The sequence below is a fragment of the Phascolarctos cinereus genome, unplaced genomic scaffold, assembly GCF_003287225.1.
Source record: "Phascolarctos cinereus isolate Bilbo 61053 unplaced genomic scaffold, phaCin_HiC Scaffold_1;HRSCAF=81, whole genome shotgun sequence".
NCBI classification, from domain to species: domain Eukaryota; kingdom Metazoa; phylum Chordata; class Mammalia; order Diprotodontia; family Phascolarctidae; genus Phascolarctos; species Phascolarctos cinereus.
Genome location: NW_027555514.1, coordinates 190,603,396 through 190,675,484, shown reverse-complemented (window position 1 = coordinate 190,675,484; position 72,089 = coordinate 190,603,396). Strand labels below are relative to the sequence as shown.

Genomic DNA, 72,089 nt, shown 5'->3' with positions numbered 1-72,089 from the left:
GGGTATATCTAATTGAAAAGAACCAGGATAGGCAAAATGGTAATTTGGTGGAGGGGGAAGAGAGTAGCATTGTACATGATAGAGAGCATTTGGGTGAAGACCAACAGAAGCATTGTCACTGGCATATATTGCAGATAACCTAGACAAAAAGAGAAGAAATAGATGATGTATTTAGGAAACAGATTGTGAGACTGGCATGGAACCACAATACAGGAGTGATGGAGGACTTTAATTATCTAGCCAGCTGCTAGAACTCTTTCTATCAAAAGCTTAGTGGCTAATACCTAAACTTGCTTTAATAATAATTTCAACCTTCAAAAGCTGGAGGAAAGAACAGGGGTATCAGTATTTTGGGTCTGACTCACCAGCAAACAAGAACTTATTATTGGGGTAGAAACTGTGGGAACCTTGGTGAGGAGTAGTGAGATGTGATCGCTCCATTTTATAATTCATGAGAGAGAAGAAAAGGAAAGCTGAGAGTAATCTGACAGGCACACTAGACTTTGGGAAAGCAGATTTTGAAAGATTAAGAAGAATGATATATAGGATTCCATGAACTAAAATTTTACAAGAACAGTAATTAGGAGGGATAAGAAATTTCTATGAATGAAATTTTAAGGATCCAGAAAGAAACAATTTTGATAGGAGGGAAAGGAGATTTTTCTAAAAAGACTGATGCTGATTTATGGCCAAATTAAATGAACAAAATTCATCAACCAAATTAATTTTTAAAAGATGTACAGGAAATGGAAATATAGCATGGTCTTATACTAGCTGTGTGACCTTGATCAAGTTCTCTTTAGGAATGTTTCTTTGCCTTTAAAACAAGAGGATTAGGGGCAGCGAGGTGGCACAGCAAATAGAGCACTGGCCCTGAAGTCAGGAGGACCTGAGTTCAAATCCAGCCTCAGACCAAACAACTGACACTAGTTGTGTGACCCTGGGCAAGTCACTTAACCCCAATTGGAGAAAGAAAGAAAGAAAGAAAGAAAGAAAGAAAGAAAGAAAGAAAGAAAGAAAGAAAGAAAGAAAGAAAGAAAGAAAGAAAGGAGAGGATTAGACTCAACAACGACTAAGGTCCCTTTCATGTCTAAATTTATGATTCTGTGACCCTAAGGATGATGTCAGGAGAGCCAAAGCTCAGTATGAGATGAAATTTATAAAGAAAGCTAAAGACAACATAAAATATTAAAACACATACAAACTGGCAAAACTGGAGAATCAAAGAGGGGATATCAAAGAGGTTAGGGTGGATGGTACAAGAATAACTGATCTTGGAGGGAAGGAACCTTCCCTCCAATTGTTATTTTGCTTCTACTCTCTCTGCCAAGTAAAATGTTCTTTGGACTGGAAAGGATGGAACAATTTTGGTTAATAGGAAGGTGATGGCCCAAACGAGTAAAGAAACAGAGCATTTGGTTGCCCTTGATGAATTCTAGTTACTTAGCCTGGGTAAACTATCTTTTCACATACTGAAAGGAGGTATTTACTGTGTTGCTGAACCACTGTTAGTAATTTTTGAATGATCCTGGAGAATGGGAGAAGTACCAAAGAATAGGAGAAGGACAAGCATTTTCCCAATGTACATAAAAAGGAGAATGAAATCTGCAAGCAATATGTCTATGAACTTGACTTTGATTCCTGACAAAATGTTACCATATATTATTAATGGTATGGTTAGCAAACACTAGAAAAGGAGGCAATGGCTTCAAGAACAGGTCCTGCCAGATTCACCATTTCCTTTTTCACAGAGTCGCTAAACTAGTAGATCAGGGAAATGCTATACATAGTTTACCTGGATTTTAACAAAACATTGGACAAAGTGTATCTTGCTATTCTTATGGAAAATAAGGAAAGATGTGGCTTAGCTGATTAAACAATTATGTAGATTCTGAACTGGTTGAACTGGCTGATACAAGTTCAATGTCAAGAATGTAGTCATAGTGATTCTTGTTCAGGTATGGAAATGGACTAGATGCCACTTTCAGCTCTGAAACTTTGTGAGTCTGGGACTATAAAAAGAGAAAGTATATACTCCAAAGTATTAGTAGTAAGAAAAATGAAAATCAAATCAACTTTGAGGTTTAATAGCACACCTGTAAGGTTGTGGGAATAGGTACCTACATAGCACCTACTATGTGTCAGACACTGTGCTAAGCACTTTAAATATATTATCCCACTACATCCTGACAACAACACTGCAAGGTAGGTGCCGATACTACCTCTATTTTATAGTTGAAGAAATTGAGGCAAAGAGAGGTTAAATGATTTGCCAAGGTCACACAGATATTAAATATCTGAGGTTGTATTGGAACTCAAGTTTTCCTGACCCCAGGATCAGCTATTTATGCATTGCGCCATCTAGGTGCCTCTGCAATAAATTGGCCAAGATGAAAAAAAAAAAGAGAGAAATAATCAGTGTTGAAGGGGTTGTGGAAAGATGGGTATACTAATGCATCGCTGGTGGAACTGTAATTTGGTCTAACCATTCTGGAAAGCGATTTGGAATTTTGCTTTTTTTTAAAGTGACAAAATGTCCTTTGACGATGAATTCTCACCACTAGACATACACCCCAAAGAGATCAAAGAAAGATAAAAAGGAAGGTCCCACATTTACCAAAATATTTATAGTGGTACTTTTTGTAGTGGCAAGAAAACTGGAAACAAGGATGAAGCTCCATCGATTGGGGTATGCTAAACAAATTGTCTTCTTCTACTCTACTCACTTCCATGTACTCTGCCACCCTGCTTCACTGGTAAACATGTCATTCCATGTACGTGATACTCCATCCCTATACAAGGTGCTTTTTCACTACCTGTCTTCCATGGCTGGAATGCTATTGCTCCTAACCTCTACCTCCTGGCTTACTTGGACTCTTTTCAAATCTTACCTTCTGTAAGAGGGCTTTCTTGGGCCTCTTCACCTTCTCCTTCCTCCACTGCCAATACCTTGTCTCTAAGATTACTTCCAAAAAAAATTTATACTGTATATCTCTTATACATACATAGCTGTTCTCATGGTTTTTCTCCTCATTAGAATGTGAGTTCCTTCAGGACTTTGCCTTTCTCTATATCTCCAATACGTGGCCTGGCACATTTTAAGTACTTAATAAATGCTTGTTGCCTGACTGATTTATGTGTTCGTTAGTTTTGTTGATTTGCTTCCCCTCCCATTTTAAAAATATTCTTCTCTATAAAGGACAGCTTATTGAGTAGGACAAAGGGAGGGAGATACTGGGAAATGAAAATCATATGAAAACAAAGATATACATGAAATTTAATTTTAAAAAGAGAATGGCTAGGCAGACATGCAGAAGACTCAAAGAACTCACTAATCTTCCTTCTAATATCTCCTGAATAATAGATGAAGTTCCATAAAAAAGATTAACTTATGGCAAGGTCTTGTCCCAATACAAATTTTATTATTTTGCCTATATCTAAAATGTATCTCCTTGATAATCCGCTTAGTGTCGCTCTAAATTGGCTAGTAGCATCATTTTAAACCTATTGCCATGGCTCAGCCACAAAAATTGAATCTTAAATTATCAAGACCTTTCTTTATTTCTGTTTAAACCATTTTTGTAATAACATTAATACAAGTCCGGTGTACATTTCAAGGCAGGTTAATTCTCAGATATTTAATTTTGTTATCTTAAATGGAATTCTCTATTCTTGCTTCCTGGTTTGTTTGGGTTTTATTTTTAGCAATATACACAAAAAACTGTTGGTATTTTGTGCATTTATTTTGCGTCCAACTACTTTGCTGAAGTTATTTAATATCTTCATGAAGTTTTTTTTGTTGACGTTGATTCTGTTGGACTTTCTAAATAAAGCCATTACTAGTACAGGGCAAGTGGGGTTTTGCCCTGCTACATCATTCTCAGAGGCATACTTCCATCCTTCCTGGGAGCAGTCCCCACAGCTTTCCCAGGTCCCATGGCTCCCTTCATAGTACTCTACTCATCTGTTCTGCCATGCAGCACCACTTCCCTGGAGCTTCTCCATATAAGATCCCCCTACTAGGGTGTCCTTCTTGTGGGAAGGGAAAATGTTTAATTGGGGGAAGAGTGGAAGAGTTGGGCTTTGAAAGCCCAGGACCTAAATCACAGAAATAAAGTAACAGATAACAGAGCTCATTAACTCGGATGTATTCTTATGTTAGCAAAGCATAAAGATGGATAAACACAGTTACCCCTTTATGAAGTGGGATTACATCAACTAAATGAAGGGGAGGGGAACCAAATGCCCCCCCCACATTATTATGAACTTCCACTATCTATTCTGAACTGTTGATTTTCATATTTGTTTTGTTTTATTTCTTGTTCAGTCATTTCAGTCATGCCCAACTCTTCATGACCACATTTGGGATTTTCTTTTTCTTTCTTTTTTTTGGAGGGGGTTTGGGGGGAGAGTGGGTGAGGCAATCAGGATTAAGTGACTTGCCCAGGATCACACAACTATTAAGTGTATGAGGCCAGATTTTAACTCAGGAATATGAATCTTCCTGACTCCAGGTCCAGCACTCTATCTACTGCTCCATCTACATGCCCAGTAGAACAACTGTAAGATCTTCCATTGTGATTTAGAAACTAAGGAGCTTCTAAACTCAGCTGCATGGCACAGTGGATAGAGCAGCAGGCCTGGAGTCAAGAAGACTCATCTTCCTGGGTTCAAATCTGGCCTCAGACACTTAATTTAAGATTCAATGTGACCCTGGGCAAGTCCCTCTTTGCCTTAGTTTCCTCATCTGTAAAATGAACTGGAAGAAGGAAACAGCAATCTACTCCAATATCTTTGTTAAGAAAATTCCAAATGGGGGTCACAAAGAGTCAGACACATCTGAAAACGACTCAACAACAATAGTTGTTCTAGTTTCTCTTTGGCGATCTAATTGTTTTAATATCCTTCAGTATGATGTATTTGAAAGGGTTCTGGAGTCAGGAATCAGGTCTGGGTTCAAATCCTGCCTCTGACAGTTACCACTTGTATGATCATGAGCAAATTACTTAACCCCTCCAAGTTCACTTTCCTCACAGGGCAGCACATTGAAGGGCTATGAGAATCAAAGCAGATAATTTATATAAACACTTTATAAACCATAAGGCCTTACCGAAGTGCTAGATAATATTATTATTCCTTCTGTCAGCCAATTAGGAGACTATTTCAATAGGTAGGTGAGAGGTGACAAAGGTCTAAACTAGAATAAAGGCTGTGTAAGTAGAGAGAATAGGATGAGTACAAGACCAGGGTGAGGAAGAGGGAAGTGGAGAATAACTCCATGGTTATAGACCTGGGTAGCCAGAAAGATGATGAATCCACAGAAAAAGAATGTGGCAAAAGAGCAGGTTTATGGAGGAAACGGATATTCTGAGTTTGATACTAATGATACATTCATTGGCAATGTTTAGTAGACAGTTAGTGACAAAGGACTGGAATTCAGAAGAAAGATGAAGGAAAGGAAAAAAGGAAGGGAGGGAGGGAGGAAAGAAGGAAGCAAAAAGGCATTATTTAAGAGCCTACTAGGTGCCAGTCACTACGCTAAGCACTTTACAATTATCTCATTTCATCTTCACAACAACCCTGGGAGGTAAGTGTTATCATCTTCCCAATTTTACAGCTCAGAAAACTGAGGTAGACAGGTTAAGTGACTTGTCAAATATCGCACAGCTAGCAAGTGTCTGAAATTGGATTTGAACTCAGGTATTCTTGACTCCAAGCTCAGAATTCTATCCACTACACCACCTTGCTGCCTACATGAGAGGCTAGAATTTAGATATGAGAGACTTCTGCATAGAAATGATTATGTAAACTCATGAGCATGGATGAGATAACCAAGGAACAAAGTATATAGAGAGAAAAGAAACTGGTACAGAGAGACCAGCTGGAAGGCTATTATAATAGTCTTGGTCAGAGTGATAAGGGCCTTAATTTGGGCACATGTTGTAGGGCCCTTGTGAGTGAAGAGAAGATGACAAATGAGAGAGATACTGTGAAGGCAGAATCAGTAAAAATTGGCCACTGATTAGACACAGAATGAGAAGAGGCAGGACAAAGAAGAGAAAAGACCTCAATCTGAAAGAAAAGAAAGAAAAGTACTAAATGGAAGGGGAAGAAACATATGAGCTAAAAAAGGAAGAGGAAGAAGATTCAAGGAGAAAAACTTCTTTTTAAAATATTTTATTTTTCCCTAATTACATGTAAAAACAAATTTTAATATTCATTGGTTTTTTAAGTTTCAAATTCTATTCCTCTTTTCCTCCCCTCCCCACTCCCTGAGATGGTAAGCAATCTGTTACAGGTTATATATGTGCAATCATGTAAAACATTTCTATATTAGTCATTTTGTGCAGATTTTTCTGAAATCATCCTGCTTGTCATTTCTTATAGCACAATAATATTCCATTACAATCATATACCACAACTAGATCAGCCATTCCTCAGTTGATGAGCATCCCTTCAATTTCCAATTTAGCAACCACAAAAAGAGCTAAAATTTTTTTTGTGCAAATAGGTTCTTCCCCCCACCTTTTTTTTAAATCTCTTTAGGATACAGATTTAGCAGCAACAGCTGGACTAAAGGGTATGTACAGTTTGAAAGTCCTTCAGCCACAGATTCAAATTGCTTTCCAGAATGGTTGGATCAGTTCACAACTTCAAGAAGTAAAACTTGAGAAAGAAAAATTCAAGAAAGAGGACTCAAGAAAGAAAAAGATGGTAAGAGGCATACAAGGTTATTAAGAAAGGGACAGGAAGTTGGTTATGACTGTAGGGGCACTAATATAGCTGGTGCCTCTAAAAGTTTTCCACAGCCATTTCCCAGGGAAGATGCTGCGTATGGAAGGAAGCAGGAGTTTTGCAATGAACTAAATGGAAGGTGAAATGACTTGTATTTCTGCTGTGGTCAAGTAAGTGTTATCAATATTTAAAGTTCAAGGTCATCTCTATCCTAGAAGAGAGAGTGAAAGTTCTTGAGGAAAACCTCTATTTTCCCAAGTTTTAAGGGAAAATGAAGTGGTTTTTTAAAAATTTCCTTAATTATTTTTATTACTCTCTTCTTTTTTTAAATATATTTCCAGAAGTATCATTATTTAAGATTCTTGGAATTAAAGTTTCAATATAAAAACAAACAAAAAGAGTCCGAGGAGGCAGAGGATAATTCTGTTCTGTATCCTGAGGTTTGAGGGTAACAAAAAAGAGAAAGGGTAAAAGGATCACTGAATACTTGGAGCCAAGTAACACATATAGGGCTTTTCTCAAAGAAGAGGGATTGAATTCTAAGGAGGAAGCGATTGTTTGTGTTCCAACAAATGATGCTATGAATCTCAACTGAAAACAAGTAAGAGATAAGGGTCAGAGGTAGAATACACGAGCATAGAGACAGCATGTTATAGGGGACACAGCTAACTTTAATTAGGAAGACCCCAGTTCAAGTCCTACTTTTCACATATAGGTTATGCGACCCTGGGTAAGTCACTTACCCTGTAAATATCCCGAGGACAATTCTCTAAGATTGGATTCTTAACTCTTTTGGTCTCATGGATGCCTTTGAGAGTCTGGTGAAGCCTACAGATGGACCCCTTCTCTGGATGATGTTTAAATAGTTGAAGAAAATACTAAATTTCAGATAGAAGTTAGTGAAAATACTATCCAAGTTCAAGGACTCTCAGAAATCTATCAACAGATAAGGTGTCAATCTGCACTGGTAGACGTTCCTCATGAGGAAGGGCATACACCAATAAAATCACAGATTTGGTTTAAAAAAAGCCAGATTAATAGTAGTGGTTGGTGATTATCTAGTAATAGGGTTCAGAGATCTGCTGTGCTCCTGAGGCATATATTAGGATTACCAGATGGAACACTGGTTTAAAACTCAAGGAGACCTTTCTTAGTGCTGATCAGTAGTTTCTGTCGTATCTGACTCTTTGCACATGCATTTGGGATTTTCTTGGCAAAGACACCAGAGTGCTTTGCCATTTCCTTCTCCAGCTCATTTACATGTGAGGAATTGAGGCAAACAAGGTTAAGTGACTTCCCCAGGGTCACACAGTAAGTATCTGAGGCCAGATTTTAACTCAGGCAAATTAGTCTTCCTGACTCCAGGCCCAATACTCTATCCACTGTACTACCTAGCTGCCCTCTTGAGTCTTATAAATATACATCAAAAGGACATGAAAATGAGGAGAAAAGAGAAAGAAGCCTATGTACATACACCAAGCTAGTCAGAAAAGAGGATAGCTTCATTGTAGAAAGAATAGCAGGGGAAACACCCAGAAACTGACAGGTTAACAAAAATCAAGAAATTCCATAGCCTCAGTTGTATGTACACAAATACACAAAGTATGGATGACAAGAAAGGTAAACCACAAATTCTAAAACATGAAGGCAAATTTGATCTCATAGGTATCACTGAGACCTGGCGGGATCTATTTCTCTGTCAATGAACAAGTATTTATTAAGCACCTGACAGGCTTTGTTGTGTGCTAGGAGATTCAAAGGCAAAAGTGAAAAAGTTCCTATCCTTGATAATCTTATAATCTAATGAGGAGAGACAACATACACATCTTTAGGCACATACAAAATAGATCCAAGATAATGGGAGTAGGGAGAAGGAAAGGCACTAGTAGCTGAGAATATCAGTAGAAGCAGCCTTGGAGGATGCTACTCATAAATAGAATATGGCTCCAGAAAAGACAAGAGAAATAAAAAGGGAGTGGAGAAACATGTATGAAATAATGGAAAGTGAACAAAGTATAAAAAGGGCAACATACAGGTTGATTACAACACTGTAAATGAAGAGAACTATCAAGCGGCAAAATGTCAGTTGAATCATCCAAAATCTATGAGTGATATTTGGGCCAAATATATAATATAATAACATATAAACATAAATTATATTATACTTAATATAAATTACATTATAAAATATATAATATATAAATCAATATAAGACCATGTCATTCTCCAATAGAAACATAATAAAGTGACACAGTTTTTAAAAGAATAAATACTAACTATTGATATCCAGCTGAAACTATTACAAATGTAATATTTGGAGAAAAATTTCCCATTTCTCCCCTCCCTCCACGAAGGATCACTCCAATACATCTACCACACAGCCACCAAAATGATTTTCTTATAATGTAAGTCTGAATTTGTCACTCCCTTATTCAGTGAATTCTACTGGCTTCCTATTACCTCTAGGATCAAACATGCATCAGATTAGCACAGACGACGAAAAAAGAAAAGTGGTAATTGTTGAAAGGACTATGGGTAAACAGGCACACTAACGCTCTATTGGTAAAGCTATAATTGGTCTAGCTATTTTGGAAAGAAATTTGGAACTATTTGAAAAGATTGCCTACATACACTGTGCGTACTTTTTGACACCAGTAATACCATTCCTAGGCCTAGAGGAGAGCATAAGGAGGTTGCTTGCACAATTACAGGTAGAGAATATCACAAAAGCTAAAATGAACAATTTGCTATATAAAATATTTAAGTTTCTGTACAAATAAAATCAATTCAGGTAATATAAAAACAAGTTGTTAAATAGTGGAAATTTTTGCCTCAAACATCTCTGATAAAAGGCATTTATACATAATATATATGAAATTGACACAAATACATAACTATTTTCCGCACTAATCATCAAAGGATATAAATAAAATTTTCACAAGGAGAAATATGAACAGTCGTACCAAAAAATTCCAAATTACTAATAAGAGAAATTAAAATGTTTAGGTTTCACCTTATACCCATCCAGTTATTAAACATGATCAAAGACAGAAAGTCAGGATTGCAAGGTCTGCAGTATAACAAGTACACTAACATACTGTTATGTATGTATGTAATACATTGTTATATAACCATTCTGGGAAGCCATCTAGAATTATACTTTGAAAAAAAAAACCCTCAAAATACTCATAACCCTTTCATCCAGTGATTGTATGGCTATACATACAGTATCTCCCAAGGAGATCAAAGGCTAAAAGGTCCCATATATACAAAAATATAATTTCTTGTAGCAGAAAAGAACTGAAACAAAGTAAGCTTCCATTAATTGGGGAATAGTTGAACAAATTATAACATAATATAAAGGAAAACAATACTAAAAAACTCAGATTAAATGCAATGACCAATCATGGTTCCAGAGGTTAGATGATGAAACATAGTTGCCTCCTCCAAGTAGAGAAATAGAGGATCATGGGTGAAAAATGTGGCATTTACTGTCAGACAAGATCTCTCTCGGTTAATTTTTTTGCTAAACTGATTTTCATTATTCCAAGAAAAGGTTCCATGGATCAGGTGAGATGAAGCACATTGGCAAGAGGCTGTGGTGTGTAAAAGAAAAAAAGGGGGGGGGGAGCCAATGGAAAATCCTTAAAGCATCACTGTGGACCTGAAGTAGGATGATGGCAGCAAAAATGGAACTAGGGTTATGGCAGTGGCAGTAAAAAGAGGCATATTCAAGATATCTGAGATGATCAGTTTGACAGAGTATATGCAGTTAGTCTCCCTCTGGTCAACACAGGATTAAAAGAACCATATACATGCAATCCCATTTTACAATCTCTGAATTTTCCCAGATTCTCTAATAATGCAATGTCATTGACTTATTAACCTCCCATGGACTAGGAGGGGCAAACTACACCACCTGGGTGCCAACTTGACAGTTTCATAGGCAGAATGTATGGTGGGAAGGTAGATGTACTACAACACAGTGGCTCCCGTGATGACCAGTTAGTGCTTCCAGCCAACATTCTTAGGCAAGAATGGAGGGGTCTGGCCCTATCTCAATTGCTTTAACAACCTGCTTTCTAGGGGCGATAATTAAGTAAAACAATACATATCCATCCATGAAACCAACCATAATTTCCCCTTGAAATAAAAGAACTATGAAGCAAAAAGTTTCAATAAAACCAGGTTGCTATCAGGAAATGGTCTACCTTATGTCAGAAGACCTGGGTTCAAGTGTTACTTCTACCACTTATCACCACCCTATGTAATTTGTAATTCCATATAATTCTATCCACTGAGCCACAGCTGCATCTGTATAATTAGTATACTATATAGAGGCAGCTAGGTGGCTCAGTGAATAGAACACGCAACTGACCTCAGACACTAGCTGTGTTGTGTGGCCCTGGGCAAATCATTTAACCCTGTTTATCTCAGCTCCTCATCTACAAAATGAGCTGAAGAAACAGCAAACCACTCCAATGTCTCTGCCAAAAAAACCACAAATGGGGTCATGAAGAGTCAGGTATGACTAAACAACTGAAGAATAAAAATTAAATTTCCAACCGTTTGGTTTCCCCATTTGTAAAACGGAATTTGAATTAGATGTTCTGTAAGGCCCCTCCTTACTCATCTGATTTTGTCACTTCCATGCCCCCAGTGCCATCCTTAGGAGCCCGACAACAGTTGGTTTAATTTCTATAGCCTATTTTAATAAACTTGTTTTCCACCTGACACCAAGCAGATGAGTCTATTGATCCTTGCCAAATGTGAACTCAGTCCACTCCAATTTTTGCAGTTGTTGTTGGTTTGCTAGTAACAAATGGAACATTTTTTCTTTTTGGAATATCAGGTTCACATGAAACATGTCACACAGCTATCAAAGAATAATACTTTCACCCAGATACATGCAGACTTGCCTAGAAAGACTTACATGAACTGATATAAAATTCAGTGAACAGAACCAGGAGATTATTGTACACAGTAACAGCAATACTAAGTGATGATCATCTGAGGATGAGTTAGTTATTCTCAAGCAATACACTGATCCAAGATACTCCCAAAGGTCTCATGATGAAAAATGCTATCCCACCTCCAGAAAAAGAACTGACGGAGTCTGAATTCAGATAGAAGCAGACTATTTTTCACTTTTTTGTGTGTGGGTTTTTTTATCTGTCTTCTTTCACAACATGACTAATATGGAAATGTTTTGCATGATCACACATGTATAACCCATATCAAATTGCTTACCATTTCAGGGAGGGGAAGACATGTATGAGGAAAGGAGACAATTGGGAACTCAATTTTTAAAAATGAATGTTAAATTGTCTTACATGTAATTGGGAAAAATAAAAAAAGACTTATTGCATCAGGAAAATCTAAGAAAAGAGTGAAGTATTTAAAAACAAAAAAATGGAGATAAATCCACATCACTGCCTTTCTTCAGGGTCTTTATTTAGGGCTACCCAAGGCATCACATTTTCAAATACTGCAAAAGGCTGAAAAGGCCAAGAAACATTTCACCCACATAGAAGCAGTGTGGGAAGCACTCTGGATTTGGAATCAGTGAATTTGGGTTAAAACTTTGCCTGTTTCTCACTGTGTCACATTGTCCACGTCACTTAAAATCTCTAGGTCTTATCTATAAAACAAAGGGATTGGACTAGATGGCTACCTTATTTTCCTTCAAACTACTTTTCTTCGATTTATGAAATTCTTCCTTGTCTTCTTCAATTTTTCAACGCTAGGGGGCAATTACCTATGAGTTCATTATGACTGGGTTATCACCAAAAAGCTTGATTCCAAACATAAATCAAGCCAAGGAATTTATGACTTACCCAAGATTACCAGGGTAGTTCCTATTTGAAAACTAAGCTATTCATTCCCCTTAATCTCTGGCTTAAAATCCTGAACTAGACACATACCACAGTGAAACCAGCTCTTTACGAGAATCTTTCTACTGGATTAATGAATCTTGGGTGGTCTGACATTCTCTGAAGACTAGAATTACTCATCTCATCTCACTGATTTAAGATTCATCAACCAAGATTCACCGACCGTGATCAAAGTAGGATTCCAAGTTGGTTACATGGAGATTGAATGACACTGCTCCCTCAGTCTTTTCCTAAGGCACCTCACTAGTTTCTCTTTATTAGCCTATATCCCATGCGAGTAACACAGGTATGATGTTGCACCTCAAAAGTATACAGAATTCAGAAGAGAACAGATATCCAACACAAAAGAACTACACTGAAGCTAGATTTCTTTTTCCCTCAGAGAGTGAAATTTTATTTCTGAGGAAGGTCACTCATGCTGCACATTTTCCAATAGTTGTCATATAATATAAAGCAGGAATTTTCTCCTCCCCACATCCTGAGAATACAGGATTGGCAAAAGAAAAAAATTAAACCACACCTGTAAAGGTTCAGCACCAGCATAAAAATAAAAATGAAAACAAAGCATTAACTATAATTTCTTTGGTTGGGATCCTTCCCTTTGGTGCCCAAATTTTTTCTTTCAATTCATAATAGCAAAATGGTAAAGCCAGAAAAAACCACAGTTGCTGCTGAAATTGAGGAGGCTGTTCCTTTTCTTTCTCTTATCTTTTGTGCAGACGTTCCTGGGATCTCAGCTTGCTGGTAAGGATGCGTTTTGTTTTTTTTTTTTTCATGTTTTTAATTTAAGAATAAAAAGTTTTGAACTTCTCAAAAATCTTGGTTAGTTTAGTCCTCCATTTTATTGCTTGCGTGTTTCTTTGGTGTTGGTAAAGTGTTTAAGGTTTCTTTTTGTTGCTTTAGTACACCTGTAAAGCAAACAGAGACAAAGTTCAAACAGCTGAACTCAAGAGTCGAGTACTCTGAAAATATAAAATGCATGCATCATTTGAAGCATAAAATGCTATCTAAACTATTCCTACTTAAATCTGTTTGAAATATATTTCTACTTTAAAATAAAAACCTATTCTTAAAAACTATTTCTACTTTAAAAAAAAAGGAGGGCTGCTAGTTGGTGCAGTGAGTAGAGGTCTGGCCTTGGAGTCAGGAGGACCCGAGTTCAAATCCTGCCTCAGACACTTAATACTTACTAGCTGCATGACCCTGTGCAAGTCACTTAACCCTGATCACCTCACCAAAAAGAAAAAAAAAAGCTGCTGCTCAAAGCATATTTACAAAGCTCAGTAACCATCTCCCTTGGAAATGGCTTTCTCCTAAGAGTCGATGAAGAAATTGTTTACTACCCAGAGCTGGAAAAGTTCCTCTGACAAATTTTCAGCTAGCAAGAAAATCAATTTATAATGCAACTTTGAAAATGAGGGGGGAAAGTCTATGGTATAATCCAAAGCATAAGGCATGACATTCAAAACAATTTTGTTATGAATTTAAAAGGCAAAAAAAAAAACAAGCCACTTGAGTTTCACTACAGTTCTCCATTTTATGGTAAAAGTTATGGTACAGCCAGAAACACAATAAACAAATGGGTTGTTCTTCTGTCTCCTCCCCGAAAAAGGGTAATTTTATCACCATAAAAGAAGCCTTCTGAGCAGCTTAAGGCAAACAGCAGACTGTATCCAAACTGGGCAAAGTTACACCACTGTTCTGCAGAGCTGGGTACAGAAAAACTACTTTAAAAATGCTAGCTGACTGGCTGCATTGGGGAGTACTTAAAAAAAAATTAAAAGATTTCCTTCTTCTACTTAAGGATTAGGTTAACTAAATCATATAATTGGCCACTAGGGGTCAGAAGAGTAAAGAAGAATATTGGCTGTAATAAATGATATTCTGAAAATGAGCAAATTCAGCTTACAACAACAGTCATAAAATTATTTATGTAGTCCCCCCTTAACTAGCACTAAGAAACTCAAACAGTTAAATATTCTCCCCTCATTAACATCTATACTATCCCAAAACCAAGAGTTCAGGCTAGAACTCCAACTAGATTCAATTTGTTAGAGAAGGATACACACTTGAGAACAGCCGGAAGAAACCAGAACAGGGCATTTCCTGGTTTTATTTTTTACCTGTAATGGTCAAGGTGCCTATAGAGAGCCAGACCTCACTCAGCAGTGGTCTGCTGAGTGGTTGGAGCAGGGTTTTCAGTTGGTGCTTCAGCCACCTTGGGAGAAAAGACGGGGATGTCAGGTCAGATTATTGCCTTAACCAAGGAAATGCTTTTTAAAAAGTGAGACAGATACCTGAAAAGCAATGTATTCTATCTAAACAGATCTGTCAAATACAAAGGGCAATATCAGCCTTTAGCAATTACCCATGGGCTAAGAAATTTGCTCCACAGTGGAAAATTTATTCCTCCAAAGTAAAAAAGAGGGGAGGGGGAAGGGCAGTCCTCAGCAAGGCCACTAGATGGTTCTGTACTCACCAGGGTAGAGAGAGACAAAATTAAAACTCAGGTCCTCTTAATCCAATTTCAGCACCATTTGTTGGACTAGACCACGCCATACATGATACGATTGGTTTTTTTTTTTGGAGGGGTTTGTTTCAAAACTTCTTTCAGTCACCTGTATCCTCTCCCCCCCGCGCCCCCCCCTCCCAAAAATCTGTTTGGTATAAGAGTTAACACATGCCATACTAGGCCAGGGTACCCTCCCAAATACTAAGACTTCTTGGATGCCAAGCATGAACTGACCTCAACACCTAGTTATCAAGAATTAATTTAAATAGGAAGCTACAAAGGGGCATAATTTGCTTGGGAGTGATGTTGGGGCTACCTCCTGATCAGCAGTATTGGGTCTGTCTCCACAATCTTTCTTCAGGATGGTTCCCCCACCTCAAATGTGGTTGACTTTCTTATGTTTGACCCCAGTATAGTTTAGGGTACAAAAATTCCAGTTACAACTCTAGCTGTAAAAGATAAGCCTGGCCATTCTTTTATAGATTAAGAGGCTGTGTGTATGTGGTAGAGTTTTGGACTATCAAAAAACTGGTTTGTTGGTATGTTAAACTGTGAGATCCTTTTCTAATGATCAATGAGGGAAAATACTGCTGAAATGGTTAAATCATATCAACACAGTCATCTCTTATAAGAATGGGAAATAAAGAGGGAGAAAAAGACAAAACTAGACTGTTAGGCTTTTGAAATCAGAAAACCCAAGTTCAAACCCTGCCTCAGATACTTACTAGTTGTGTGACCCCCGGCAAGTCACTTAAGCTCTCTCATCTGTAAAATGAGGAGCACTAACCTCACAAGGCTGCTGGGAGGATACAAAGAGTTCACATATATACAGTGTTTCTCAACCTTTAAAGCATTATATAAAATGCTAGCTATTATTTCCTGCAACACTGTCTTACAGATGAGTGGCCAGTTCCTGAGCGGCCCAGCAAACTAGGGCAAATTATGAGAAAGCTCAAATGAAAATCCACATATCCAAATTCCTAGGCTTTTTTTGATTTTATCACTCAAATACTAAGATAGATCTGAGATCTCATTGACTCAGGAGTTCTTATGATATAGACTGCTTCCCATCCATGCCTGCCTTTCCTGAGCCATAGGGACTCCACCCAATGTGCCAACGATTTTCTTCCCTTTTTTTTGACATCTTAAGCACACCAGTAGAGAACTCTAGCTGCCTGTCTCTCATTCCTCACTCACCACATCCTTTATTCTTGTTCCTAAGAGTGCCTAGTTGGTTATATGCTGAAGGCTGCTAATATCCCATTCTACCTATTTAACTTTCCACTACCTTTGTGTGATGCTTATTTTTAGCTCTTCAGAAGCTGTGAGAATAAAAAGAAAAAAACAAAGATATCCATTTTTTAAAGGGAAGGTGCTGGTGGACTACATAATCTCTAACATTCCTTTCCATCTTTTGATCCTACTGAATTTATTAATTATGATGTGGCATGGTACTGGAAGTCATGACTTTCAAAGAACTGTTCTAAGGTTCAAATGAGAACGGAGAACATAATAGCCCCTTTCTAATCTTCATTGCAGTGGGAACACATTTCAATTGAATTTAAAAGCACAGTCTTTCTGTCCCTGTGACACAAACAATGCATCTGCCCTTCAGCAGGAAAAGCATCTATGCAGTTTGGGTTTAGATACATTTGACATTTTCCTCAGGTTGCTGAGGTAACCCTCTTTTAGGAAACTCTTTTAAGCTTCCCATTTAACAAGTTTACATCTTTAGAACAGATCACTATCTAATCTGTCATTTGAATATGTAAAGGAGTCTCTGTACAGGGTAGTTATTTGAAAGGTAAGAGGTGAAAGAGACTTCTGGTCTCTTCCAGGAGTCTCCAACTGACTCAGTTTACAAAAGAAACTGAGGCCCAGAGGTCAGAATGATTTGCCCAAGGTTAGATGATTCATTTGTTGGCAGTAAGCAACAGAGGCAGGATTCTGATTAAAAAGACTGCTCTTTCTCCCCCAATGTATCACAGACTTAAAACCAGATGTTTGCATCTCCAGTGTCCAGGGCTAACTGAACTAAAACTGAACTAAAAACCATCTTTCTTACTTCTCCAAAGCCTGCATTACCTCTTTGCCATCTTGTGAAGAAGCATTTGGAGGACGAGGTCGGCGACGATAGTTATATGGGCGCCGGTACCCACGACGAGCTGACGGCTGTTGCGGGCCACTGGCCCCATGTTGGTTCTCCTTGTCTTCTGCCTCTCCAATAGCTGGGACAGGGCGTGGCCGAGAAGGGCCCCTGCAGAGGATTGCATTATGAATATAAAAAAAAATAAGGGCAATGGCTACACAGAATGGGGGGGGGGGATCTGAACACTATAAAAAAAAAACGGGCAGCAATTGAAAGAAAAGTTTAAAACACAGGAAAATTGTTCTGGTTTTGTTTGTTTTTTTAAACTTGCTGGGACAGTTGTGATTTGACTGAGAGAATCAAGTGACCAGCATTAGCCACTCACAGCTCTAGCTTGGACAGTCGTGTAATTAGGTTACAGAAGTCTGTGGGAACCGGGCCCCCATCTCCACCTCCACTCCCACCCCCTTCGAAGAATTCTCTGCTTACTGCATGCCTCAGGCAGTGTGTGCAAAGTAGACTGAAACCTCCAAATAAAAGTTATACTAACTCAACAGGCTGCCCATCCAACCTCATGGCATAATCTTGACAATAAGGCACATTTTCCCAATATCAATATTCTTTCCATGATGCTAATCATGAAACAATATGATCTCAAGAGGAACCAAAATTGCAGGTGACCAAAAAGAAAAAATAAATGCTTTGTCTTCTTCCTCTCATTTCTTAAGTTATTTGTTATAAGGGACAGCTTTTTGGGAGAGGGGAGGGAAATACAGGGGAAACATGGGTGACAGGAAAACCAAAAGATATCAATAAAAAGGGAATCTAATACAATGCGTGATTGCAGACTACATTAGAAGCAATGACTTGGCAGCCTGCTATCATTGTCAAGTGCTGGACTCATGGTCAGAGAGACCAGGATTTGACCTCTCTAAGCCCAAGTTTCCTTGTTTATAAAATGGAAGCAATAATAGGACCTATTAGTGCCTCACTTCAACCTGACTCTTGTGAGGCACAAATGAAATCATGTGCATAAACCATGAAAACATGAAAGTGCTGTGGAAATGTCAAGCACCACAATTACTACACATCATCCAGGATATGTGGGCCTAGAAAAGACTGCTCAGACAGCAGGACAATCCCCCTTCTTCACTGACATCCACAGAACACAAACATTTCCAGAGAAGGCCTTCAGCACAATGGAGGAGATCCTCCATAAAGAGCCACAGATGACAGCAACAAAATATATGCAGGTATACGTGGGTTTTAATAACCATTACCTGCGCAGAAAACCTGAAATGTGGCTAATCCATTTCCCAATGTAATCTTTTTTTTTAATTACTTTGGAAATAGCAGAGTGATATACTATTTTTCTCCCATGTTACAAGGACAACATCCTCCAAAACTCAGCAACCCAGGTACTCTGGCACCATCTGCGTTTCTATAGTACACAACAGTACATCATAGAGAAAGATAAAATGAGACATCGGGAATCCCAGGTACTTATACATGCCCTTAATTTTCATTCGGAGAGATGGAGCAATATTTGCCCTCCCATGTAATTAAGTCACACAAAATAAACCCACAATACCCTCTTGCCCCTCCATTCTAAGGCCAGATGGATGATCGTTGTTACCTTCGATATCGTGGACGATAATTGGGATTCCGATGTGCTGAGGATAACTGAAGTTGTGTTCCTTCTGAGAGTCCATCCTTTATCTCCCCCATCTCACCACCCTACAGGGACACAAGTAGGAGAGTCAAGATAAAAAACAAGACTAGCAGAGACAGGCAGTGCCCCCCTAGACCGCAGGATTCAAAGTTATAGTTACACTATAAAAGAACACAAACTATCTTAAAGTCAATGACCAACTTGTAAAGCTATTACTGCTAGCAATAAAATAGTAAAACAACTGGACAGGCAGAAGAAAAAAGAGGGAGAATATTTCTAAACTGATATGCCAAGAAAAAATATTGCTCAACTATCTAATTACACTAGAAGTACCTATTGCTTTACCCCAAAGTATCAAACAAGATTTGTACAGCATTGTACTTATAAAATAACTCTTTTCAAGACTGTATCCTGTACCTTACAAAATATGACCTGGTACTCAAGAGAAAGGGATGGTGGTATACACTGAAGTTGAGACTTCCCTACGGAATGAAGGTGGCTCAACTAGACAAGTTTCAAATACAAGTCTTATTTTATTCTTCTCAACTCCTATCAATATGATGCTACAATTATTTATTGTGTTGAGATAAACAGGGTCATAGTGCTAGAGCAGGAAGGAACCTCAAAGACCACCTGGTCCATCCCTCATTTTACATATAAGTGAGTAAAGAGAAATCCAAGAAGATGGAATGGCTTCACCAAAATCAAACATCAGATGCAGAATTTAAATCTAGGTCCTCCAACCTCAGAGCCAATGCATTTTCCACTATATCATATTAAGATTTCCTTGGAAGGGTACAAAGTTTTACATAAGTCAGATTTGGGGAAAATGTGACACTCATTCAAGACCAAACCAGTAATTAAATTGGCTTCTCTGCCTTGTGTGATCCTTGATCCCAAACAAATATTGATGGTTTAAGTAAGCTATTCCTTCCTAAAGAGGATAGACTACCCCACCCCAACCCCTTCAGATTCTTGGTAAAATTCTTGTGGGTTTCCAATTCCCGGGTCAATTTAGAACTTTCACAAACTCGCTTCAACCTGCTTTCTTCCAGCCTTATTAAACATTACTCTCTTTTGTATATATACTCTATGGTCTAGCCAAACTTGACCTTTTTACTATTTCCCTGTCTCCTTCCTCTACTAAAAGAGGTTCTGTATGTGCATGCATGTGTACAGACACACACACACACACACACACACACACACACACACACACACAAACACACTCTTCATATCTACCATCTATAAGCTATTCCCCATGATTAGGATACACTTACTCATAACCTCTGCCTCTCAGAATCACTAGCATCCATTAAGGCTCAGTTTCAACTTACTTTCTACATAAAGACTTTAATGATCCCCCCAGGTACTAGTGCTCTTCGGTATTCACATTTTCATTCTGCATTTTAAAAAAAGTATGAGTGAAGTGAGCAGAACCAGGAGAACAAGGTCCACAGTAAACAGCAACATTTTAATGCAATGATCCATGATAATTCCAAAGGACTCTTAAGAAATGCTATCCACTTCCCAAAGACAGAATCAATGAACTCTGAGTACAGATTGAAACTTATTTCTTTCACTTTATTTTGTTTGGTTTTTTCTTTTTTTTTTTTTAACAACATGGCTAATGCAAAAATATCTTTTGTGTGACTTCACATGTATAATGAGCATCATACTCCTTGCCTTCTTAGTGGGTTGAAGGAGGGGCTAGAGACAAAGATAGCATTTATAATTCAAAATTTCTTAAGTGAATGTTAAAAAAAAATGTGTATGTTGTTTCCCTTGATAGAAGATGGTAAGCTCCTTGAGGGCTTTATCCCACACTTAGCAGTCTGGCACACAATAGGTACACAACACTTAAAATTATGCAGAAATGTGAAAGAAAAGAAAAAAAACATACCTTTCCCATGACAGCTGACATGTATTTAGCACTTTTAGTTTTAAGAAATTCTCACTAGATTCTCATAATTACCCTGAATTATTTTGGGAAGTGGGGAAAGGTGGGGAAGACCTGGTCATTTAACTGGTATAAAAAGCTCCCAACTTCCTCTACCAATGCTCCTTTCTCCTATTTTGGTCCACTACTTTAGATGGTAGGAGCTGAAACGCTCCTAACTTGCAAGACTGTTGTTCATCATGATAAATCACACTATAATGTGGATTTCTCCAGTCCTCTTTTTCCAGTATAGGATGTCCTATCAGTATCACAAAGTGTCCAAAACTGAACTCCTCTTCCCCCTCTGCCCTTGTCCAATTCTTCCTTCTTTCTCATGTAATACAGAATGTCCCACAAATTGAGCTTAAAACAACATCAAGACTTTTGGAATACTCTGTGCATCCAATTAGTCTCTGCTTTCTTTTGCTCCAACTATCTGTCTTATCTTCAGGAATGGACTGTTCTTTCTTCAACCTGCCTATCTCTTTTTATCCATTCTTTACTTGCTTCAAGGTCTGACTCAGATAATATCTTTCATGAACCATTCCTGAAACCCCAAAGGAAAAACATTTCTTCTCCTTCTTCAAAATATTTCACAGTACACAGACTTTTCTTAAATACTAATGATATAAAGATTTCTAACCCACATTTCCCTACTCACAAGATGACATGGCCAGCATTATAATGTCAGCACCTAAACGTGCCTTGATACATAGCATGCTTAAGTCTGATGTACTAAACACCATGCTGAACTTTCCTTGGTGCTATGCCAATGTGTCTATAACAACTCATATTTACATAACACTTAAAGGATTATGAAACGCTAGCCTGACAATAGCTTTGTAAGGCTGGTAGGTCTAGCATTATCCCCATTTTATGGAAAGGAAAAATTAGGGCACTAGTTGTGGGACACTCAGCAAGTCACTCAAGTATCAAGGTAAGGATTCAAACTTGGGTCTCTGGACTCCAAGTCTAACAACTCTAAATCTTGCTGACACTCTAGCTCTATAACATAAATTATGTTAGAGAATTTGAAGAGAACACATCCAGATGAAGAACAAGTCAATTTTCCATCACAGGTGATTATTTGTAGAGGCTAAGAGAATTCTACACCCGGGTACAGGCTGAACTAAGTTACCTCTGACATCCTTTTCCCATCTCTGAGACTGGACACAGTACACAACTCCTGGCTGCCCCTCCCTCTGGTGTCTGGGTATACTTGCTGCTGTTCAGTCATTTTTCAGTCACGTCCAACTCTTTGTGACCCTATTTGGGGTTTTCTTGGCAGAGATACTAGAGTAGTTTGCCATTTCCTTCTCCAGCTCATTTTACAGATGAGGAAACTGAAGCAAACGGGGTTAAGTTGCTTGCCCAGCTAGTAAGTACACAAGACCAGATTCGAACTCATGAAGACGAGTCTTCCTAATTCTAGGCCTGGCACGCTACCAGCTACACCACCGAGCTGCCCCACACCTAACAAGTGTTAAACAGGGAACCAATGACCCTGTTTTTTTCTGAACATCAAATTCTAAAACATATAGCATACTTCAAGGCTACTAGGGATACTGGTATCAGTGCCAAGAAAGCAGAAGGGCAGAGAAATGCAAGCTATCAATTCTTGGTGCTGCAGAATAAGTTTACAAACAGCTTGCAAGGCACAACTTCTAATTTCTAATACTCTAGGGGCAATTTGTTTTTTCAGTCAGACACATTACAAAAGCCAGACTGACTGCAGCAGGTAAAGACAGCAAGCTCAGAACATGACCGAGTATTAAAGAACAGGTTCAACTAATTTTCTGCATGACCATAAGCAATGATAAGAATAAACCTGGCAATTATAAAGATAAGATCCACAAAGCTGCTTTCCATGAGCTCAATGAATCTCCACAACAACCCTGTAAGGAAGGGTGGCTACTCATGGGATTAGTAACCCCATTTCACAGACAGTAAATAAACCGAGGTTCTGCAGTTGAGTGAACTTCCCCACATGATGTATTACTATTCAGTACCAGCAGTGTGCCTCTCTATAAAACCTAACACCTTAAAGGTCTGGCAAGGAATACCTAAAAATACTCTGAGCAAACACAAGTGTTATGCAAATGCTACATACTAAGTATATGACTTCAAGCATGCAGTACCAACTCACTAAAAATAAAAGTCCATGACAAATCTCACTGACTCCTCCCAGCTCTATTTCCTAGAAGCCCAGAGTGGTGCCCTAGAGAAATCAACTGTGTCATGTTCTAAGTCCTCCCATATATGTCGTCTGCCAGTTATTTTTAGCATTCTTGTCAGGGGCAGCTGATAAAGGAGGAGAGGAAGACAATGAAGACATAAAAAGCACAAACATACATGCTGTACAAGACAGTGAAGAAAAAAAACCAATATCCAATTATGTAATGGGACATAATTGATCATAACTCTCTCTCCTTATGTCTTACTCACCCTAAACTTAACTCTTCAGTCTCCCTGTAACCTTCATCCACTAAAAGGTGCTCATTCCCCTAAACCGTAATCAAACTCTGGCTTCATTTTCCTTCTTTCCCAATTTTCACCTATGTGGTTTTCTTGGCCCAAATCCCCTGCATTCTATTCATTCTTCCAATTGTGAATACCCCCTCATCTTGCCACTTTCTCTGCTTATATTCACATACAGTTGCTGAATAGCATTTGAAGTCACTTAACTATTCTGGCTGACTGGATCCACCAAAAATCTGTTATCTAATTCAATGGGCCCTCACTGTCACAAAGCAATCTCCTCACAAGACTTTATATATAATCATACTCTCCATTATGGACTCAAAGTAGCCCATACTTCAACTGCCTCATGACTCTACTTCTGAGGACCCCTTCTGCCACCAGTCCAAGTTCTTCATGGAATCTGTCTCGCAGAAGGCCACAGACCAGCCGTCCCTTACTCTCAGAGGCAGGCACCATGCCCCTGCACCATCAAGCTCCACCTGAAGGAGGTATACATACCTCCTTTTCTCCATCCTACTCCTGTTTTTCAGCTCTCTTTGTATGTATTGTCTTCCTCCATTTGAAAGTAATCTTGAGGGCAAGGGCTATCTTTTGGCTCAGAGCCTGATACATAGTAAGCACTTAATAAACACTTATTGAATAAACAAACCTTTTCCTTTCTTCTCAAACCTCCTACATCCCCTACCTCTCTACTCCCTTTCTGTCTCTTACCTCAGAAAAGTAGCTATTTGCAATGAGCTTCCTCTTTCTTTTGATTTATCTCCAATTTTCTCTCATCATCCTTCCCACCAAGGCCAAATCCCTTTCTAATTCGCTCTCTCCATTTACTGGCTCTTTTTCCGCTAACTACAAATATCCACAAATACCATTTAAAAAAACTTTCATTTGATATTGTCTTTCTTTCATCCAGAATCAGAGAACTTGAGAGTTGAAAGAAAGCGGCCAACCAGTCCAACCCATATGAAGGCAAACTGAGGAATATTAACGCTTCTCATATAAGTTCTGCTTGAAGACTTCCAAAAGAAAGGGAGATCATCATGGCATCTCATTCCACTTTGCAATTTCTATCTGTTGAAGAAATTAAAGCTATCTATAGTCTTATGAAAAAGTGTTTTAAATCACTATTGATTAGAGAAATGCAAATCAAAACAACTCTGAGGCACCACATCACACTTAGATTGGCTAACATGACAAAACAGGAAAATGATAAATGTTGGAGATGTGGAAAAATTGGAACACTAATGCATTGTTGGTGAGTAGTGAACTCAACCGTTTTGGAGAACAATTTGGAACTATGCCCAAAGGGCTACAAAAACGTGCATACCTTTTAACCCAGCAATAGCACTTCTAGGTCTGTATCCCAAAGAGATCATAAAAATGAGAAAAGGACCCACATGCACAAAAATATCTATAGCAGCGCTTTCTGTGGTGGCAAAGAACTGGAAATTGAGGGGACGCCCATCAATTGAGGAAGGGCTGAATAGGTTGTAAAAGATGAATGTAATGGAATACTATTGTGCTATAAGAAATAATGAGCTGGAGGGCTTCAGAAAACCTGGAAAGACCTGTAAGGACAGATGCTGAATGAAGTGAACAGAACCAGAACATTGTACACAGTAACAGCCACGTTGGGCAGTGACTAACTTTGATAGACTTAGTTCTTCTCAGCAATGAAAGGATTTAAGACCTCTTCAAGAGTCTCATGATGGAAAATGTTATCCACATCCAGAGAAAGAACTATGGAGTTTGAATGCAGATTGAAGCATACTACTTGTTCTTTTTTTCTCTTCTGTTTTGTTTTGTTTCTTCTTTCTCGTGGTTCCTCCTATTGGTTCTAATTCTTCTTTACAACGACTAATGTGAAAATATGTTTAACAGGAATGTATATGTAAAGCCTGTATCAGATTGCATACCATCTTGGAAAGGAAAGTGGCGAGGTAGGGGGAGAAAATTTAAAATTCAAAAGTGTATGGAAGTGTTGATAATTCAAAATAAATTAATTTTTTAAAAAGTTCTATCAGTGAGGAAGTTTTCCCAAACTGGCCCCTATGCACCTTCCACCACTGCTCTTGGTTCTGCCCATGGTATTTAACAGAACATGTCTAATTCCTTCACCAAATGACAGCCCTTCAAATAATTGAACATAGCCTTGGGTTGCCTCCTCTACGAGGTAAGTAATCTCATTTCCTTCAATTGATCCTTACATCACAGACACAAGGCCCTTTGCTATGCTGGTTTTCCTCCTCTGCAGACCCTCCAGCTTATTTTGAAACTGCAGCCCATTTTAAACTATGACCCCCAAAATTGAAGACAGTACTCCAAATGGAACCTGATGAGGACAGAATACAGTAGAATTATCACGTTCTTATTCCTTGAAGACAGGGCCCTCTTGATGTAGCTCAATATTACATTGGTGTTTGGCAGCCACATTACACTGCTGAATCATAATGAACTTGCAGTCCCCTAAGCAATCAGATCTTGTTCAGAACTGCTATCCAACCTTGCCTCCCCTCATCTTCTACTTGTGAAGTTAACATTTCTCCCCACTGAATTTATCAGGGGTAACCCAATGGCCTGTTGAGAACTTTTTAGATCTTGACTATCATCCAGTATGTTAGTCATCCCTACCGGATTTATGTCATAAGCACATCCAGACATCTATGCCTTTATCCGGGTTATTAAAAAAAAAAAACCATCACAGGGCCAACCAAGCAGATTCCCAGAGTACTGCATGAGACATATCACATCAACACATTAACATTAAACCATTAACTACTAAGTCTGACCACTTAACAAATTCTGAATTTGTATAATGTATTATTGTCTAACTTTTCTTTCCAGCTTCTGAGATATTTTATCAAAAATCTTGCTAAAATCTAGATAAAATTACCTACCACAGCATTCTCCTCATCTACCAGTTTCAGTAATCCTGTCAAAAATAAATTGAGTTTAGTCTAGGACAATCCATTTTCAATGGGATTATGGTTCCACTGGCTATCATAACTGTTTCCCCTTTTAAATGTCACCAAACATTTCCTTAACGATCTAGAATTTTCTCAGGCATCAAAGTCAAACTCACTGGCCTATCATTTCCAGATCCCTGTTCTCTTTTTGAAAATCAGGCCATTTGCCTTTCAATTTTGTAGTGTCTCTCCTGTTTTCAATGATCTTTCACATTATCTCCAGCAGTGCTCAGCAATTTTATCTGCCAGTACTCAAGGCATATCTGGGCAGAGTGTCTCCTGACTGGTCATTTTTGTTTTGGCATTTCCAGTTCAAAAGATCTTTGTCCTTGATAAAGAAAACAAAAATTAGAATTGACCAGCTCATTCTTCAGGTATCACACCTATCTTACCCTGCCCACCCCACACAGAGGGCTTCTCTTCTTGGAGTCTCCTCTTTCACCCAATATGGCTTAATAAATAAGCATACCTTGGCTTCCCTCAACAGCCTCAACTCATCTTCAGCTTCATCACTTCTGACACTTGTTACAAGGCCTGTTTTTCCACTGGTTTATGACTCTTCTTTTCCCTGGCCTTGATTCCATGCTCTACTAATTTCTTTTGTGAGTTGGTTGAAAAGCCCCCTAACCATGTGGGTTCTTTGTACAAGGCTAATTTTTCTTCTGCACTCTAAATGGTCCCCCCTTTGTATCTTCAGCATTTTATTCTTGAGCATCTCCATCCCAGTGGACCCTTATTTTTCTTCTGAATCCTCTGAAACGCACTCTCCCCCAAATATAGAGTACAAACTATACCCAGATTTCCTCTCCTTTTCTATCAAAAATTCTAGGAATTAGTGGCCTCTTCCCATAATTTCACCCTAGTGACTATTTTCTCTCTGTTGAGGAAAATTCAGATGTAAAATAATAATTTCCCCTTGCAGATATCTCCACCTTTTGAAGGTGCCTATGTCTAATATAGACATATTTCTAATATAGAAATAATCTTTTCATTCAAATCCGCCCTTCTCTCTAATTCACTTATTTCTCAAGGGTACCACCATCACTCAGGTTCATGACCAAAAAAAGAGTCATGCCCAAACTTTCCATTTCCAAACTGTCATATGTTTATTTCCTCCAGCTTATCTCCATCCACATGGCCACCATCCTAGTTCAGGCCTGGGCTGAATTAGGCCTGGACTACTCCAACAGCCTGGGCATCAAGGTTGTACAGTAGATAGGGTACCAAACCTGGAGTCAGGAAGACTCATCTTCCTGAATTCTAATCTGGCTTCAGACACTTACTAGCTGTGTGACCCAGGGCAAGTCACTTAACCCTGTTGGCCTCAGTTTTTTCATTTGAGAAATGAGGGGAGAAGGAAATGGCAAACCATTCCAGTATCTTTGCCAAGAAACCCCTAAATGGGCTCACGTAGAGTCAGATACGACTAAAATGAATGACCTATAAAATTCTAATAGACTGCCAATTGATCTAGTCTATCCTTGCTCTAATCCATCCTTCACACAAATGCCAAACTGATGCTTCCCTGTTCAAAAAGCTTCTCTGCAGTATTTAAAACCCTTCACACTCTAGCTCCATCCTACCTTTCCAACTTCATTTATTACATATTAATCTCTTCCACAGACTTTATGTTCAAGCCAAATTGGCTGGCTTATTATACATGACATTCCATTCCCCATCTGTCTTCCATAGGCTTTTCCATGTCTGAAATGCATGTCCTCCTTACCTCCACCTCTTGTAAACCTTACCTTCTTACAAGGTTCCCCTCAAGGATTACCTCCTACACAAGCTCTCTGCTAATTCCTCCATGGGCTAGTATTTTCTCTTCTCCTCCATCTCATCAAAAAACCTAATACATCAAAAGGTAAAAAATTTTTTGCAGACCTACAAAAGTCTTCATTCTATCTGCCATTATATTCTTCCTTCCTTCAGCTCAAAAAAAAAGGGAAGAAAGATGCAAGTTTCATGGGCATTGAGAAAGAGTAACCACTGATGGTGATGATATAGCCAAAGAAGGGAAACACCAAATAGCTTCAATGCAATCTAAAAGGATCTTAGAGAATCACAGGTAGGAGGCAGATCACAAATTGTTACCCTACTCCACAGTTTTTTCCCCCTGCCCAAGGAGACTTAAGCAAATCCAAAAGTGGCTCACTCACATGGCTGTGTTTTTTTAAAGCTCTACTGCTGTTAGATATGATGGCCATGCAGAAGTACCTAGGACTATGGGCTACTTTGTAGCTTTTAAGAGGGGCATAGAAAAGGTTCTGCTCTCACCCAACTAGAGGAGGAGGAAGAAGAGAGTAGTAGGAGAAGGATGGTGAAACAGGAAGGATTGAAGGGTAAGAGCAACCGCAGGGCAATAAGAATTTGGGTGCCATTTTACCTGCATGCTGTTGGCAGGGGGAAAGACCCGTGAGCGACGGTCAAAGGTCTGTCCCACGTGGTATGGCGGGAACCGCCGCTGCCGGTACTGTGGGCGGCGCAGCTGACTCCGAGCCCCAGGGAACTGCCCATCAGCGGTAGGGGGTTCGAATCCTTCACTGCTGCCACTCCCTTCCTCCTCCTCCCCAGGGTACTAGCGAAGCAAAGAAATGCAAAGAATCAGAATAGCAAGGAAGAAAGCTAGGCAAGGGCAGCAGCAAAGACTACCAGAATACTGTTGAGTATGAGTCCCAAGAAAAAAAAGTTTCATACACCCAGAAGAGGTCACCCTATGCACCCAAGCTGACAAGCACAGGACTACATCCAATCCATGCAAGTAAGGTGGTAGATACAAAGTAGCATGAAAGCAATTCATGGTAGATTTGACGGTTATTTGGGTAAATGTTCATTGCTTGCTGATCCACAATCGCCATAACTCCTGATTTTGCAAAACAAAATTATTAGTTCCATCAATACCCTAAAATATTATACCACCACTACCCCCAGTAAGTTTTAATTCCAATCCAAGCCAGCAGACAAGAATGTAAGCATTTTACCCAAGTATTCTTAGTGTAGCTACATTGTAACTTAGCCATAAAAATCATACCAAGTCCTATGCCTTTATAATAGAATGTGACAAGTAACTGCTGAAAATGGGACCTAAAGGTTGAATGGATTCCCTTTCTGTAAGTTGCACTCAATTATTTGACCTGCACACATATAAAATCACAGATGGACATTTTAAGATATTATCTCAAATCCTTATTTTTACAAAAACAACAAAGAAAGTAACATGTTACAAGTAAACTAGTATAAACTTCAAAAAAAAATTTATTTCCACAACATATTAATATGGAAAAGATACTGTTATTAGTAAAAAGTTATTTAAAGTCAGTCCATACCTTTCATAGATGTTTAATACCAATTTCTATATATGCAGTCCAAGATGTCAAAAATCCCCAAAGGTTAAAAAAAAAAAACTCAAGTAACTACGGGAATCCCAACTATTCTATGGTCTTCCTAGTCTCTAGGAAATAGGATGAAAACGCTCTAAGGGAATCTTCCTCTATTAAAGGATGTTAAAAAGAAAAAAAACCAGACCCATTAAACCTGTATTTTACCACAAAAGAGAGAGGCAGCTAGGTGGCGCAGTAGATACAGCACTGGCCCTGAAGTCAGGAGGACCTGAGTCCAAATCTGGCCTCAGACCAAACACTTGACACTTACTAGCTGTGTGACCATGGGCAAGTCACTTAGCCCCAATTGCCTATAAAAAAAAAAGAGAGAAAGAGAGAGAGAGAGAGAGAGAGAGAGAGAGAGAGAGAGAGAGAGAGAGAGAGAGAGAGAGAGAGAGAGAGAGAGAGAACGTGGCCACCAGAGGGATAGGATTTTTTAAATTCTACCACAGCAGAGAATGTTATCACTAGTTTAGATCAAGTAAATAAAAAAGTTTTATTCCTACTTTTCAGCAAACTTCCTTGAGATAACTTAAACAATTAAAAATTTTAAAGGACAATTAAACTTAAAGATGGTTTAAAGATTCTTTTGTTAATTTAACAATTAGGCTTATTTCCTCAAAAGCAAATCCACCTTGGGAAGTTTATAAATCTCAAACTAGATCCACCAATTTTTACCAGCTCTATAGTACCAGCAATATAATCTAACTCAGTAACATCCCCCCACAGGCAGTACACTGACTTAGAAAACCACTATTAGCATTATTTATGTTGTAAAGTACTTATTTTTCTTTATTTTGCTAAACACTTCCCAATGACATTTTAATCTTATTGGGGCAGCTCTGGAGCATTTTGAGGGCCTGGAGGGGCCCCAGTTTGACACTTCTGCTATAGCTTATTCAAAAGTCAAAAATTACAACTAACATTCTCCCCACTCCAAAACTACATCTTACTGGGCAAGAGATTAAGTGAAGCTTTTTTTTTTAAGGGAGAGTAGATTGGGAAGGAAGAGAATAAAGGAAACACCTACAAAATCCAAGATTATAGATGGAGCGGAGAAGGGTGAAGACAGTATAATATAAGGGAGAATAGGCATGAGGCTATGGGATTAGTTAGTGAAGGGTCATGAAATAAAGCTATCAGAATTAGCAGACATGATAACAGTGTACTTCTAGAACTCTGGGACAATTTTGACAGCATAGTTCTTGATGGAATAATTGCCAGATAACTTAATCCTTTGAGATATTTGCTAGATCTCTTATGGAGATAAAAACAATTCTGCAGATGTCTCCAAACCAGAACCTAAGCTTCCTTGGGTACTTAGAATCATGAGTGTCTTAGTGGTGTGCTGCAGAGAGCAATGAACTTGGGAATCAGAAAGACCCGAGTCTGAATCCCGCTTCAGACACTTGCTAGATGCATCACTCTGGGAAAAATCACTTAACCTCTCCCTCAGCCTTCTTCATCTGTGAAATGGGGATAACAACACCAACAGAACAGCTGTTATTAGGATCAAACAAAATAACATCTGCCAATCACTTTGGAAACCCGAAAATGGGAGGGGGAAATAAAATAGATGTGTTAAGTTATTATGATGATGATGATGATGATTGTGGACCCTGGACCACCTTTGATACATCCCTTCAGATAAATATAAAAGAGACCATTGTCTTCCAAGACAGCTCCAGCCAAATCAAAACTCAAAGGAACAGAACCTTAATGAAGGAAATCACTGGGGACTGCATTTGATTTTATAACCTTTAAGACTGATACTGAAATAGTTTTATCTTATGCGGGAATTAGGTTCTTAAAAAAAAACTGCATAAGGTAAAAATCAGTTAAGTTAAAATTGTCCTCTTTCTACAGCAGGTCTCCAAGGCACATCCAATAGCATATCCCCTTTGAACAATGCAGGTTAATGGAAGTCAGTAAGACTGAAGTGCAACTTCAAGAAAAAGATTGGTCCTAAGGTCAGACTGGGCCATAAAAAGCAGGGCAAGTTGCAAATTCACGTTTTTCATTTCATGCTAACTTCTAGCTATACACACCAAGTAGAATGGCAGCCCTATACTACCTAATTGATATTAAATAAGTTAGATGTGCATGATGTGGATTCCACAATGAAATCATCAACGCTTAATCAAGGAAGGATATTTGAAAGTTCAGATTAGCCAGAAAATCTCTGTGTTAATCAATAATTGTATCTAGCAATTGATTTCTACAAATATAAAAGGCTTACTTGGCAAGACTTTTTTTTGGGGGGGGAAAGAGGAGCAATTAGAGTTAAATTAAGTGACTTGCCCAGGGTCACATGGCTACTAAGTGGCTGAAGCTGGATTTGAACTCAGTTTCTCCTGACTCCAGGACTTGTAAAGTCTTAACAGTGAATTGTCATCTGATACTCTCCTATTCTAAATATTCACAGATGGTCTAGGGTCTGACAGTACTGATTAACAGAGAGGTAAGTGCAGAATGCTCTAAGATGCATCATAAATTGTGCATGCACACAAAGTTAGATAGCTGAAATCCCATGCACTAACATTACATAGCCTAAGCCAGCCCCAAAGGGAAAAAATACTCAAGAATTAAATCCTGCAGACACAAAAGGAAACAATTTTGATTGAAAGGTTACATAAAGAAATCAATGTGGATACACAGCACAGTCATCAATTAAAATACATGTTTTAAAAACCTGTAAAGGGCAAACTTTGTCTTTATTTACATAAAAGAAAATGGAATCTGCAAATCACAGTCCAGTAAGGTTCACCTCAATCCCTGGCAAAATTATAGAATTAATTACTAAAAGGGATGATGAGTAAACAGCTAGAAAAGGAAAAGCCAACAACAGCTTCATAAATAACAAGTAATTACAAACAAATCTCACTTCTTTTTTGATGTGTCTCATTCTTCAACAATGACTTGGATAAAGACACTGACAGTACATTATAAAATCTGAAGATGATTCCAAGCTAGAAGAGAAAGCTAACTGAATCCAAAAAGATCTCAGCAGGCTAAATTAAATGAATAGTGATAAGTGAAAAGTCATCTCTAAGAAGGAGATATGACTACTCAGAAGTTTATGTGAAAAAGATTTCAGTGGTTTCAATGAGCTTCAGCAAATTTACAATATGAATTAAATATATAATATGGTAACAAAAAAAAATTAAGCTTAGGCTGTAATGAGACAATTAATGCTGACAGTCCCACTATACTCTGCCCTGTTCAGACCGCATCTGATTATTATGTTACATTCTGGGGTATCGTATTTAAGGAACGACATTGATAAACTGGAGTGCACCCAAGAGAGCAACCAGGATGGTAGGTAGAAGGATGAAGGGCATGATATTAATTCCATGAGCATTGGTCAAAGGAACTAAGGATGTGCAGCCTGAAGTAAACACTGAGGGAGAGATGATGCCATCTCACAAGATAGTAGATTTACCATCACTAGGTCATCCTCCAGCCAGATCATGATTTGTTGGGTATGTTATAGAAGGGATTTTTATTTATCTCTTCCAGCTTTGAGATTCTGTGACTACTCACACTACGAGGAGGCCCACGACGCCGGCCATAATAACCACGTCGGTAACGGCGCCGATCTGCAGCATAGCGGCTACCTTCCACAGGAACTCCATCTGGGCCAGTTACATTGGCTGCTTCTGCCCCCTGAAAAGAAAATTCTACTTTTAAGCAACCATGAGAAAGAAACAATGGCATTAAAAAGCTAATATGGGGGCAGCTAGGTGGTGCAGCGGATAGAGCACCAGCCCTGAAGTCAGGGGGACCTGAGTTCAAATCCAGCCTCAGACCAAACACTTGACACTTACTACCTGTGTGACCCTGGGCAAGTCACTTAACCCCAATTGCCTTTAAAAAAAAAAAGTTAATATGGATATGTAGATGATATGGGTTAACTGCTTATGAACTGAATTAACAATAGTTTTAAAACATGTGGACAGTTACATCCTGGAATGTGCCTATTAGACACTGGATGTGGAGTCAGTTGAGACCTAGACTCACATCTCACCCTCTTGCCCTGGGCTAGGTTAGGTGACCTCTGAGCTTCAGCTGTCTTACAAAAGGAACCAGAATCTTCACATTATTGTGAAGTGACACACAAACATAACAGATGTTCAGGAGTTAGAAAAGACCTCAGGTCATCTAATTCAATAACTCCTCCAACAGTGGTTCCCAACCTATAGTGCAGAGACCCCTGGAGTTGAATTTATATGCAATGAGTGGAACTCTATAAAAACAGACTCAAATTAACATGCTTTCTACAGACAGAATAATGTATTGCTTTTCTTTTTCTTTTTTTCCTTAATTTAGTACAGCTTTGTCATTGTGAAATTTCATAATTGAGCAATAGTACATAGTATGATCACAGGGCACCTACAAAATTTGACATTAAAAGGGGGTCTGCATACTTGAAAAGGCTATAAATCACTATTCTGACATGCCTGACAATTAGATACCCCATCTTTCCTTTTTGGTCTTTCATGAAAAAAGAAGGCTACTATCTTCACCTTCCAAGGCAAACCATTCTACTTTTGGATAGCTCTAGTTTTCTTTATATCTCTTGTATCAACCCCTCTCTTTACATAGCTACCACCTCTCTTTCAGGGCATTAAGCCCCAAACTAGAGTACTAACAGGTGTCTCTTGTCTCTTCAAACATCCTCCATACAACTGAATGACATTCTAAAAGCATGTAAGTGTCCTGCTCCTTTCACAGCCTGGCTACTAAATATATATTATTCCCTTCACATACACTACTATACAGCCAAATTGTCTGTTCACACATGACAGCTCATCCTTTGTTTCTGTTCCTTTGCACACTGTGTGCCTCATGCCTAGAATTAATCCCCTCCTTCGTCTCTGCCTCTCAGAATCCCTAGCATTCTGCAAAGGTCAGTTCAGGTGCCACATCCTATGTGAGGCTTTTTCTGATTCAAGAAGTTCACCTCCAACATGGCTCTGTTTCTATCTTCTAACTACTTTTCCTACCTTATTCCTATCTACCCCATTCTAGCCCTGCACCCTTTCAAGTTCCTTTTAAGTATTATCTTCCCCAATTAGAATATAAGTTTCCTGAGGTCAGGGACAGTTGGGTTTTTTTTTGGGGGGGGGGATGTTGTAATTTGGATTTCCAACACTTAACACAGTGCTGAACCCTCAGTAAGCGCAAAAAAAGCTTTATCTAATTTAATGTGGGAGAGCTAGGTAGAATACTGGATAGAGCACTGGGCGTAGAATCAGGAAGATTCATCTTCCTGAGTTCAAATCCAGCCTCAGACACTCAGTAACTGTATGACCCTGGGCAAGTCACTTTATCCTGTTTGTCTCAGTTTCCTCACCTGTAAAATGAGCTGGAGAAAAAAATGGGAAATCAATCCAATATCTTTGCAAAGAAAACACCCAATGGGGTCATGAAGAGTGAGACATGACTGAAAGAAACTAAGCAAAAAGGACATACTTGTAGAAAAAAACTCAGTTCAGTAACATGCAAAGACTTCTTATAGTCCAGGGATTCATAAAATCCTCCCCCCACCCCGTGCGCCAATATTTTGATAACTGTAATTCAATAAAAACATATTTCCTAGGTAATTCTATGTATTTTATGCATGTAAAAACATTGTTCTAGGAGGGGGGTTTTGTAGGCTTCAAGCAACTATCTAAGAAGTCTGAAAAAGATTAAGAAGCCCTGCTATAGATCCTCCAGAAATCAACACATAAAGTCTGGCTATTCTCCAGAATCTTCAGCCAGTCCTTCACTATTACCAAGATTCTTGTTTGCTTTGTATCTAACTGATTTCACAATCAAAACCTGAATGGTAACAATAGATTCATCACTTACAACATTTTATTCCATCTTTGCATCATTCTTTCTTTTTTCAGGTCAACTCTCAAGTTAGATTAGCTTGGGATTAAAAGTACACCCAATTTACACATGCATGTGGGAAAGATACTGGGGGTCTGGAGGAGGGGATAGAACAGAGAGGAGACAATTCAATTACTGGCCAACAGATGGAAGTTAGAAGGGGGCTGATTCCTGTTCCTCGGGGATGAACATTCTACGTTCTGCTTTAGTTTCAAATGTGCTTAATCCAAAACCTCTGATCAGCCAGGGAATAAAATAGCCAGTGCTACTCCACAAAAGGGCTGGGCCAGACCTAGGGCACAGTCCAGGTTCCATTGTTATGCCTGATTCTAACCCACCACCTTAGTTTTGGAGATTATTCCACAAGATACAGTTTGTAACATTATCCCACCTAGAATTTCTCTAAAACCAAATCCTGAAGTTAAGATCAAATAATTAAAATCATCCTACTCTAGCCAAGAAGGTAGTGCAAAAGGGACAAGAAAACAGTATAAAGACCTGTGTTAGACCATAAGGTATCACATATAGTTAACAGAAGACACAAACAATAAATCTGTTTTTACCTTCTCTCCTTCAACCACATCAAACTCTACAATTTCTCCATCGCCCACACTACGCAAATATTTCCGTGGATTATTTTTCTTGATGGCTGTCTGTTAAGAGAAACAGAGAAAACTTATCAATAGAACCTGGTCCCCATTTTTTTTGCTCCCATGATCCCAAACTGTTTCTCTAAAAAGGTACCATTTTTTTAAAGAACATCAGTAATTACTGACATTTAAAAAGTTGTCATTCCTCAACTAAAGTGACATACTAATAAAGAGGGCAGTGCTTTACTTAAAAGGTTAACATGTAAGTAATAAGCTTTTAAAATGAATGCCATATTATTTCTTAGTCTTAAAATTCAACTTGGTAGGCATATTAACCAGGACTGACAAATTTATTTTTCCTGTTATTAAAAAAAAAAATGCAATCTATACTATGATAGAGAAACATCCTCAAGTTGCCTCTTAAAGTGAGAGAATTTCATGCTACACACATAGCCTGTTAAAATTGTACCTGGTGATTTATTCAGCTAGAATGAAGGTTCCTCTAACAGTGCTGGGTCAAAGTATGTATTAGGGGAGGATACTACAGTCTCAAATGGGGAGTTTCTTCCTATCTACCATCAGACAGGCAAAGCAAACTAACAACTCAAAATAAGCTGCAAAGAGTAAATCTGAGGAATAAAAAATAGAGAGGGTTAAAAAGTTACTTTGAGAAAATATTTTAATACTAGAAAAACCCACTACCTCTTTGGATTCATTTAGAAGTTGTATGGGAAAAGTGAGAAGACAGAAATGATACACAATTTAAATATTTTGTTGAGAGTCTCATTTTCCTGTCTCCTGACTTTAACCATAGCACATTGCTTTCTATTCCTAAATGTTCCCTTGAATGATCAGAATAATGAAAGTACAACCACAAGTCGAAACAGCTCAACATTATTTTTGTACAAATTCTCACTCCCTTCCCATCCTCCCGCCCTTAAGGGAAAAGACTGAAGGGAAAACATAATTTATAACTCTCTCTTGAAGAGCTACTGTGTAACTTGTATAGTAACAGAGGCCCAGTTTCTATACAACTAGGCCAATCTTATTCTAAAGCGATTAAGTATGTGTAATCCAGACCCTCCCCTATTCTCTGTGAGTAGAAGGGAGAAGAAGAGAGAGTTAGCCAACAGGGCAGAGACATCACCCACAAAGGGGGAGGGGGGGAAGCAATTAAAGACAGGATGTGTGCTTATACATATGCAGCTACTATTCTAATAACAACCCCTCCCTGCCTCCTAGTTCCTTTTTCCTGTTAAACTGGGCAAGCCTCAGCACATCTGGATGAATCACAACTTTGATTCACTGTAATCAGATCATTTTTATAGGCTAATCAAGACTGGACACTAGAAAGGGAACTTGAGATTCCTTATTGAAACAGAGACAATTCCAAAGAGTGCTTTATTTACTTATGATCCTGACCTCTTACAGTGTATAGATCTTGGGGGGTAGGTTGAAGCCATACTAAATTAATCCAATAAAAGGTTTCTAGGTAGGATGGAAATGGCTCCAAAAAGAAACATTACAGCCAGACCTATGGTCACACAGATAGTCTAAGGAACCCAGGTCCCCCGACTCCAAAGCCAGTGAGTACTCTTTCCATTGTACCATGCTGCCTTTAAGGGTTTTCAACAAACAAGAGGCACGCCAGGGATAGCACTCCAGTCATAGGCACAGGAAGAACAAAAGAAACAAAGAGGGGAAAGTGTATAAAGGGAATGCCAAGTAACCCAGTTTGGCTGGACTGTAAAGGGAAGATAAGATTAAAAAGTAAAGGCAGGGTATAATAGGCCTCACAACGGCATCCTAAAGAATCTAAACTTTACTTATTGCTTATTCAATAAGAAATTATTTAAAAGTTTTGAGTAGCAAGGATATGATTTAGTTTGTGCCAAAGAAAACTGTCCCTCATATCACTGCAGGTCTAAGGCTACTATGATAGTACAGAAAGGGGGCAATGAAAGTCTCTACTAGGGTAACAGAAATAGGACAGAAAAAGGGATGAATGGAGAGGTCAGGACCATGATACTGGATTAACTGATTGGATAAGGAGGGAACAGAAACAGTAGAGTCCAAGGTACCATCAGAGTTGCCAACAGGGGAGACCTAGGTCATGCTCCAGACAGAAAGTTGTATCAAAATGAAAAGAAGGTTTGAGGGTACAAGTTAAAACCACTTTATTTTGACATATTCAGCCTAAAGTGGGACATTTCAGTGACAATGTCCTATTGTCAGTTTAATGTACAGATAATGGAAAGAAGGTTCTCAGTTTCCGCCTCTGAAAAACAGAAGAAGGGGTAGACTAGAGGGCCTGAAGTCCCTTCCAACTCTTAGATCTATGATTCTATGAAGTCTGGAGAGAGGTCAGAGCTATAAATATAGATCTGGGAAGTGAAGTCATGGGAGTAAATAAGATTACTCAGGGAGAGCAAAAAGATAGAATCTTAAGGACTACCCACCTTACTGGGATGGGACAAAGACAAGCAGACAAAAATGAGCTTTTAAAGAGGCAGAAGAGAACAACTAGGCAAGTACAGTATCCCAAAAGCCAAGAAGAAGGCAGATATTCAAGAGGTAACAGGTAATGACAACTGCTACATAGAGGTCAAGGAGGTTAAGGATACTGAAAGGAGCCAGACTGCAGGGATATGAGGAGGGATATCATGTGTACACTACTTTTTCCTCACCCAAGGTTTGGTCATGATGGGTGAGAAGAAATGAGATGGTAGATGAATGAGGTAGCAGAGTCGAGGTAAACCTTAAAAAGAGGGGGGTGGGAATATGACATGAACAGAAGGGAAGAAGGCAGTGAAAAGAAACTGAAGACAAAACGGAAAGGGACAAGGAAAATTACTAAGGCAGGTAGAGGGATTAATTGCCCTACCTAGACAAGAGGAAAAAACTGAAAGGATTATATGAAAATTTTGCAGTACAGTTTAAGAAGCTAGAATCTGATTGCCTCACACACAAGTAGCTAATTTTGTGCCTAAAGCAAGAATATAAAATCATCTCCCCCACCCCTTAAAATGGGGAGAAGGGGGCAGCATATGCTTGAGACAGCATATATAGATATATTTTGTGATTTTTCTACACCTCTGATCTTTGCTAAACCCATCAAGTGTCTCATCAGCTCCATGCTTGTCACAGCCCTGAATTATCAAGCAACAGTGAAGGCCTAGCTCAGGTTATGCAGCACAAACTTTCAAAAGAAGACAGGATTTTGCACCTGTTCGGCTAAACAAACCAAGTGCAGGTAACAGGAGGTTCCAAGCAGAGTAGACCAGATGTTCCTCCTCACCAAGACTGAGGATTACCAGCCAGTTCAATAGTGACAAGGGGCTAACTGATTCTAGAGTGAATCAATATTTTGATTTCCAAATTTTTTTGTCCAGACCTGAAATTTCATGGATGTAGGGCTACCAGCCAAAGCCTCAGGTATTGAGTGGTCAATCAACTTGCCCAGGGTCCTGACTCCTGATTCCAGAGCAGGGTCCCAATCAACTAAACCTCTTCCTACTTACTATCATAGACTTAAGAAAAAGATTTGTGGACACAGTCATTTCAGACACACGTCACTCCACATAAAAACTTTTAAAAAATCTTTTCTAGTAAGTAAAGACCAGCCTTTTTCTGCAGTCCTAAATATAGCCAAACCCTGAATGTCCCACTGAGGTACTGATAAGCATCACCTGCAGCAAAGAGATACATGTTTTGTGCCCATTCCTACTCCTCTAGTCTTAACCACCAGAGGATTTAGAACTATTTTCAAATGAAGCCCACAGGATATGCTCCTGTCACAACTTATTGAAATCACATAACCAGAATACCATACTACTACTCCTAGCTTTCTTAACAAGGCTAAATATGCACTGTGAACTGAGGCTTTAGTCTCCCACTATATTCACTTGTAGCTATAGATAAAAATCAACCAACTGGCTAAGAGAATGAATGGCTCCTTCAGCAAAGGATTAAGGAGGAAATACAAGGTTAGGGCCACAAGGAAGGGCATGTTCACACTTGAAAAATGGCCTAAGAAGCAGAAGAAAGCATTCTGAAGCAGAGAAGTTAATGATTTCATTAGCTCCACTGCCTTACAGGATGAGATGCAAATCCTAAGCCTGACATTTTTAGAAACTATGTTCTAGACAAACCAAACTACTAGACATTCCCTAAATCCTGCACTTCATCTCCTTCCTACCCCTCTCCATTTGCAAAAGCCACTCTCCATCTCTGCCTCTCTGAATCAATCAAGAATTCTCCCCTCAAATTCCTGTAGTCCCCATCATTTGTGTTCTCCCTCAGTTTTGCTTATACTATACATATCTGGGTACATTCCTTCTAGTAGATTGTAGCTCCTTAACGGCAGGGATTTGTGTGTAGGTGTTCACCTAGCACAGCCATTCTTAGCCTTTTCAGTGTCATGGACCCCTTTTGGTAGTCTGGTGGAGCCTAATGCTAAATTTCAGTTAGACATTTGTAAAAATAAGGATGAATTTTTACCCATCTAAGTTAATGGAATCCCCTGAAATCCATCCACGGTCCCAGAGGTTAAAAACCTGAGCTTTCATAAAACTATCAAGCTCCTTCATTGAGGCAGGGATTGTTTCTGTTTTTGCCTTATATCTCAGTTGCCAAGCACGGTATCCAGTATGTAAAGGGAAGGCAATTAAGTGTTTGTTAAATCAAAGCAGGATGTTTACTATCAGTAAAGTAAAACAGGCAAAAGAGAAAAAACTATTATGCCAAGGACAAAAACTTCAAAAGGTATGTCTGTATAAGAATCATGGATGGTAAAAAGTCACTTTAAAAAGCAAAATAGGGACATTTATTTATCCACTTTATCCATTCCTCCACAATTTATAATAAAATCTGATAATGCTGAGTACCCCAAATGAGTTCTTCAACTCACATTATTTAAATGCAAAGCTGTATAATATTCTGAGTTAGGAAATTCACAGCTCTATCATCCATCCCTCTTACCTGATGTACAAACACATCTTCTTTAGTGTCATTTCTGTGGGAGGAAAGAAAAGAAAAAAAAATCTCACAATTAAAAAGCCAAGTACTAAGTATGGATTTTTTTTTAGATTGTCTTCATAAAGAACAAGGATCCTACCCCAGAGAATAACTAAGAAAATAACTTAGCACCTCTTTCTAAAGTAAAAGAACATACAAAAGTCTTTTCAAAGTCCCCTAGGAATCACCCTACCCTTGGTAACCCTAAAGACTTAATACTCTTCATGCTAATTAACACCAAAAGACTGCCCCAAATATCAACCCTGACATTCCTTTTGCTTCCTCACACAATCTGTGGAACAAGTTCCCAACTCCAAACACTTCACACACACAAACACCTCTTCTGCCTTCACTTTCTATCCCACGTGGTATGTAACCAGAGCCTCAGTCTGTTCTCTCAGCAAAGGCAGAGACTGTCAAAAGGACAGGGCACAGCTGTGAGTGAGGCTCTCCTTACACTGATATTCAAAACAGCCCCCCCAAACGAGGAGGGGGGTGGGAAACCACAGAGAAAATGTCAAAAATAATATTATATGCTCAGTGCTACTCCAAGTAGCCCCAAACCCCCTTCTAATTCCTACAAGGGCAAAAGACAACCTAGTTTGGCAAGATACTATATTGAATCTACCACCTGGGTTTTAATTCCAACTCTGCCCCTACAAGTTTTAGGATATTAAGTCATTTAAGTTCTCTGGGCCTCCCTCCATTTCCTTCCATACAAACTGAGGGAGTTGAACTTGTTAACCTCTATAGTTCTTTCCACCTCAAAATTTCTCCCTACTTTATCTTTTAAAACAGTTTTCCTTGCAGAGACTACTTGAAGAATTAAATTTATTCTTCCCTCTTCTAGAAAACAATAGTTTTATAGCACTCAAAAACCTTAACAGTCATTAATTAATAAGTCTTAGATAAACGTTATCTGATAAAAAATACTTGTGGCACCACAGAAGCCACTGTAAAATTAAAATACATACCGATTGATAAAACCATATCCATTTCTGACGTTGAACCATTTGACAGTGCCAAGGACTTTGGTGGCTAAAGATTAAGCAGATATTAAGTTAGTTGATAGCCTACAAACAGATAAGGATTCCCATTAACGGAAGTCTAAGCATTATTCAAAACCCACCAAACACACACAGGATGAAACACTATCAGTTTAAAGACAAAAGATAGAAGAAAATGAGCAAAGAGAATGAGAATAGGGTAGGCCTTGCTCGTGGCATAAAATCTGATTTCAAGATTATCCAGAATATTCTGGATTATTATTGTAGTAACTAGAAAAAGAATACAGAAAAGTGCTCTTTATGTTCAGGATCTGAAGATTTTAAAGTACAAGAGTACATACAGTCAGATAAAACAGAGATAGAGGAACTACCAAGATCTATCTTTTCTCATTTTGTGATACAATTAATGCCTCATAGCAGCCCCATTTTCATGGCAGAACCCAGCCACAGCAACAGAGAGGGGGCTGTCCAAATGCGGAACTAAATGGGGCAGCTAGATGGCACAGTGGATAGAGCACCAGCCCTGGAGTCCGGAGGACCTGGGTTCAAATCACACTCACTTAAAGATTGCCTTGTAAAAAATGCAAAAAAAAAAAATGAGCCTTTAAACCAAGAACAGAACTGAGGCTTGCCCTGGTGTGGTCCTGGTACCCAAACCACTAAGAGGTGATGTAACAGGCCTTTTCTAAATGAAACAAGATTATATTAGATTATATTCCCTCCTGAACTCCTTCAAATTTGCTGCCCATCCCCTACTCCTCCTCTTCCACTACCAATTTCCTGTTACAGGGCTGTTTACCAAGCTTTAGGTAGCTCATTACTACAGCAAGATAACCTGTCCTCCAAACAGTCACTTTATTCCACTCTTGATTTATTCACTCCTCTTAGGCACAAGGCCTGATTTTTAAACCAACTCTGCATGCCATCAAAAATCTGCCTCTTGTGGAAATTTGTATTTTAACTAAAACCTCAACAAACCAGTACTAAAATTCAGAAGATACATCAGAATGAAATGTTTTTCAGACTCACAGACACAAGTTTACCTAAGCAGTTATCAATACAAGAGGTGAAACTATCACCTAGAGAGAATTATCCTTTTTAATGAACAAGGAAGACTGAAGTATCATAACAGAGCACCTCTTTATAGTTGACATGTGGATAACTAATCTACATACTTCTCACTGAAAAGTTTACAGTTGCTAAGTATTAGTTTGTAAATTCAGGACTCCAGTACTAAATCACTAATTTTCTTAAAATTTGCATCAAGTTGTTATTTTACTCTGAACTTCAACCAGGTTGATACTAATACGCTCATGTTGGTGTGCTTTTGCAGTTGTACTTTTGGTTGTCTAAGGAAGAATCAGCAACAATACTAAGTGAAAAGAAACTTTTTTCTGTTTCAATTAAAACAAAATAAAGGAGGATTTTTTTAGGCAATTGGGGTTAAGTGACTTGCCCAGGGTCACCCAGCTAGTAAGTGTCAAGTGTTTGGTCTGAGGCTGGATTTGAACTCAGGTCCTCCTGACTTCAGGGCTGTTTCTCTATCCACTGCGTCACCTAGCTGCCCCAAAAGGAGGATTTAAGTGAAGAACAAAGAAATAATTTTGCCTCCACTCTGGGACATCTCCATACCTCTGACCTAACCTAAAAGGCAGCTGAGGAAAGGATTTTATTTTTCCAGTTTTTTCTGCTGGCAAAAAAGGTGCCAATTCAGACTTGACAAATTCATTCTGTAGTCCTCAATGTAAACAAGTACTAGGTGATTTCAACAACTGAGAAGTCTGGAAATCTCATTTAAATGAGGTGTCAAATAAAATATACAGAACAAAGAATATTTTGTATATGCTATTAAGTCACAGCTTTAACAAAATGAAATTTTTTAGCTCTCGCTTTACTCTATATCCCAAGCCTAATAGTGTGAGAATGCATCAAGGTTAGAAAACCACACCAAGTCTTCGTGATCTACGTTGCCTTTCTATAATGAACATGCATGCATAAACTGTATAGAAATCCCACTGAATCAGAGGCTTATTCTGAATGACACCAATCCAACGACTAGGATTAAGCATATTTACTAACCATGCCTACAATAAAAGATTTAGAGTTGTGGTGTTTAGCCAATAACCCCTTCATCTGTCCCAGCAGGGGAAAAGCATAAACTACTGTCCAATAAGAGGAGTTGAATGAGTTTGAAGACATAAGGAAAGATGCCTTTAGTCTGAATCTATTCATCTATTCAAACCAATTCCCTCAAATAAATGGAAGTAGTCCTTAATTTAACTGGCAATCATCTCAGCATTCAGATTTTCAAAGTGAAGGCTGAGGACAACTAAGATGACAATGTTTAACATTCCTTCTCTAGCCTCTCATTCACCACTTTCTCTTTTGCAAATGTGGTTACTACTAAAGGCTAGATTAGAAACAAAGGAATCTATGAACACTTTATTTTTAAATGCATTTCTCTTAGAACATTTTGTATTGTGGTTATGAGATTATTTTATCCCTCTACTAAGTAGAGGATAACAGCCTGAAACTTAGGTGACATCTAGCATAGCACTAACACTATACTGTTCTGCAGAGTAGATCCAACATATGTGGAGGGGGGAAGAAAGGTCCTTATTGCTAGAGAAAAGATTGTACGTTCAACTACACCTAACTACCCCAAAGCTGACCCAGTTCTCCCAGTCCAATACACATACACACCTTTCTCATGCCATTCAGGGAAGATCATCTTCACATGCCCCCCCCCAAAAAAGTGTGTGGGTATGTGCAGGATTTCCACGTTAATGATTTCACTCACTTTTTTTTTCCACCCAAGTTTTGTTTACTGAAGCCAAGAGGCTTATCCCCCTATGGGGGATAAGGTAGGGAGACCAGCAAAATACTCATCAAATTCCTAGGACTTACTGGAAAGGGATACTTTCTTGCAGTCATCTCTCAATAAGGCATATTTCAAGCACATCAAATACCATTAATATTAATTACATTCAAGACCTTTTTTGCACATGCAAGAGGCTGTTCACTTCTTAATCAAGCTTTCTTACATCCCATGGATGTTCACTGGATGCTGTGAATGCAATATTCAGAATAGGGGTAGTCTCATCACCAATCCTTCATTCTTTACTCAGGTTTTCACCAGTTCCACCCCAACCCCGTTAATGGCTCTAGAAGCAGGTCAGAAAAGTAAGTATCAGGGGAGTGGTGTATGTTTTTCTACATAGGCATCTCACACCCACAGAAAAACTTTTGAGTTTAAAAGAGTGAATGACAGCACATACACACCCTTTAGTCATCTTATTCGCCACCCACACGCAAGCATACACACCTGATTACTGCCTGGTTCTTTCCTTCCCTAAACACCGTCAACAGGGTGTAACAAGATGGGAGGAGGGGAGGAGCACCATGTGGCCAAACTTTAAAGGATTTCTATTCCTGTCCAACCGACAGATTTCACCCATTTTCCTGCCAACCCTTCCAGGATAAAGCTGATTACAATCCGCATTAACAGGATTTTATGTCACAGCAGTTGTAACCATATGCGGGTCCTAAAGTAGAGGGTCTGAGAGCCGGGAGAGGAGCAGTAAGCCCAACGCAACAGGGTTAGCAATGTGGGATTCTCATTGTGGGGGGAAGGGTAAGAACAGATGATGGAAAGGCTTGTGTCAGCGAGTTAGGGAGGATTCTCCGACAGGAAAGCAACACCCCTTTGTCGGTAAGATGCGTGGCTCAGACGAGAAGAAATGGCGTCTATCCCACAAGGGAAAGGGCATCCAGGACCGGACACATGCACCTTGCAAAGAAAACATGCCCCCTTTTCTGCCTCTTCTTTAATAGAATCTTCCTGTTTTCTCCAGTACAGACGCCCTCCGTCCTCCCTACGGAAAGGTGAACCTGAATTCCCTTCCTTCCCTGTCTTAACCTTCCTTAAAAATCTCCTCCACGAGACTTTCTTAGACACTCTCTCTCCTCATTAGTGGTGGGGGGTAGGGGTGGGGAGGGAAAGCTGCGGGCCGGACTGGAGCGAAGAACTTGAACTTGGGGAGGGGGTGCACATAGAGAAGAGGAGCACGTGGAAGGTTCCGGGTATGCTCACCTGAGGAATGGGGGTGGACGCTTGTCAACCACACACACACACACACACACACACACACACACACACACACACACACACACTCTCTCGCACTCACACGTGCGCACACTCACACGCGCAGAACCCAGTTAGCCAGCACGTGCTTGCAGCTCTGGACTCCTTCGGACCCCCCACGTGGAGCCGCGCTCTCCCGGGGGCAGCCAGCACCCCACTGCCCCGCGCGCCCTGGGACAGGGGCTCTCACCGAGAACTTTCTTTTCCGGGTCTTCCGTGGTTGCGGAGGCGGCGGCTGGGGCGGGGGCCGGCGCGGCCGCCGCATCGCCACTGGGGTTGCTCCCCTGGACGGAGGTGGCCGGGGGGGCGCCGCTGCTCGCCGGGCTCTTGGGCGCGGGGTCTGGGGCCGCCGCCGGGGCCGCCGGGGCCTGGGGCTGGGGGGTGGTCTCGGCCGCCTCGCTCATGCCGCTGTCCGTCGCTCTTCCCTCGGCCACCCGCGGCGGTTGGTCGGAGGTTGGTGGTAGTGGTGGCAGCTGGGCCGGCGAGGCTGCGGCTGATGCTGGAGACGCCGGGGGAGGCGGCCCGGGGCTCGGGGAGGGGGCTGGTGTCGCGTCGGGGCTGGACGCGGGGATGTTGCCAGCGGCGGCTCGAGCTGTCGGGGCGGCGCGCGCACTCGATCTTACTGCCCGGAAAATGGCCAGCTCAAGTTTTTCTAGGTGCCCGGGAGGGGGTGGGGAGAGGGAAGGGGGGAAGAGGCGGGGCGGGCCGGACCGGGCGGGGCCGGGTGGGGTGGGGGCAATGGTGGGAGGAGGGAAGAGAAGCTCGGGCTCTTTTGCTGCCAGCCGGGGCGAGTCCTCATTAGCATTTAAAGGGGACGCCGAGGGCCCTTTGGGAAGAACCACCTCTCTCCGGGATGGGACTTCTGCTTAAGTTCTAAGTCTTGGTCAGAGCTACCACTTGAACCCAACCCCGAGGACTTCACGTCTCCTTTATAAGAGTGGGCTCCCCGCGGGGACGGGGAAGTTTGAATTGCTGGAGTGGGGGATCCGAAGTCCCCAGCGCTGTAATGGGGGCCGGGGGGAGCAACCCGAGGTCCCTAGATCTGGACGGGGGAGACAGGAAGTCCCTAGAGCTGGAGGGGGGGACCTTAGAGCCCATCCAGTCCAAACCCCAAGATTTTGGGATGAAGAAACTGAGTTCCAGAGAGACTGAGTGATTTTACCCAAGGTGCTTAATAGAAGTACAGCGAAAAAGGTCGCTTCATGACTCTCAATACCTGTCCTCTTGCCTCCTTTATTACTGGAAGGGAGGAGGCAGAGGACTGACAATCCTTGCACTCAGGACCCCAGCGTCCTGGCCACACAGACTACCTTGGTTAAGATGTTTTCTGGCAGATCTCAAACGGTCCAGTGTCATAGCATCTTAGAGTTAGGATTTTAGAAGTCAGCCACTTTCAAGGAAACACCACTAACTGGAATCAGAGGCTTTCTGTTCAGATCCCACCTCTAACATTTGCTACCTTCATGGGCTTGGACAAATCACTTAACTCATCTGTAAATGGACTAGAAGACCTCTGAGATGCCTTCCAGCTTGAAGTCTGTGGGTCTAAATGGGGCATCTGTGTATTCGCTATCCTGTAACATAAGGGTAAGTAGACATTTCAGACCCATCAGGATATAATCAGACCCTAGCTCTCCTGCCTCCAAACACACACACACACACACACACACACACACACACACACACACACACACCCCCATTGCTGTATTGCAGACCACTGTATTCTCTTTGCTAGCTCTAACTCCTTGGGATTTGGATTTAGATCTTTTGATTTCTACTCTTCATCTATTAAAGCATTTGATAAGTTGTTGGGGATAAAATAGAATGACCGGACCATTACACCTTACAAGATTATCATGTTTGGAACAACAATATTTCCGAAAACATGAAAGACTCACTCAAGATCTGGATTCACAAAGAGTTCAGTCCTTAGAGATCCTAGTCCCAAAGATAAAAGTGAAACAAGTTCTCCTCCAATCCCAGCACATTACAACCCCTACTCTGGATCCCTAGGGAAAGTCTCTTAAATCTTAGGGTTTTTGATGCCTCTCTATGGTTTCCCCAAAATGGATTATAAGGATACAAAGTAGACCAAGTATAAGACAGCTATTTATTTCCTCCACAACAAAATGAAATGCTTAAAACACAGAAAATACAAAAAGGTGCATTAACAAAGCATGAAATGATAATTCATAACTCCTTTTACACCATCCTGGCAGGATGATATTTAAAAACGCTGAAACATGAAACACTTGGTAAGGTCTTGCCTGCTGAGCAGGCATTTCACTTTCACCTTGGATCTGCACTGTCCGAGCAGCTCATTCTAGATTTGTAGCTTCTGGTGGACCACAGCAAGGCTTGGGCTTACCTTCCTGTCAGTGATCATCCTCTCCAAGGAGCGTTGTAGTTAGCTGCAGAAAGAAGCTGAGCAACTAGCACCCAGCTCCTGCTGACTTCTCAAACTCCCAAGGTTGCCGACAAGGGGGAGAAAAAGTCATATGTCTAAATCACTTTTCAGTCACCTGTGCTCAGGGCAATTAAAAACAAAGAAGAGTCATCTAAGTACTGGAGGTCTAGGCTCAAGTTCATCTATTAGGGAAAACATGTTTTCACTGCCCTGTGTGAGCAGCCACCACTGTGCAATCCTCCTTCCTCTCCTCCCACCACTTTGCTGGAAGTCTAAGAGTGTTGTACAGTGTTGCTTGACAGAGAGACTTTTCCTTTTGAAGTCTATTTAGTGAACCACTTTTCCTGAGCATGTGGCCTATTCTCCCAGTTCTGGATTTTTTTTTTCAGAGGAAGGGTTACCAGAAACCTATGGTTTTATGTGTCCATTAGCAAAGGATTGCCAGCTCTGTCCCATCTCTCCCAGAGCCAAAGCACATGCATGCCCCAATGGGATCATCCTTGTCTTAATCCTATATAATTAAGAGGTAAATTGCAGTACAAGTATTACAAGTATTCAGAGAAACAGAACTGTGAGGACCTGAAGTCAGAGGAGGCTACATTTGCAAAGGCCTTGAAGAATGAGTAAAATTTGTTTAGGAGTGAGGGGAAAGTGCTGAGTCAGAAGACTTAGATAATATCTCCAGCTCTGCCAACTATTAAACTTGTAACCAGGCGTAAATCACTCCATCTTCCTGAACTTCAGTTTACTTAGCTGTAAAATGGGGATAATAATTATACTACTTATGTGGCAGACTCATGAAGAGAGTGTTTTTGAAGTGTTACATAAATGTGGGCTGTAGGTTGTTTAGCAGTATGAAAAAGAAGGAGGGAGTGTAACATGATCTGAGGCACAGAGGGAGGAGTGAGCATGACTTGTTTGTGGGACAGTGAAGAGACTTGCTTGGGGGAGGGGAAGGAGAAAGAGAAACATGTTGAACAGTAGTGAGAAATAAAGTTGGATTGATACAGTAAGGCACCTCAAAATGCCAGGGAAAAGAATTTATACTTGGTGAAATGCAATGCCGTAAAGTCTTATGAAGGACCTATAGTGTAGAGAGAACTGTACTATGTCTTGGGGGACATAGTGTTCAGGCAAAACCAGTCCCTGCCTTCAGAAAGATTATGGTTTAGGAGGGGGATAAGACACCAACATAGAAAGTTATAACACACAATTAAATGGTAATAGTTGAGAGTCACAAAACAAAGTGTATTAGAAATTGTGAACGAAGATCCTCTCTAAGCTAGTCATCCTCATTAAATCCAAATAGATACAGGTTTGAGAAAGCAATCTACTTTTCTGGAATTAATTTTGGGAACTAACTAGAAACTTTGATTCCTTCTCTAGTTTCTTTGACTTTTACCCAAAACAAAACTAATTCACACCTTTCTTCCTACCTACCACTCCCAAATAGCTTTGCATCTAATGCCATTTTGGTGGTAGAGGAAAGTGCTTATGGTGGACAACAGAATTTACTAACCATAAAAGAGAGGAACAGGGAGAAAAGCAGGAAGTCCAGCCATTTTTATCTTCAACTGTGTCTTCTACTTTACCAGGAGAAAATATGCTACAATATCCTGGTTAAAGGTCTTCCACCAAACCCCAAAAGACTTCAGTCCTTTGCAATGATAAATTTCCTCCAATCAACCAACAAGCTTTTAGTAAGGCTTACTATACTTACAATAAGTACATTGGCTTTGCATGTACTGGAACTATTTTATCTTGTATCCTACTCTTTCCTGACTTCTACCAATCTAAGATAACCAAAAATAAAATATATTCACAGAAAACAAATCAGAAACATACAGAAAATGTAAAATGAACTCTCTTCTACATATAACATTAATGATCATACCTCTGTTGTCTTCAGTTGTTAGATTGTAACCTCCTAATATCCACAGTCTCGTTTTAGCTTAGCTCCTGTGTAGAGAATACAGCTATGTGGCACATACAATGGAGAGAGCCCTGGGCTTAGAATTAGGATGACTCATCTTCTTGAATTCAAATCTAGCCTCAAACACTGTGTGACTCTGGGCAAGTCATTTAACCCTATTTGCTTCAGTTCTTCATGTGTAAAAATGAGCTGGATAAGGAAATAACAAACTACTCTGGTATCTTTGCCAAGAAATGGGGTCAGGAAGGATGGATACAACTGAAATCCCTGAACAACAACAGAGAATACAATAGTTAGCATTTATGTAGTGCTTTAAGGTTTGCACAGAACTTTGCAAATTGTACATCATTTGATCCTTATAACAACGCTGAGAGGCAAGTGAATACTACAATTGTCTTCCTATAAGAACTTAATGAATATCATTCTGATTTTAAGTTTGATTAACTATGATCAGGCTACTGCAGACTGGCCAATATTCATTGGTCTTTGGTCCAAAGAGGTGATGATTATTGTTATTTACTGTTGACAAGCATTTATTCTGCATAAGACATGTTTGATCAAGGCAATGGAAGACAAAATTCATTTATAAGCCAAAGACTTTTCTTTGGAAAGGGTATCTTGTTCACAAACCTAGACTGACTTTGAGTGAGTGAAAAGGGAAAGGGGCAAATGGATTCCAATTCAGGGCCTTTGGGCAAGGCTTTCAGAAATAAACAGGTGAAGTTCCCACCCTCTGAGAGAGTCTAACACAATCATGGAGCTAGTTCATCCTGGGCTTTCCCAGAATTTGTGCTGGAAGGGCTCCCATAAGGACTCATCTTCTTCATCCAAAAAAAGCAGCGAGCAGCTGGGTCTACATGCTGTAGTGTTAAGTAACTACTATACAGAATGAACAAAAATATTCTAGACCACTGAAATCACAGATCCTGTCCCTATCCCCAAGCTTAATAAAACCTGGACACAAAATCAATTTCTTTTTCTTAAGATCAATCAGCAAACATTTATTAAGTGCCTGCTATGTGTCAGACACTATACCAGGCACTGAGTTTGCTGAGATAGTCCTTGCCCACCAGGAACTTACATTCTACTGTGGGGATAGAATATATTCACAGACAAGTAAGATTTTCTTAAAGGTTTTACAGGCCAAATGGGGATTTGCTTTGATCCTTATGAAAGTAGGGAGCCACTGAAACTTCTTGAGGAGCCGATAGACATGGTCAGACCCATGCCCGTGGCTTAGGAGGAATATCAGTTTGGCAACCATGAGGATGATACCTTCTAGAGGAGAAAGCGGATAGACAGAGCCACTTTGGAATCTATTTAATGACAGCCCAGGATCTGGATTAGGGTGGATGTCATCAGTCTTTGACGGTATTTTTCAAACTAGGAATTGAGACGTCTGAAGCATGGGCAGAGAGAATTGACAAAGCAGTTGTTATTGCTGTGTTTGTCGCAGTTGTGTTTGTCCTTTGTTCTGAAAAAGGACCATGATAGAAGGGAGGTGATGACATGACTTGCCACTGACTTTGATTTGAGTGAAGGAGGACTGTACGAGGTCGCCAGCCTCACTTTCTCCTCCAGAGTCAGATATTCATCAGGATGACTAGAGATAGCTCAGGATGCAATGGGAGACCCTGCAACACCCATTCAAAGCTGTAGATTCGGAAGATCATAGTCTCCTGAACACTGGGAGAGCACTCAGTTGCTTAACACCGTCACTCCAGTGAGCACTCCAGCACTTAGTACAGTGACACATAGTAGGCACTTAATAAAGGTCTATTAAATTGAAATAGGTAACACTATACCTGGCAAGTGCTTTATAAATATTTGTTATACTTTGCTTTTTTTTCCGTTCAGTCATGTCTGACTCTTCATGACCCCATTTGGGAGTGGTGGTTTGCCATTGCATTCTCCAGCTCATTTTACAGATGAGAAAATTGAGGCAAACAGGGTTAAGTGACTTGCCCAGGGTCACACAGCTAGTATGAGACAAGATTTGAACTCAGGAAGGTGAATCTTCCTGACTCCAGCCCCAGTATTCTATCCACTGCCACTTAGCTACCCCATACTTTGCTTTATTATTATTCTAGTGTGTTCAGTCATGAGTGCTACATTTTAGGATTAAGAGAATCCAGATGATGACTCAGGTGATAAAGTTCCTAGAGGTCTTGGCAGGTGAGGATTAGTTGAAGAAACTGGGACTCTTTAGTCAGGAAAAGACAGGGGAAGTCATCTGTAAAATGAAAAGATTAGACCAACTGACCTTTCAGCCATATCTCTATGAGCTACTGATAACTTTCTTCAAATATTTGAAGAATTGTCCTGTGTAAACGAGATTTGGTTTGTTCTGCTCATCTCAGATAGTAGAACTAGCAACAATTGGGTAGAAGTTGTAAAGAGGAAAATTTCAACTTGATATAAAGAAAAGCTATGAAATTGGTTGTTCCCGGGAAGTAGATTGGTGAACTGGTAAATGCTTAACAACCAAACTCTAGGCTCAGGGGCAGGGGAAAAGGAAGGGGAGAATTTACACAGCACATATTTTAAAGTTTAATCAGCATTTTAACATTTTCACCATCACTCTCTTAAGTCTAGACAACCAACAAAGCAGTAAACCAAATCCTGATTTGTAATATTTGCCAATTTTCTAGGTGTAGACACTCACAGTGACAATTTGACAATCGGTTGCTAGCCCATAGGAACAGGCCGCAGCACACCACTAGTGCACACTATCACCAAAAGATCTTCAAGCCAGAGGCTGGAAGTCCATTTGTAAAGAATGTTATAGAGGATTCCCACCTCCCCCCCCTCCCCAACCCCCAGGTTCAAATTGGACTAAATGACCTTGAAAGGCCCTGACAGTTCTGAGATTCTACATATCCAGTCCTATCTCTGTCACTTAACTTCTAGATGCCTTAATTTTTTCATCTGTGAATTTAGAGAAAATAATGTTTTCTCTGCCTACCTCATAGAATTGTTATGAACATCAAATAAAATAACATATGAGTAAGTATCTTGTAATTACTATTTAAATATAAGGTGTCGTTATTAGAAAACCTTGTTAATAGTTCCAATAATTATTTGAATCTACTATATTTATACTCATGGACGCGTAGATTTGAAGCTAGAAGGAACCTAAGAGGTCCTTTTAATCCAGCTCCCTCATTTTGCATATGAAGAAACTGAGGCATATAAAAGTTAAGTGACTTACCCAAGATTTTACAGGAAGTAAGTAGAAGATTCAGGATTCAACCACAGGTCCTATGCCTCTAAATACACCCCTCTTTCCACTATTCCCCAATACTTTTCAATATACTAATTGCCTGGTTCTTCTAGGGTCAGTAATTGACATTATTGAAAAGTAATACTTTTAATATTTTATTAGTATTTTTATTTTCACATGAAATTCGTTTCCCAATAATTCCTTCACCCTCCTTGTTTCCTTCCCTCCCCCACATATACCTCCCTTTTTTTCCTTTTGGTCTGTACCAGTGATTATATTGTGTAGGGAACTCCCTTTGTGGTCCATCATTTATAGTCTTAGATCCCTGAGGGGATAAGAAGTTAAGTAACTTTCCCAGGATCACCAATGTAAGGTGTGTTAGTCAGTCAATAAGAATTTATTAAGAACTTATTATGTGTCAGCCATAGTGCTAAGCCCTGGAGAAAACAGCCTCAGGGTCTAGGAAGGTACAAGAGATGTGACATGAATTCACATCTTCTTTACTCTAAGGCCAGTCCTTTTTCCATTATACCATACTACCTCACCATGATCCTCACAGAAAAATCCCTAGGACTTAAAAAATATATATTTTATTTTTAATTTATGGAATAAAACAAGGATTTCATAACATAGTATATTAAAATAGATGACTGCGCATAAAACTGAAAATCTATTATATACAAGTTGCTATTCCTTTAAAATATATAATAAAGTTATCATGTAAATTTCCTTTTCCCCTTTTTTTCTTCCTTCTCCACCACCCCCGCCCTAGAGATGGCTGCTGTTAGACACAAATAGTATTATCTCATTTGAAAATCACAAAAACCCTTGGAAGTAGGTGCTTTTCTTTTACCCATTTTACAATTGAGGAAACTGTGGCAAACAGTATTTAAGTGATTTGCCCTGAGTCACACAGCTAGTAAATGTCTGAGGTCAAATTTGAACTCAGATCTTCCTGACTCCAAGCCTGTGTCTCTATTTACTGAGCCACCTTGCTGCCCTGAAAGCCCAGGACCTAATAACGTAAAAAGGGCCAGTAACAAGATATTAAATTAAGTATAACATCTGAGCCATTCAAGGTAACCATTCATGGTGATCCCTTTATGAAGTATGAGGTCCTTTGAGTTAATCAGAAAGAAAACAGCAAGAAAAGAGGGACAATGAGAGGCCACTTCTAAAAGCAACCATTAAAAGTCAGTCCAGGTATAACTCAAAGAACCCAGCTCCTTGAGAAACCTGGAACATACATGAATTTGGAGAAGGACCTGGTGGAGCTATGCAGAACTAGGAGAGGCAAAGGCCATGCAGAATCAGCTGGTGCAAGCAGCAGGACAATGGGGTGTTATGTGGGCCAGTTAGGTATGAGAAGTATTAGGACAGATGCTTTGCTGCTAAAACTACCCCCTGGACTACAGACCTCAAGGCAATTATTCTGTATTTCCTACTGCTCCTTGGATTTCCTCATAAGAGCCTAAAGACTTTTACTTCTGGGCACGGTAAAGTTTGTTTTCCTTTCTTTACTTTAAATGTCTACTTTGTCTTTGTAAAGCACATATTTTACATAATAACTTTGAATAGTGTGAAGTGGAATTGGAATCCACGAGACTACTTCATTATTGACACTAATCAGAACCTAGATGTATTATAGAGCAATCTTCCCGTATCTCTCTTCCAAAACCTCTTGAGAAGGCCACTTCCTTTCCTCTCACTCTTTTCTTAATTATATATAGTCTAGTTTCTGACTTCATTGAACTGAATCTGCTCTCCCCAAAGCTACTACAGATCTCTTAATTGCCAAATCTAATGGACATTTCTCAATCCTCATTCTTCTGAACCTCTCTGCAGCCTATGGCACTGTAGACCACCCTCTTCTCTCTAGGTTTTTGTGACACTACTCCCTCCTGGTTCTCCTACCTGTATGACTACCCCTCTCAATCTCCTTTGCTGGATCTTCATCCAGGTCATGCCCACTATTGATGGGTGTCTTTCTTGTCCTGGGCCCTCTTCACTTTTACCTTTATACTATTTCACATGGTGATCTCATCAGCTCCCATGGATTTAATTATTATCAGTATGCAGATGATTCTCAGCTCTATTAACCCTGCCCTAGTCTCTCTCCTGATCTCCAGCCTCACATCTCCAACTGCCTATTGGATATCTGGAACTCTCTGTCCTGTAAACATCTGAAACTCAAAATGTCCAAAATCTAATTATCTTTTCCTCTAAACTCTTTCCTTTTCCTAACTTTCCTATTTCTGTCAATGGCACCACCATCCTCCCAGTCCCAGAGGTTCCTAATTTGTGTCAGTCTAGACTCTTTACTTTCATACTCCATATCCAATTAGTTGCCAAGTCCATCACTTCTACCAACAACAACATCTCTCCTATATACCCCCTTTTCTCTTCTGACACAGCCACCATCCTGGTGCAGGCCGTCACCATCCCACTTGAATTATTGCAATAGCCTGCTAATTGGTCTCCTTGCCTAAGTCCCACCCCACCAGTCTATCCTCCATTCAGATGTCAAATTGACATTCCTAAAACAAAAGTCTGACTCTCTCTCTCTTTCTCTCTCTCATACATACATATACACACACATACACACACACACACACATACACACTATTCAACAAACTCCAGTGATTCCCCATACCTCTGGGATCAAATATAAAATCTTTTGTTTGGCATTCAAAGTCCTTTGTAACCTGGCCCCCTCCTACTTTTTCCAATTTTCTTATATTTTATTCTCCCCAAAACCATATACTCCAGAGATATGTCTGTGTATGAGAGAGACAGATAGACTGGGTGTGAGACTGGGTGAGCAGTATGAGACTGTGTGTGTGTGTGTGTGATTTTGTGTCTGTATGACAGGAGTGGAAACAACTTGAGAAAGAGAGAAATCAAAGATTAGTTAGATATAAAATAGATATTGGCTTCCCTTTTCCCACAAATTCTGGTCTCCTTGCCACTGAATCAAGTTAAAAACAGGCAAGCCCTTTATAGCCCATATTTTCATCTAATTGCCATAAAGTAGATCTATTGGATAGTGAAATCCCAAGTAGTACTATGTTCATTCTGTTATTGTGTCTCATATTCCAAATGAGAAAGGCAATTACCAGAATCAAGAAAGTTATTATGAAATGAAGTAAAACAAACAAAAAAAAAGATATGGGCACATATCATGATCATAAAATAACATTCAGTAAATCCTTTCATGTTTACCATAGAGATCTTAGTCCTACATACACCTAGATTAAGGCAAGAGGCACTCAGAGCTGCACTCTTAGGACTGAGCTACCTAGATACATAGACGAGGTCATCAGCATCAATGACATCAATAACAAATAATCCACAATCACCTATACCTTGTTGTTGTTATTTAGTCATTTTTGACTCTTTGTGACGCTATTTGGGGTTTTCTTGGCAAAGACACTGGAGTGGTTTACCATTTCCTTCTCAAGTTCATTTTATAGATAAGGAAACTGAGGCAACAGGGTTAAGTGACTTGCCCATGGTCACACAGCTAGTATCTGAGGTCAGATTTGAACTGAGGAAGATAGGCCCAGCACTATAACCACTTTGCTACCTAACAGCCCACACCTCATAGGCCTTTTCAATCAATCGATCCATCACAAAGCATTTCCAAAGCACTTCTGCAAGTGCTAAACTTGAAGGATACTGCTTCCCTCCCTGCCCTGCCCCACCCCTTCCCCCCCCAACACAGACACTCTAGGGAAATTAATAGTTACCTCTTATAACATCTCAGTCATAGTATAAGAATACATCTGTCAAGTGATTTGAACTCCAAGAATCACTGTTGATTTCTATGGGGAAAAAAGGAATGATACTCTTTGCCACTATATCAATCAAAAAGGGTTTGGGGGTTTTTTTGGTGGGGGGAGGGGGGGTGTTTAAAAAATTTTTTTTCCAGTTAATAAACATTTATTTTCTTTCCCTTTCACCTTCATCCTCCCCCAACTCTCCCCCACCAAAGCTGGAAAAACAAAGAAAAACTCATATATGTGTCAAGCAAAATAAATTCCCACATTGGCTCTATCCAAAAAATGCATGTCTCATTCTGTACTCTGTCACCTCTCTTTTGTTTTCACCTTTGCTCCTGGATTCACGGTTGTTCATTACATTGACCAGGGATCTTAAATCTTTCAAAGTGTTGTTGTTGTTGTTGTTGTTGTTTTTTACAATGTTTATTGAACACTTACTACTTGCTAGGCATTGTGCTAAGTGCTGAGGATACAAATAAAAGCAAATAATAATAATAATAATAATAATAATACAGTCCCTGCCATTTAGAAGCTTACATACCAAAAACAGGGTGGAACTGAGAAGGGAACAGGGAAGTTCCTGGAAATGGGCACTGGCAGTGAAGACCAGAGAATGAGGGCAACTGATCCAGGACAATTAACACCTTACTTCTCAGAATTAAGTGTTTTATTCATCTATTTTTGCCACTGTGCTCAATACACAAATATTCAAATGGATATATGGTTTCATTGATGTTGCTATTGCTTCCAGTGATACAGATCACAGACTTTGTACTGTAAGACTCTGGTCCATGTTTAACATAAGGGGTTGATCCAACCTGCTGCGTGCCTTCCTCAAGTTCTGACAAACCTACAAATGAAGAATAGTGGTCATCTATTAGTTAAACCTTGGAGTGTACTAGTAAATGTTTAACAACTGGCTGTCAAAAAGTATGTACACATAACACACTTTTAAGTTCAATGTGAATTATTACCACTTTCTCCATCAATTAATCAAAAAGATAATTAACAAAATAATAAACCAAGTCTTGACTTGTAGCATTTGCCAGTTTCTGAGATGTAAATGCTCCTAAGAACTGGTCTGTGACTAAGCCAGCTCCAGCAAACCCCTGGTTATCCCTCACCCCAAACTGGGGGAGGCACTCCCTCGATTGTAGAACACAATGTCCTTATGGCCGGGAAGATTCACTGTTGGGCTGAATCAAAGAGATCACTCCTCAGGGCTGAGCTGGCTGACCAGGTTCACTGCTACAATTCTAAATTCTGCTAGTGACTCTCATGCCTAAATTCCTCGTGAGGTTTCCAATTTTTGGAAGCTCAACAAGGTTGTTCCATGTCTGATACTCCCTCAGGGAAGAATAAACACAACTAAGATAGAGTAGGAAACTAAAGTCTTATGCATTCGAGACCGGGTGGTGACAAGGCGAGGGAGGGGCACCTGGACCGGATTCCTTTCTCCTCTCTTTTCACTTTAAAGCCCCGGGAGTCTGGAGGGAGCCAGGGGAGCCGGGGGGGGGGGGGGGGGGTGGCCTGAGGACCTTAGAGGAGACAGAGCTAGATGGAGACACACAGAGACAGACAGACAGACACAGAGACAGAGCTTTCATCTGTTTATGCCTTTTATATGTACACTAAGTTCTGTCAGCCAATGAAAAGGCTTTTCAATACCACGAAGTAAGCAAACTGGAGCTAGTAAATACGTGTGTGTGTGTGTGTGTGTGTGTGTGTGTGTTCGTGTGTGTTCGTGTTCTAAAGTGGTTACCCCTCCGGAAGGAGGCTCACCAAGCAAGCAGGCTCATGGAGCCTCCCCATGGAGTAATACCAAGCTGTGTTTATAGTGCCAGCTCCAAGCACTAAGCTCATATTGCCGGTCTCCCCCTTGGCCTTTCTTCCCTTCCTTCCCTTCCTCTGTCTTCCCCTCCTCTTCCCTCCCTTACATAAAAGGAACCTCAGAAAGGTTTATGACTTGCCCATAGTAACACAGCTCGGAAGTTCCAGAGCCAAGATTTGAACGGAGACTTCTTTTTATTTTGTAGCCCAGTGCTCATCCACTCTTACACCATCCAGGAGGATGTAAAGACACAGCCAAAGACACAAAGCGCTCCTGCTTAACTCTTCACTTCCTCCTGTGGCAGAGCAGCTACTCTTCATTTGTCTTTAGTTCTTCATTCTTTTTTCTGGTAGGTGAAAGGACAGAGACCATCCTTTCCTTTGGTCTCCCAGCTTTTCTCACTCCATTCTCTGGGGGCCTCGTTTGAGACCCAATTAGTTAGGGTGGATATTGATCAGTAAAAATAATAGTTAACATTTCTTAAGTGCCTACTATAGGCCTGGCATTGTGCTAATCACTTTTTTGATCCTCACAACAACATTGGGAGGTAGATGTTACTACTATCCCCATTTTTCAACTGAGAAAACTGAAACAAACAGAGGTTAAGTGATTGCCCAAGGTCACACAGCTAGTAATTGTCTGAGGCTGGATTTGAACTCAGGCCTTCCTGATTCCATGCCCAAAGCTCTATCCACCTAGAATGCCACCTAGTGGCACCTAGAATGTGTCTATAGGATTACTGTTAGTAACAAATTGAACTACCACTGTATAATTGCTAACTCCCTTAGACTTTGACTCTCCATTCCAGATCTGATATAAATAACCCTAGGGTCTGCTTTCTGCCCTTACCTGCTGACTCTTGCTAAAAAATTTAATCATATGTACTTCAATTCAACAAACATCTGTAAAATGTCTGGCATATGTAAGATAATGTTCTACAGCCTAGGTATACACACTAAATCCAGAAATAGTTCCTATTCTAAAGAATGGTAAAATCTACTTGAAGAAAAAGGACATACATAAATAACTATAATAGAAATTAAATGATAAATGTGTGATACTATCTGTTGCATTTTTTTCCTTTTCCTTTGCATTATTTGCACTGTTCTTAACGTGAAGCACCAAAAATATAAGAAAAAGAAGGCTGCATTGCCTGGGGCATTTTAACTTAAAGATAATTGCAAAAACTCTTATGTATCTTAAGAAGTACTTCAAAAATATATGACCAACAGCTTATTGGTAAATACCAGTACCAGTGGATAAGTGGTCAAAGGATTTCAAGAGACTCCTAAAAGAACTTCAAGCAATGAAAGATTGCTCCAAATCAATAATAAGAAGAAAAAATGCAAGATGAACCATCTCTGAGATTTTCAACTGGTATCCATCTAATTGAAATGGAAGACAAAAATGAGAATAGTCAATGTTGGAGAAGTTGTAGAAAGATTGGCACATTAATACACCGCTGTTGGAAATTTGAATTAATCCAATCATTCTAGAAAGCGATTTGAATTATGTTAAGAAAATGTCTCAAATAGCCATGCCCTTTGATCCATATCCCTGTAAGTATATATCCCAAGTCAAAGATAGAAAGGCTCCAACAGACCAAAAAAATTTATATGAGCACTTTGTGAAGTAAGAAAGAACTAGAAACAAAGTAGTTTCCATCAATTGGGGAATGGCTGAAAAAAATTGCAGAACATGAATGTAATGGAATTATTATTGTATTTTAAGAAGTGAGAGGCAGTGTGGTATAGTAGCCAGAGAGCCAGACTTGAAGCCAGGAAGACAAGTTCAAGTCTTACCTGAGAAATACTGTCTGGAGACCCTGGAGAATCATTTAAGCTCTTACTGCTCTAAGAAACTGTCTAAGATTACCTTCATTGGTAGAGAGACTTTCCTCGCTCAAGTTCCCTATACCAACAAAATCACAGATCTAATCTATCCCTAAGATATGATCAATAAAGAGAAGCATAGAAAGACTTAACATGAACTGATGTAAAGTAAAAAAGAACTGGGAAAATAATGTACACAAGGATGACTACAATAATATAAATGAAAGAACAACAGAATTTAAAATTAGATGTAGTATAATTATCATGATCAAGTCTAGCCCCAAAGAGGACATAAGGATAAAGAGAACAAAGAAGGTATGAGAACATACCCTCCTTCATTCTTTGCAGAGATGGGAGACCAAAGATGTGGAATACTACACATCCTATAAACTTAGTTGATGTGTTGGTTAATTTGTGGAACTTTTTTTCTCTTTAAAAAGTTTTTGTTATAGAGGAGGGCTCTCTAGGTGGGAGAGAGGAAGGATATATACAGAAATGAGAAAGATATAAAAATAACTGCATAAAAGACATATGAAGAAAGATGCTAAATGCATCCAGAAAAAGAAATAATAAATAGAAGTGTATATAGAATAATTACATTTATCTATCTATCTATCTATCTATCTATCTATCTATCTATCTATCTACATCTAAGGGTAGCCACATCTATGGTGGGGGAGGAAAAAAGGGGGGTGAAAGAAATTTACATGATAATTTTGTTGTGTATCTGAAAGAAATAGCATGTTGTATATAGTAGGTTTGCAGTTTCATGTACAATCATCTTTTTAAAATGTACTATGTTATGGAAATGCTTATTTTATTCCATAATTAAAATAAAATACATTTTTAAAAAGAGAAAGGCCACCAGAATCTATTGCAGAGGAAGAAGTAAAGAAATCCTTCAAAATAACATAAAATCCTCAAATTAAATTTTTTAAAAAAGAACAACTGCTATAAATGTGTGCTCATCCATAATGTGAATGTATAATCCTTTTGTATACCTGTGAATTATTTTTTAGGAGGGGGGCAAACTAAGTCATATATGTAATGCTTTATTAGGAATTTTCATATTTAATATCATAGAGGAGATGAAACCAAACTTGGACTGAGGATAATAAGTGGTTGGGAATCAAGAGACCCAGGCAGGCAACTCCTATCTGTGCAAGTGCAAAAGAATTGGAAAAGGAATTTAGAGGAGGTCCAAAAGGTGCCCTGCAAATGGATTTGGTTTGGCAACTCTGGGTTTGGAATACCATTTGGAAGTTGACACAGGGATCAAACACTGAAGGTTTCTAGACCCTCCTCCTTGACCTACTTACTTTTCTGCTTATGGTGCCAACTTAAAATAAGTGCTTCTCTGAAAAGGAGCATCCCCTAGTCTTTAAGTAGAAACAAATGGTCATTGAAACTTGTATTAGAAGTCGGGGTGGGGGGAGAGATCATTTCCAGCTGTAGCCATCAAAACTTCCTGGAGGCACCTTAGTTTGGCTTGGAAGGAATAGAAGGATTCATTCAACAGGTAGGTGGAGATGGGGGTGGAGGAGAAGCCAATTAAAAGCATGGAAGACAGGGAAGGGAAAGAGAGAAAGCATTTAATGGGCACTTACTATATGCTAGACACTGTATTAAGCACTTTGCAAGTATTACTTCATTCACAACAACTGCAGATGGGATAAGCAAACGCACAAAGGAAAGAGGGCAGGAGGGAAAAGGAGCACACTTTTAGTTTAAAAAAAATATTTAGAAGCAACATATTGTAACAAAAAGGACAGAGGCTTGAGTCAGAAAATCTGGGTTCAAATAATGACTCTCTTAAACTACTTGAGACTCAGTTTCTTCATCTGTAAAAGACGTTAGGACTAGATTGCCTTTAAATTCCATTCCAAATCTAAATCCATGACCCTATATAAAATAGTACTGTGTGAGAAATAAAACTGTAAATTCAATAATAATTCAAATGAATAATAGTGCTTTCAGACTTTCAAAGCATCCCATCTACTCTCAGCTCCTTCAAGACCTTGCTCCGTCAATCACCTCTTCTCCCACTTGCAAATTCCCCTCTTCTCCTCTGGCTTCCTTCTTTCCACAAAGAAGTGGAGAAAAAAATTATCTTAGATATCATCTAGGAGTCAATCTATAGAGGAGGAAACTGAGTCCCAAAAAAGTTAAATGACTTGACAAGAGGTCATGTATATAGTATAGTCAGTAGCATGATTCCAAATGCATTGATCTTTCCATTGTGCCAGGATATATATCTTGCTTCTCTTTTTTTTACCACCAACTCACACAACCACTTGACATTTGGATCCTCTTCTCATCACTTTACTTAAATTCCTTTCTTCAAGGTCATTTCCTAATGACCAGATCTTTTCTTGATTCTTATCCTCCTTGACCAATTTGCAGTATTTGACACTATGACCCAACATCTATTTCTGCCTATGACCCAACATCTATTTCTGCCTACTCAACCCCTTGGCTTTTGGTGAAACATTGCACTTTCCTGGTTTTCCTAGTTTTCAACACAGTTCCCTATTCTGTCTCCTTCATTGACTCTTCTTCCTTCTTTTTTTTAAATCATTTTGGTTTTTTTTTAAACTATTTTTAACTATTTTATCTATTTATCCATTTTTTAACTATTTTATGTGGATCCACAAAGGCTCTGTCCATAGTCTTCAATTCTTTCTTATTAATGTTCTCTAACTTGAACTTATTAACTCTCATGGCTTCATTTATATACTCTATGTGAATGACTTACAAATCTATATGTATATGCCCAATCTTTTCCCAGAAATACAGTTCCACATTTTCAACTACCTGGTGGACATCTCCACTAACACCTGCAACTCAAGAACTCCAAAACTCAATTTATCATTCATTCCTTCCCTCTATTTATTGGATGGTACCAAAATTCTCCCTGGAGACTCTGGGAAACTTGAAAACCCTGAGTTTTCTTTGACTTCCCACATCTCCTCATTTCCCAATCCACTTAAGCACTCCCAGGAGAGAGAGTTTTAGACATGAAGGACAGCCAATGAAAATGTCCCCAGTCAGGAGATGGAGTGTTGCGTCCAAGGAAAAGCAAAGAAGCTAGTGTTACTGGATAGCTAAAGCTAATAGTAATAATAGCATTTATATAGCACTTTGAGGTTTGCAAAACACTTAGCACATGTCATCCCATTTGGTCCTCAAAACAATCCTTTTAGACAGGTGCTATTTATTATATCCCCTTTTTATACATAAGGAAATTGAGTGAGAGGCTAATTGACTTGCTCAGGGTTCACATAGCTGGTAAAGATATGAGTGTGGATTGAACTAAGGGCTTGCTAATTCTAGATATAGCACTCTATCCGCTTGGCCACCTAGCTGTTTTTTAGGTCCAACAAGTAGACCAGGGTCACTGAAGGGCAGAGTCCATAGAAGGAAGGGAGGTGTAAAAGGCCTAGAAAGGTAAGAAAGGACCAGATTATGAAGGACTTTAAAAGTCAAACTGTACATTTCATATTTGAGGTAGACTTGATAAATGGTAGCCGAACAGTAGATTTCATATCAGTGGAGGTGATAGAAGTTTCCTTCTCTATATATTGGAGTTTATTGAGTTAGGCCATGAAATGGTCATATCTGTGCTTTAGTTAGACCACTATGGTGACTGAGTGGAAGATGAACTAGAATGGGAAGAAACCAGTGGCAGGGAACCAAAAAATAGGCTATTGAAATTGTCCAGGTGTGATGTGAGGAGGGTCTTTAATGAGGTTTGTGGCAGTGTCAGAAGAGTAAAAGGGGCATATGTTCTAAATGTTAAGAAGTTGTAAAAGCCACAGGCTGTTTCCCCCCCCAAACCCTTACCACTTTCTACTTTCACTTTCATTGTAGAGGGCAGCACCATCCTCACAGTCCCTCAGGCTCCAACTCTAGGAGTCATCCTCCATTCCTTACTACATCTCATCTCCATGTCCAAACTGTTGCCAAGGCCTGCTGATTCAGCTTGGCTACATCTCTTGAATATACCCCCTTCCTTCCTCGGACGCCGCTGGAGCACTCTGGAGCAAGCCCTTGTCACCTTATTCCTGGTCTACTGAAATAGACTGTTGTGAGTCTCCCTGACTCAAGTTTCCCCCCACTTCAATCTATCCTTCTTTTAGCCACCAAAGTGATTTTCTTAAAGCACAGGTCAGAGCCTGTCATCCCCCCCTCCCCCTTGGTAAACTCCAGTGGCTACTTATAAGCTATAAAATCCTTTATGCAAATTCAAAAGCCTTCATACCTTTCATAACCCCTCTACCTTTCCAGTATTTTTATGCCTTACTCCTGCCATGTATGCTTCAGTCCAGTAACACTGGCCTTCTGGCTGTTACACAAACAATGCACTCAATCTTTTAGTTCCAGGCATTTTCTCTGACTGTCCTCCATGTTTGAAACACTTTCTCTCCTGAACTCCTCCTACTGACCTCCCTGGTTTCCTTTACGGCCCGACTAAAATCTCATTTTTTTTTTACAGGAAACTTTACCCAATGCCTATTCATTCTATTGCCTTCCCTCTGTAAATTATTTCCTATTTTTTGTATGTATGTATGTGTGTGTGTGTGTGTGTGTGTGTGTGTGTGTGTGTGTGTATGCAGTAGGTAGAGTGCTGGGCCTAGAGTCAGGAAGACTCATCTTCTTGAGTTCAAATCTAGCCTCAGATATTTACCAGCTGTGTGACTCTGGGGAATTCTCTTAACCCTGTTTGCTTCAGTTTCCTCATCTGTAAATGAGCTGGAGAAGGAATTGGCAAAGCACTCCAGCATCTCTGCCAAGAAAACCCCAAATGGAGTCAAGAAGAGTCGGACACAACTGAAACAATTAAACGACAGCAAGTTTACTGTAGAAGGTCTTACATTTCCCTCAGTCTCCTGATGGAATTTAAAGTCATGGGAGAGCAGCTGTTGGAGAAAAGGATTACCTAGAAAGTATTTATTAGTGACATGATTTTGCACTCTTTTAACCAATTCTTTTCATCCTTGTGCCTTCATCTTTAAAGTCCTTTCCTCATCCTTCAGGTCCCCACAGTTTATCTTTGCTAATAGTCATGGTGTCCTCAATATCAAGTACTAGAGTCATGAGGGTGGCCCATGTAGCCAGCCCATGTCTCCTCCCAGAACAGGCACTAGTACAACTACCATTCATACCATTTGGAGACACTGTAGGAACCTGGGGGCTATGGCTTTTGGGTCAAAATGTAAAAGGAGGAAGTCAAGTACAATTAGTGGGGCAGGATTCATGAAGAGTGATAAGTAGAGACATATATACAAATTCTATATAGTTTGAATAAACAAGTGTTATTAAATATCCGCTGTATGCCAATAACTATACAAGGTGCAGAGTGATACAGAGGAAAAAACAATGTAATGAGCTTACTTTATATTGGGAGGAAACAACATGGACCTATATAAATAAACACAATATATACAAAGTAACTTCTGAAGGAAGGAGCAGATCTAAAATGAAAAGCAGTTTATAAAAAATAGAACAGGGTATCTAGAGGGCACAATGCATAAAGAGTTACATAGGAATTCCAAGAGAAATAGGATTGACATGAATGGTTGTAAAGGAATAAAAATGAGTGATCAGGGAAGGGATCTTGGCAGCCTACAACTCAGAGTCAAAGGGTTTATCTTCACAGAAGCAATGGCAATATTGATTTGATAATCCATTTCTGATAAAAATTTGGAAGAGTAGAAGGGTACCTCTTATGATCTGCCTGGTGGTTGAGGCAAGGACTATTATAGTCCTGAGACCAGGCAGAAGAGTGAGGCACCTTTAAAGTTCCCAGAAACCCAGTCACCGGCCATGGCACCTCTACTCTGAGGCCACTCCAATGTACAATAGATTATCTCCCCTTCAATGGGGAACTGGAGGGATTGTCTCAGGAAAGTCTTTGATAGCTCAGATGAAATGGATGAATACTTACAAAAATACGAAACATTAAGAAATATATTTTATAAATAACTAAATAATAATAAATTATCCAAATAGTTCAATAGTAGGAAAAAAAAGCAATTTAACAAACTAGAAATGAACTCCCAAGGAAAAAAATTCCAGGACCAAATGAATTTACAAGTAAATGCTTATAACATTCAAAGAACAATACCCTAATGTAACATAAACTGGGAAAAATAGGAATAGAAAGGACTCTTCCAAATTTTATATGCCTTAAATATGGCTTTAATACCAAATGAGTAAAAGATAAAGTAGAGAAATAAAACTAATTGATTTTACTAATTAACATTGATGCAAAATATTAAATAAAATATTAGTAAATAGACTACAGTTTAATATATTCAAAAATAAACATTATGAGTAAATTGGATTTGTGCTAGGAATACAGAATTGTTCAAAATAAGGAAAATTAAAAACATAAGAGAACATATTAAAAATTAACAAAACATATGTTTTTATCAATAGGTGGTGATTATACTTTTGACAAAATTCAACACCAATTTATGATTTTAAAAACCAATTAGTAAGTGCAGTAATACATGGACTTTTCCTTATCATGGTATGTACTATTTATCTCAACGAAAAAACCAAACAAACATTATGTATAATGGAGAAAGTTTAAACTTCTTTCCACTAAGATTAAGGGTAAAAAGAAATGATGCTTATTGTCACCTCTACTGCTTAACATAGTGCTAGAAATGCTAGCTGTTAGAATAAAAATAGGAAAATAAATAGAAGGAATAAACATAGGCAAAAATGAAATAAAACTATAATTTCTTGCAGATGATATGATGATCTACTTGGAGAATCCTAAAAAGTCAACTAAAATTTATTTGAAACAATGAATTCATAAAAGTTGTAGGATACAAAATAAAATAGCATAAATGAGCAGCCTTTTTGTATATCACTAATAAAACTCATCAAGATGAGATTGAAAAAAAAAGATTCCATTCAAAATTACCACAGAATGTATATATCTATATCTATATCTATATCTATCTATCTATCTATATCTATATCTATATCTATATCTATATCTATATCTATATCTATATCTATATCTATATCTATATCTATATATCTATATCTATATCCATATCTATATCTATATCTATATCTATATCTATATCTATCTATATCTATCTATCTATCTATCTATCTATCTATCTATCTATCTATCTATCTATATATATATATATATATATATATGGCAGTCTAAAGTATTTGGCCTAGCACTCTATCCATGGCACCACCTAGCTGCCTTTGAGGTAGAATGAACTTCTAGGGTGAGGAGGTTTCTGTAGTACAGAAAGTCCAGAGTTGACTCTTCTCACTAATGCCAGTTGTACTTGTGGGAATATACATCCCAGGTTTATAGGGGAATGTTCTGTTACTACTCTTCTTACTATGCCATTTCACCAAACGCCTTTGCTAATTGTGTCATCGGTTTACTGTGAAATGTGAACACCCCATTGGAGATTCATAAGCTACATCTAAAAGTGTAGGCCTGCAGAGTACCCTGTGCCCAGGGTTCTCTTGGAGATCTCTCCCATAAGAGTGAGTTTGGAGGTTGCCCTGCAGGGATATATGCAAACAAATATTTACAAATTTAGTTGAGATCAACAAAAACGTTCAAATGAATATACACTATTGTCCCCCTTTACATACCAATTTCATTCCTGCCACTTAGACAAAGAAATAGGGTACACATGAGCAAGAACTTCAAAAGATTGTTTGTGAAAGTATAAACTATTATTTGAAGATTTCAAAAATTTTTCAACAATGTTAACTTTAACAAAATAGTCCATATTGTTCTGTTTCCTTCTATATCCCCTTCTGAACTTATATTTTCTAAATGTCTTCTGATCTTGATGGTCCCACACTCAGGCTCTCCTTGTATCCAGCTTTGTAACTGTGGGGGGAAAAATGTACCTACTCAAGAGTTTTCCCTTTTCTTGATTCTTACCTCTCGAAAGTATGCGCAGGTGTCAGGAGTCCTTCATTGTGTTTTCAGTTGTCTTTTGGGACCCATATAGCTCTCCTGGTCAATTACAAGGGCTCTTTCTATTCTAAAATTCCATCCCCAGATTTCACAGGGGGTAGGTAGATGGGCACAGGAAGCCAAGAACAATCCCAGAAGGCTCGTTATGATACCAAGAGTAGAGGTTTGGGTGGAGGAGGTCAATCGCAATCCGAGGTGGTTTTCCATTGTATCTCTATATAGATATAGATCTCTTTGTCTGGACATATAAATTACATATATTTATATTTATATATAGGATAGCTAGGTGAACACAGTAGTAGAGTGCTGGGGCTGGAGTCAGGAACACCTGAGTTCAAACCTTGCCTTAGACAATTACTAGCTGTGTGACCCTGGGCAAGCCACTTAATTTGCCTCAGTTTCCTCATCTGTAAAATGAGCTGGAGAAGGAAATGGCAAACCATTCCAGTATCTTTGCCAAGAGAACCCACAAAGGGGTCATAAGGAGTTAAACATGACTGAAAATGACTAAAAATATAACACGCATACATATGTATGTATGTATGTATGTATGTATGTGTGTGTGTGTGTGTGTGTTTATATAGTGCCATGCTGCTTTCCAAAAAGATTGTACCACGGAAAAGTTTTGTACCTCTGAAAGCTTCATATTTTTTCTTTCCATTGACCTAGCAGCATGGAATTTTATCATTTCAAAATTCAAAAAAAATATTTTCCAGTTTAACAAGGATGGTATGTCATAGTAGCTTTAATTTGAATTTCACTAATTATTAGAAAATTTGAATAATTTTTCAGTTTCAAGATCCACCTGATCATATCCTTTAACCACCTATTTATCAAAGACTGGATCTCATCTATTCTTATAGATCTGATTGTAAACTTTCACCAGTAAAGTTTGTGTCAGAAATATTTTTCCAATCTGTTTCTCCCATTTTTATTTTGGATACATTGCTTTTTTATGTATAAATTATTTATATAACTGAACGAATTTATTTTCACTCATAATTTTTTCTATTTGTTGAATAATTAAGAATTTTCTACCTCTCCATAGTTGTAATATAATATTAATTATTTTTAATCTTTTATGATTTGTGGTTTCAATAGATAGATTATGGATACATTGAGAATTTATTTATGATACATGGTATGAAATGTATTTCAATTTTTCTGTTTTTTGGCCATACTACTACCATCCAAATATTTGTTAAAGCCATTTTGCTAATTCATTTATTTAGTCTAAATAAGCCATCATAGCATATGCAAAAAAAAAAAACTATTTTAGCTTTTTTTTCTTTGATTTCTTTTCCTAATTTATTACCATACCTAACATTCTATATGTGACTTGTGGCCCAGAGTCCCAAGACTTGGACTTAAAAGAACCAGATCTAATTTTGAGATCCAACAGCAATCCCAGCATTACATCAAGGCCCAACATCTTGTCAATTGCAAAAAATCTTTCCCGGTCCCACTTAATACTAATATTTTCCCTCTGAGATTACTTCCAATTTACCCTATGTCTTGTTTGTGTTTAGTTGCATGCATGTTGTCTCCCTCATTAGAATGTGAGCTTCTTGGAGGGAGGAACTGGGTTTTTTTTGTTTTGTTTTGTTTTTGTGTTTCTTTGTATCCACAGTGCTCAGCCAAGTGCCTGTGCACAGAGTAAAAGCTTAACAGAGGCTTGTTAATTGACTGACTATTCCTACCAGCAACCCATACTCTTTGCTTCTCACCACTAGGAGTAAGGAAGGACTCTGATCATTTGGACCTCCAGAGAACCTCTCCTCTTCCCTCCTCCTCACCTAATCCATCTTGCTGGGGCAGAGTTGGCCTGGCTGTTGATTGGAGGGTAAGTAAAACCTCATGTCCATTCTATGCCTATCCATTCCCCAGACTGAATTATGTCCTTTGAGGACACCACTTGCACTTCCCCAGCATGTATTTTCCCTTTCCAACTCTTACTCAGAAAATAATAATCAAATTAGCATTTTCATTATTACTAGAAAGGGTGTGACAACCTATTACCCTATAACACTCATCAGAATTTTTGTGATTCTGCAACACAAGAACAAAATTCTCCTCCTTAGCCATGACTTCCAAGCCCCTCATACCTTCCATGTCATGCTTAACTATATTGGGTCTCTGTCCAACTTTACCCTCTTTTTCCATTGTTCTCTGTGGAACTCTTGTTCTATCATTAACAAACAAACTGCCCTTCATATTAGACCTTTTCTTCTCATACTCTTTCCATCTCCTTGAAGTCACAGAAACCTGGCTCTCTCCTAAAAACATTGAATTCCTGGCCATTTTTTCCAGGACAGGATCCACCTTTTCTCATTGTTCTCTTTGCCTTCCACTCTAGTTAAATGAGTGGTTTTGAAAGGTTGTGCAACAATACACTAATATTCTTTGGAAATTTTGGATGATATTGCAGATGAAAGAAAATTTATAAATAATTCTGTTTAATGTAAGTTTTATTTTCCCAGCATCTGTAGTATGGGTATGATATTCACAGCACAAATAAAACGACTATTTTATGTACTTGCTTACCTTGAAATGCATCAGACCTTGAACTTGCAAAGAACTCAACAAAAACAGCTGCTCTTATTGAAGGGAAACAACACAAGTTCAAGTCTCCCTATTCTCTAGTCCTGCTGCCAATTTAAACATTCAGTAATCCTCATAACGAGCAAAAGAAAAGTTGGAGAATCACTAATTAGTATATATGTACATGTGTATACATACACATATAAAATATAATATTATAATAATCAATATTTTTAATTAATATTAAAACAATTAACACT

The 72,089-nt window shown here is 39.1% G+C and overlaps 1 protein-coding gene across 1 annotated transcript; it reads right to left on the bottom strand.

The window, feature by feature from the left end:
* Window positions 1-12,995: 12,995 nt before the first annotated feature.
* On the bottom strand, window positions 12,996-46,983 carry YBX3 (Y-box binding protein 3). Its single transcript, XM_021001593.2, has 10 exons — window positions 46,493-46,983; window positions 42,126-42,189; window positions 41,116-41,149; window positions 36,109-36,198; window positions 33,209-33,331; window positions 28,672-28,863; window positions 18,867-18,967; window positions 17,227-17,398; window positions 14,753-14,847; window positions 12,996-13,537 (listed from the first exon to the last, which is right to left on the bottom strand). Exons 1-9 carry the CDS (start codon window positions 46,704-46,706, stop codon window positions 14,788-14,790), a joined length of 1,050 nt encoding a protein of 349 aa, XP_020857252.1. The 5' UTR covers window positions 46,707-46,983; the 3' UTR covers window positions 12,996-13,537; window positions 14,753-14,787.
* Between the last annotated feature and the right edge of the window lie 25,106 nt (window positions 46,984-72,089).

Excerpts from the sequence above, each read along its gene's own strand:
- YBX3 (XM_021001593.2), bottom strand. The coding sequence starts at position 46,706 with ATGAGCGAGGCGGCCGAGACCACCCCCCAGCCCCAGGCCCCGGCGGCC. Across the intron at positions 42,190-46,492 it reads CCCGGAAAAGAAAGTTCTCG|CCACCAAAGTCCTTGGCACT; the intron begins GTGAGAGCCCCT and ends CTTAATCTTTAG. Across the intron at positions 18,968-28,671 it reads CCCCTGCCAACAGCATGCAG|GGTGGTGAGATGGGGGAGAT; the intron begins GTAAAATGGCAC and ends GTGTCCCTGTAG.